The 72,089-nt window shown below is 39.1% G+C and overlaps 2 protein-coding genes and 2 pseudogenes across 4 annotated transcripts; 3 read left to right on the top strand and 1 right to left on the bottom strand.

Annotated features, from left to right (window-relative positions):
* Positions 1–10,206: 10,206 nt before the first annotated feature.
* On the top strand, positions 10,207–11,154 carry LOC311177892 (olfactory receptor 2V1; the record flags this gene model as incomplete). The annotated part of the gene is made up of 1 exon (XM_084244137.1): positions 10,207–11,154. One exon carries the CDS (start codon positions 10,207–10,209, stop codon positions 11,152–11,154), a length of 948 nt encoding a protein of 315 aa, XP_084100263.1.
* A 7,947-nt stretch (positions 11,155–19,101) lies between these two features.
* On the top strand, positions 19,102–20,465 carry LOC311176743 (N-acetylneuraminate lyase-like; annotated as a pseudogene). The gene is made up of 2 exons: positions 19,102–19,330; positions 19,854–20,465. The product of its transcript is annotated as an N-acetylneuraminate lyase-like (transcript).
* An 8,836-nt stretch (positions 20,466–29,301) lies between these two features.
* LOC311177897 (iron-sulfur cluster transfer protein NUBPL-like) lies at positions 29,302–30,100 on the bottom strand (annotated as a pseudogene). Its single transcript has one exon. The product of its transcript is annotated as an iron-sulfur cluster transfer protein NUBPL-like (transcript).
* A 28,349-nt stretch (positions 30,101–58,449) lies between these two features.
* On the top strand, positions 58,450–59,400 carry LOC311177891 (olfactory receptor 2V1-like; the record flags this gene model as incomplete). Its single annotated transcript, XM_084244136.1, has 1 exon — positions 58,450–59,400. One exon carries the CDS (start codon positions 58,450–58,452, stop codon positions 59,398–59,400), a length of 951 nt encoding a protein of 316 aa, XP_084100262.1.
* Between the last annotated feature and the right edge of the window lie 12,689 nt (positions 59,401–72,089).

The raw sequence follows: 72,089 nt of genomic DNA, 5'->3' as shown, positions 1-72,089 counted from the left end.
ACATCATTTCCCCCAACAAAAGGAGATCGCAACTGAGGATATAGACATATTCTTGCACGGGGAAAATCATCAGAAAAGCAAACTAAAGAGTAGGTCACCAGATAATGATGGTAATCTCTGTGTTGTGGGTTTTGGGGTGAATTGTTTATTTTTTCCAGGATTATTTTACATGTTGGGTTACACGGGGCTTGGAAGAGTGGGGGGCGGTGGTCTAGTTGGAAATGTAGTACAAATACTCAAGGCCTCAGGCTGAAACACCTTTAGATTTAAAGGGCGAGGCCTCCAAGATCTCTGCCAACTGGTCATTAAAGAGTCACTTCTAAAAATACTGGTGTTATTACCCACCCCTCACCTCCACACACCCCCACCCCTCCACCTCTGCCAGGGCTTCAGGTTTTAAAAACAATTGAGGAGTGCAGGGTTTTCCCCTCCTTTGTTAATATGTAAAATAATACCTGCAGGCAGGTGCTTTTTTTTTAAAAAATCAGAATGTAGAAGGCTTCTCTAGAGTCCACATCCGCTCCCCAAAGTATAGGGCAAGAGTGATTGCTTCAGTGTCCTCTCCAGAACCCAGAGCGTAGGTGGGCCCTTAGCCACACCAGGCAGAGCCTTGTGGTCCAGAACAGTCTCAGCGCTGGTGGAGCCCAGACTCTGGCCAACAGGTTTATGAAAAAAGGTTCAACATCATTTGCAATCAGGGAAATGCAAATCAAAACTACAATGCAATACCATTTTACACCAGTGAGAATGGCACATATTAATAAAACTAGCAACAACAAATGTTGGCGACAATGTGGAGAAAAAGAATCTCTCCTGCACTGTTGGTGGGAGTGCAAACTGGCCCAACCACTATGGAAAGCTGTGTGGAGATTCTTCAACCTGCTAAAGATGGAGCTTCCATATGATCCAGCAATTCCACTCCTAGGTATTTACCCAAAGGACACAGAAACATCAATTCCAAAGAGCACCTGCACCCCTATGTTTATAGCAGCACTATTTACAATGGCTAAGCTTTGGAAACAACCCAAATGCCCAAAAATAGATGACTGGATCAAGAAGATGTGGTATATATACACAATGGAATATTACTCAGCAATCAAAAAAGATAAACTTGGGCCTCCCCTGGTGGCACAGCGGTTGAGTGCTGGGCTGCGAAGCTGCCCGCAGCCTCTGCAGCAGCGGTTCGATCCCCGGAGAGGGTCCCACATGGCGCGCAGACGTCTCCTGCTCCGTGCGCCCCCATTACTCCCCTCAGCAGTGTATTTTGTCATTCTGCCTGTTCTGCTCCCTGCTCTGGCTCTGGTGAATTCTCTCACCCTCCTGCACTTCTGACTGTACCCAGTGCTTGTGTAAATAAATAAATAAATCTTTTAAAAAAAGATAAATTCATGCAATTTGCAGCAACATGGATGGGGCTGGAAATCATGCTCGGTGAATTAAGCCAGAAAGAAAAAGAAAAATATTGGATGATCTCACTCATAACAAAGAGACACCCTAAATTCCATAGCAGGAATTTAGAAAACCTAAATAAGGGATCAGGAAAAAGACTAATTACAATAAAGAAAAAATCAAAATCAACAAGCAACCATAAACCAGGGACACACTAACTGGGGGGGGGGTGGAAAGAGGGATTAGGGCCAAAATAAGGGGGGTGAGCATTGTACCGGGAAAATAACCAAAATAAAAATGCATACATTTTGCAAAAATGAAAAATGATGTAAGAATTACATAAAATTAAAAAAATGGGCAGAATAGCTCAAAAAACACTTCTCCAAGGAGGAAATACAAATGGTCAACAAGTATATGAAACAATGTTCAACATCACTCTTACTCAGGGAAATGCAAATCAAAACTACAATGAGATACTACCTTATATCAGTGAGAATGGCACATATTTAAAAAAAACAGGAAACAACAAATGGTGAGAATATAGAGAAAAAGGAACTCTCCTAAACTGTTGGTGGGAATGCAAACTGGTCCAAGCACTACGGAAATCTGCGTGGAGGTTCCTCAAACTACTAAACATGGAGCTACCATATGAACCAGCAATTCCACTCCTAAATCCACCCACAGGACATGAAAACATTAATTCAAAAAATACCTTCACCCTATGTTTGTTGCAGCACTATTTATAATAGGTAAAACTTGGAAACAACACAAATTTCCAAAAATGGATGACTGGATCAAGATGTTGTATATACACACAATGGAATGTTATAAACTCATGCCATTCACAGCAAGATGGATGGCGCTGGAAGGAATTAAGCTTAGAGAAATAAGCCAGAAGGAAAAAGAAAAATATTGGATGGCTTCACTTATAGGAGGAATATAGGGGAACCAAATAAGGGATCAAGGAAAAAAATAATAATAAACAAAATAATAAATAAATAAATAAATAAATAAACAAAATTAGCAGGCAACTATAAATCAGAGACATTCTACATGGGAAGGGAAGGGAGAAAGATCAAAACAGGGTTGAGAAGAACACAAGGGACTCTGGTGATGGTGCATGGATAAATTAGTGGTGGGAATTTTATGGGACTACACCTGAGAGGAGAAAGCAAACATTGTACAAAAAGGAAGAATGATGTAAAATATATATAAAGAAAGACATTAATTTGGATTTATGAAGGTAATGAAGTTAATTTGTCAGAATTACTGAATTTTTGATGAGAGCTTTATTCATTGAATATTGAACCTTAATAAATGTTCCTATAATTCCTGTTTTGAATTAGTAAAAAAAAAGAAAAGTTTGCCTCAAGTTAACAGTAAAACAAAAATGATAGTAACAAATTAGAAGTTACCTTGTATAGTAGTTAAATAACTAATCCTCTAACAAGCACCTCTAACACCCTCTTACTCATCTCTCTCCATATGCTGCTACAAACATTAAGAATCTCAACTCTGACTGCAATGGCATTTCCCTCCTCTGATCCCTGAGGAAGAATCCTGTATGGATGCTCTTTGAGTATAGACACTCATGACTGATTCCATGGAGTGGAGACAAAGAGAAATCCCCAGGGGTGGCCTGGAATGTGATTTCCAGGGGGACTGTGAATATGGAAATGTAGAACTAGCGCTTGGAGAATTCTGAATTTGTGAGAGATTTGGAGTAGTTCACACTGGCAAGAGAAGAACAAAATGCAGCAATATAAAGCCAAGATGACTAGGTTGCCTGTTTGCCAATTAAATGTTTTGAAAGATCACCACCTCATGCCACATTGGAAAAATCTCACTTGAGATTGGTCTGTGTGAAGTGCTAAAAGCAAATTCAAGGACCGGAAAGAGAGGGGGGTCTAAAGAGGTAAACTGGAGAGTGTTCACCCATGTCAGTTTTCTCAGAGGGTGGGGAGAACATTCAATACCCATATGAAGGTTACACACACACACACACACACACACACACACAAACACACAGATGAGTAGGTAGAAAGACAGAGGACACACAGGACACACTGGACCTGGACTTTGGATGTCTCAAGACGGTGTTCTATTGCTCTATATCCATGATCTTTCCTCCAACCCCAGGAAACCAAGAAGGAAGAGAGATGGCAAGTATCAGAATGAAATAAACGGGAGAATGAATAAAGGAAGACACTCTTTCCATCTTCCCTAAGGTAAGTCCTCAAGACTCTATCACATCTGACTCTAGGTTCGGCATTCTATTTGAATGAAGTTGGGTCATAATCTACCCGAAACTCTGTCTTGTTTAGCTAAATGGGATAAGATGTATATCTGATGTTGACCAGAGAAATCTGGGTTCAGCCTGCTCCCCACTGGGAGGTAGGAAAGAAGATTCTAAGTATGAAAGTGATCCTAAATAGGGGAAAGCTGTTTCTTGATTGTACGCAATCAAAATTTTACTCAATCAACAGGTAAGTTAGATTAATGATAATATACCAGGTTTCTCATGACAGAACAAAGTAATTTGCCAGTAGTATAGACCAGAAGTCTGAAGGAGTTCACAGAGATAGAAATGGGTGTGAATAAAACTAATACCAGTGACTGTAGATGGGTCTTTACAGAGTGAATTATGTTTTAACAGGAAAGGACAAAGCAGGCAAAGATGTTCCAAAGTAATTATTTGAATGACATTGCAGAGGAGGGAACTTCAGGTAACCTGTGGGGAACAGAGTAGATAACAGGTAGTGGAAGGTAAGCGGAAAATGGCTGAAGGGAGTTTCACTGAAGGCCATATTGATGATATTGGAAACAGTTTTATAGAAGTCCCATAATTCCTAGTCTCTTGTCTTTACCTTCCTGTGTCTCTCCTTTCCCTTCAATCCTCTTTCTCTCAGTCTTCTGATTTCCTCTCTTTTCTGTACATCACCTACCATCTGAAGTCCTTCAAAGCTTTGTAAAGAAGTAAAGACATTTTATTGCTGCTCTGAAAATAAGATGAAAACCAGTAAAAGGAAAAATGAAAGAATTAAAAGAAAAAGATAAATAGGTGATTTTTTTGGTATTTGGTTCCCAGTGAATTATCCAGTTCAAAAGTTAACTTCCTTTCATGGAACGTACAGATAAAAATTCATGGATCATGACTTTGTCATACAACCTGGGACATTCTTGAGAATGATATGGAATGTTATCCACAATTACACTGAGATGACAAACATAACAATTGTAGACCATGGGATTAACCACAGCAAACTGAGAAAGGCACTGACCATATAGAAATGTTTGATAGCATTTGGGATGACATCCTGGTCCCAGCCAGCAACGGACTCTCCTGAAGGTGAGTGATTTTCCCGCCCACTGGGTTATAACTCCTAGAGGCCAGGATTGTGCTCAGTATCCATCTTTGGTTCAAGCACAACATCTCACCCAGTGCTCTGTGTGTCATGAGCCCAGAGTTCATGTGTGCTTTTTTTATGGGTAGGCAAAGGACAGGTCTGGGTTTCGGTGACTGGGGGGCAGGAATAAGCTTACACATGCAGTCATATTGGAGCCCCTCTGCGAACTTTGGGGTTCCTGAGGAGGTGTGGAATGTCTGTGGTGGGGAGTAGAACATAAAGAAATTTGTCCCCTTTCCTGGGCCTGGCTGCCTATGGTGCTCCCCTGACCGGGTCTCCTCACAGTGTCCCATCGGTCCTGCTTCTGGTCTTGTTCCCAAGCTCCCTGTGTGACTCTCTTTAATTGTAAGCCTGGGAGCTTCTATTGTAGGCTAGTATTTGTGGGTTCCCCTGGGAGTCATCAGCTTCTCCCTCTTCCCTCAGGCTCTGTGTTAAGTACCTGCACGGGCAGTGGGAGTCAGTCTGCCACCCAGGCTGAGTGACTGGGACTCTGCGGCAGGTGGCTGAGCTCCTTGGGTGGGCCTGGATACACAGGTCCTGCTTCTCACCCCATCTGCCCGGTGCGAGCTCCTTGACTGAGACCCCTTTCTTCCCTGATTTACTGAGAGGCCGTCACTGCCTGTCTGGGCCCCTTTGTCTGAACTAGAGAGTCTAGCGAGGGGCTCGTGGGGGACTGAGGAAGGTCAGAACTGTGGGTTCCTCCCTGCGCCCTCTGACCAGTAAGTGCAAACACAGGAGAAGAATGATGAAATGATGATGTTGGAAACTCCTCTGCAGGGTATGTGCTGAATTTGTTTTTGTCCAGGGCATCCACTCAAAGGTGAGTGAGGTCTTTTTCCTGTCACCCTCTTCATTCTTCTCTGCAGTTTCTGTTACTGACTGATGGGCCTACCCCATTTCTATTTGCCAGCATTTCCTTTCCCTCATATTCAGGCCTTTATTAAGATTGTTTTTTTCTCTTCAGGAGTAAGGAGTTTTCATCTTTTACTATCAAGACTTTCCTCACTTTCTTGTACCTCTTCCTTTTTTTCTGCTTCTCCCATTTTATTTCTTTATTGTAACATTTTCCTTTCATCTTTCCTTTATCTGGGTTGGGAGGCTCAGAAATGGGTTCCTGGGTTGAAGGGTGGGCTGAAGCAGGGAGACAAAGGGCAACTGGGGAGAGATGTGGGTGAAAGAGCAGGGAGGAAGAGCTGATATGGAACTTGAGAAAGAATATTGAGTTTTTGCATAAATTGATCAATCATTTAAGAACTGTTTACTGAAAACTTATTATTTTCCAGGACTGTTGTAGAAATCAGGGGCCCCCAGGTGAGCAGAGAACACAGATAGGATCGATTTGGAAAGCAGAAGTAGATTAAATTCATATGAATTAAATACAGCAAACCAGATGCTACTGAGTACATGGGAATAAGAAATTAAAGAAAGGTGAAGGAAAGAAATATTTCACATTTAATTAAGTGTTGAGGAAGGTCTGGCTGAGAAGATGAGGAGGTGGTGAAAGAACAAGGTTGAGCATATCTGGAGTGAACTTTCCACAAAGCCCTGGACTGGTGTCTGCCTTCTCTGGGAGAGACAACAGGGAGGCTGCTTACCAGTTGATAAAAGCCTTGCTTTATTCTCAAAGTCTTTTGGCTTTTATCCTGTAGATGGGTTTACTCCAGTCATATGTGGCAAATAGACTGGGATGAATGCAAGGGTGAAATGGAGAGATAAGGTCAGTTAAGGACCGTTTCTCTCATCCATGGAAGCAGCAACAATGGTGTGTCAGATGAGAACTGACAGACATAAGAAGTGGTTAGAGGTAGATATGTTGTGGAGGAAAAGCTAGCAGGGTTTTCTGATGTTTAGAGTGTTTCAAAGAAGAGAAGTCAAAGCTGGCCCATTAGTGATGCCCAGAGCAACCGGGTGTACCTGCCTTTCTTTGTGATCTGAAGGAGGTGAGGACAGATGTTTCTCCAGGGCTCAGTTTGGGTGGAAGAATTAGAATTCAAGAGAACTGTCCAAAGTAGGGAGAAAAATGCCATTAGCTAACAATATAGTCTGAACTGTGAGATGAGGACCATAAGAGCGGGAGGGAGAGCATGTCCGCGAAGGGGCTGAAAGCCAGTGCCTCTGCACACAGGTAGTAGGAGGAGGGTTTTCTGCAGTGAGGTCTGGGTTTGTTTTTCTGGCTGGTTGAGCCCTAACATAAACAAAAAAGAACTTAAGATGATAGGACAGTGACTTTCTTCGGTAGAGCCCTCTCCCCCAAATGACACCTGGGTGTTACTGGTGCGAGGACTCCTGGACACATCTTCTCAGGCACAAGTCAGATGTATTTCCCTTCGGAGGGACACACTTCAGGTGGTCTCTATATCTGGTCATGGATCTGAGCAGGGGCAGCCTACAGTAGGAAATGACCCTGAGTTTTTGCACAAAGAACATGTCCTATGGGGTTGCCTTATTTCCTCTTTGCTGTAAGGGAAGGGACAGACAATACATCCCCCATGTCTGCTAGATGTGGGATATATTGAACACAAATAGATCCTACCTGTGTTCTCTGCTCACCTGGAGGCCCCTGACTTCTACAACAGTCCTGGAAAGTAATATCTTTTCAGCAAATAGTTCTTACGATCCCATCATTCTTTTGTAGAGAACATCCTTGTTTTTTGTAAATATCTGAAAATATTTCTTACATCAACGCTCACTATACGTCATAGGAAAGAATTCTGCTGGGTGAACTCCCAGGACGTTTACATAAAGAAAAGCATTCCTGAAATCAAATGGGGAGATTTTTAAAAAATAGGAGTTGTAGTCATAAGTCACTTTGTGGTATATTACTTTATTCAATCAACACCACGAACCAGGCAATGATTACAGGGTTTGCTGATGTCAGTGGGTGAAAATAAAGGGTGCTTTTATTTCAGTAGGATGAGACAAAGACAGCAAAATTAAAAATTGCAAACATACATATTTTACTTATTTATTTTTAAATTTATTATTTTATTTAAACTTATTTTTTAAAAAATAGATACATGTATTTTTAAAATTATGAATTAATTAATTTTTTAATTTAAATTTTATTTTTATATTCCCCATACAATTACAACCCTCTTTTTTTACCCCAAGCCCTCCTTTCCCCGCCCCCCACTCCCCATAGAGTGTCTCTTGTTCATAGTAATTTGTTGATTTTGATATTTTCTTTCTTATAGTTATTCTTTTTCCTGGTCCCTTATTTAAGTTTTCTAGATTCCTGCTATGAGTGAGATCATCTGGTATTTTTCTTTTTCTTTCTGGCTTATTTCGCTTAGCATGATCCCTTCCAGCGCCATCCATGTTGCTGCAAATTGCATGTGTTTATCTTTTTTGAATGCTTAGTAATATTCCATGGTGTATATGTACCACATCTTCTTGATCCGGTCATCTATTTTTGGGCATTTGAGTTGTTTCCAAATCTTAGCTATTGTAAATAGTGCTGCTATAAACATGGGCGTGCAGGTGCTCTTTGGAATTGATGTTTCTGTGTCCTCTGGGTAAATACCTAGGAGTGGAATTGCTGGATCATATGGAAGCTCTAGGTTTAGTAGGTCCAGAAATCTCCACACAGCTCTCCATAGTGGTTGGACCAGTTTGCACTCCCACCAACAGTGCAGGAGAGTTCCTTTTTCTCCACACCCTCGCCAACATTTGTTGTTGCTAGTTTTTTTAATATGTGCCATTCTCACTGGTGTAAGATGGTCTCTCATTGTAGTTTTGATTTGCATTTCCCTGATTACAAGTGATGCTGAGCATTTTTTCATATGCCTGTTGGTCATTTGCATTTCCTCTTCAGAGAAATTACTTTTTAGCTCTTCTACTCATTTTTTGACTGGATTATTTTCTTTGTTTTTGTTGAGTCTCATCAGCTCTTTGTAGATTTTTGTGATTAGTCCTTTATCATTAGTATTTTGTGCAAAAATGTTCTCCCAGTCGGTGGGGTTTCTCTTTGTTTTTGTTATTGTCTCTTTTGCTGTGCAGAAGCTCTTTAATTTGATGTAGTCCCAGCTGTTGATCTTTGCCTTCACTATCACTGCTTTGGGTGATGTGTCTGTAAAGATGTCTTTGATGTGCATATCATGTAGTGTTTCGCCTATATTTCCTTCTAGATATATGCATGTTTTAAATGGTGTAAGTGCTATGGGGGAAACAAAAGCAGGGAAGGGCTTGAGAGTGCAAGACATTTCCAGTTTTAATATAGCTTTCACAGAAGTCATCCTTACAGAGGCTGGCTTTGAGTAGATATATGAAGATGAGGTAATAGCATTACAAAGAGGAGAAAAAATGCAAAGACCCAAAAGTGAGAGTGTATCCAATTTATCTGAGGAAATTCTAAGAAGCAGAGTGAGAAAAGACAGGAGATGAGGTCAAAGGTACCAGTGTTTGTGTGTGTGTGTGTGTGTGTGTGTGATAAAGAGCCTTGTGTGTGGTGCTGCAAGGATTTAAGTTTTATTTGGAATTATTTCGGAAGCCATTGACATACTTTCAGCAAAAGTATTATACCTTATGACACACTTTTGAAAAGACACAAGGAATTCAAGGATAGAAGCAAGGAGACTGGGTAGGCACCTATGAGAAACCATTTGGTAGCTTTAACAAGAGCAATAGCATGAGAATGATATGACTGAATTGGATTTTGAGATATTCTGAATGTAGAGTGAAGAGGCTTTTCTCATACCTTGGATCTAGGAAATAAAGATAGAGGAATTAAAAATAATTACAAGAATATTTGGCCTGAAAAAAAAAATCAAGTCTCCATTATCTCCATTTTTGTAACACGTATAAATGATCTTTGTGGTATGCAATGGTCTATGAGAGAAAGTTTACTAAATCCATGGAATCCAAGCTAAGAAAAGTCAGTTTCATATGGGAAAGCCAGTATTTTGTCTTTTGAAGAAGGTTGTTCAGTAGGTATGTGAAACACATGAAATAATTCAATTATTATTCTTGATGTATATATATGCAAATATAGATATGTGGCTCGATTTTTTCCTAAATTTTTATTTTATTTTATTTCATTTTTTTTACATTATTGATTTTTGTATAGTAATTGTTTTCAGGGGTAGTCCCTGTGGTTCTCTTGCCACCACATCACCCATGAACCATCACCATATTCATTTGTGCTCTTCCCTCCCCTGCTTTGACCCTCCTCCCTCTCTCTTCCTTGCTGTATGTATATGGCTCAGTTCTATGAGCCAATGAAGATCCTATCATCTGTGTCAGGAGAATACGAAATTACATTCTCCTGTTTGTCCAACAGCACATGTTATTGAGTTCTGATGAATTGTGAAAGATACAGTTTACTGAAGAAAAATAAATGGGTAAATAAGGCATAAGATAAATCTCAGGATTTCTCTGTCCATGTTCTCAGGTAACTGTGGACAACTGAGCCATGGGAAAGTGGTTGAATCAATCATCTATAGATGGCTTCATACTCTTGGGCATCTTTTCCAGTAAGCAGACTGATCTTATTCTCTTCTCACTGGTCATGATAGTCTTCACAGTGGCCTTGTGTGGGAATGTCCTTCTCATCTTCCTCATCTACACAGATGCTCGACTTCATACACCCATGTACTTCTTCCTCAGTCAGCTCTCCTTCATGGACCTCATGTTGGTCTGTAACATTGTGCCTAAGATGGCAGTCAACTTCCTGTCTGGCAGGAAGAACATTTCCTTTGTGGGCTGTGGCATACAAATTGGCTTTTTTGTCTCTCTTGTGGGATCTGAGGGGCTCTTACTGGGACTCATGGCTTATGATCGCTATGTGGCCATTAGTCATCCACTTCACTATCCCATCCTCATGAGTCAGAAGGTCTGTCTCCAGATCGTTGGGAGTTCCTGGGCCTTTGGGATACTGGATGGTGTGATCCAGATGGTGGCAGCCATGAGTTTTCCCTACTGTGGCTCAAGGAAAGTGGACCACTTCTTCTGTGAGGTGCCAGCTCTGTTGAAGTTGGCCTGTGCAGACACATCACTTTTTGACACCCTTCTTTTTGCTTGCTGTGTCTTCATGCTGCTCCTGCCCTTCTCCATCATTGTGGCCTCCTATGCTCGCATCCTGGGAGCCGTGCTCCGAATGCACTCTGCTCAGGCTCGTAAAAAGGCTCTGGCCACCTGCTCCTCCCACCTGACAGCTGTGTCCCTCTTCTATGGAGCGGCCATGTTCATATACCTGCGGCCCAGGCGCTACCGAGCCCCAAGCCATGACAAGGTGGTCTCTCTCTTCTACACGGTCCTTACTCCTATGCTCAACCCCCTCATTTATAGCCTGAGGAATCGGGAGGTGATGGGGGCCCTGCGGAAGGGGCTGGACCGTTGCAAGATTGGCAGCCAGCACTGATGGGCTTGGGCCCCTGGTGCCTGATTCTGCCACTTCTTTGTTGTGTGAGTTATACTGTTAAGCTGCTCTTTGTAAGTATGACACCTGCCTTAACTCACAAGAATTCCATGGTAATCACTATATGTAAATCTAAAGTTCTGTGAAGAAGCAGTATATACATTTCTATTATTGTCATTAACATAATTTATAAAGTCCTTGAAGTAAATTCACTCTATTTCTTAATTATTCTATGCTATAATTATCTTCCATTAAATGCTTAGCAAATGCTGGCTACTGTCCCATTCCCCTTAAATATCTTCTATGTCATATAATTGATGATTCAGCAGAAATTGAGTCTCCATAGATAGTCTTGGATAATTCTTAGCCCTTTCCCACATCCCATTAGGGGCTTTAATAAGCTTCCTTCAAGTAATAAAAGTATGTCCCTGTTGTTTAGAAGTTATCTCCAAAGCGCTAATATCTCATTTATTTACACGATACCAGCACCTGGTACTGTTCCTTATAAATAGCAGTTGTTCACTTACTAAAACCTTATTGAATGAATATAAGAAGAAATCATCAAATGTGATAATATATAAAAACTTTTTTAAAAACACTATTCACTGCCAAAATTTCTGTGCCAGCTGTAATTCATTTTAGTACTTCAAGATCTGCAATGGTAAAGTTATCTGTTTTTGTAGTGTAAGCCCTGAGAGTTTCTGTGTTTTTCTTTTTGTAATACAAGTGCTCACTAAAATTTTGATTGTGGAGGGCCTCCCCTGGTGGCGCAGCGGTTGAGCTCTGGGCTGCAGAGGCTGCGGGCAGCCTCTGCAGCGCCTGTTCGTTCCCGGCTGCCGGTGAGGGTCCCACCAAAAAAAAAAAAAAAAAAAAAATTGATTGTGGAGACATCCACTTCAAACAGGCATCTGCTTACAAAAGGCTTATCTCAGAAACAACACTGACAGCCACACAGCTAGGTAAAGAGCCAAGTTCCCCTTGCCATGAGATTGCTTTGTTTTAGAAATCCTGCTTGATTTCTGCAACTGACCATTTGAGTAACTTTTTTTTCTCTTCCAGTGCCTTAAATTCCCAATCTTATGTTTAAATGCATTAATAAAGAATGAGCACAAGAGACCTTGAGCCCCCATGCTTGCCTTCAAAAAAAGTGGAATCCTAGGATCCTAGATTATAAAAACACATTATCTCTCTACCCCAACTTCACTGTGTGTCTCACATGCATGCCATTACTTCCAGGACCTTTAAATAATAAATCCTGTCTCTTTTAGAGTTTTCTGATGGTTAATGCTACAGGGAAACTTCAGTCCAGTTACAATATTTGTTATCATAGGCTGGGACTGGCACAAAACAGTTTTGAAGGATGAAGATTAGAGCTAAATTCAAAATTTAAGCCATTATTTTAAAATTTATGTATCAGTCATGGTCCAGTCAGAAATAAATCCACACTAGTTATTTTAGCAGAGAAAATGTAATGCAAAGAGTTGCTAACCAAATATTTGAGAACAGCAGTGGCAAAACAAGAACAGAAAGGACAGCAGAGGAAGAAAATATCTACAAGTCTACAGTAAAAAGTAAGTTTCCTTAGGCCTGGAGAGGAAAAGGAGAAGGTTTGGGTTACTACAACCTGGAGTCTTGAAGCACAAACATCTCGGGAATGGACACTAACTACCTAGTATTGATACCTCTCAGAAGGGCCCCAAGTTTCCATTTCTCAGACTTCTGAGAAATCTCCTCTGTCCTGTTGTATGGTGGAACTTCCAGAACCCAGAGGAGGAGGAAGGGTTTGCAAGACTGGGATCTAAACTTCTGATAAATGGCTACTGTACAGTTGGGTGGAAAACCTGAAGAGTTCAGAGGAGAGTTTCTGGCATCAGACTGGGGAATGGCACTTATTAGTGAATGTTTAGTCACCTGAAAGGCAGGGTAAGACTGGTTCTGGGAATGTGAAAATAAAATCTGCGATGTGGAAACAACTGCCAGAGTGCAGAAACATTTATGTGATGACTTTGACAGGAAAAACATTAAAGTGTGAGGATTCAGTTTCTTCTCCCCTCTTCGCAACCATTGCCCCTATTGGCGGTTTCTAATGAAAACTTTGATGACAAAGCAGCTCCAGAAACACAAATCAGAGAGCAGAAGTATGGATTTAATACTTAGGAAAGAGTTCAGTATGTGATATAGTCCATTCCTTTGGGTAATCAGCATCCATACACACCGTTTTCCCATATTTTAACTGCTGTTAACAGGAAAAACAACACAACAAAGCTTAATTATTCTTCATACACATGGTATCCCTAATTAGTTACAGTGACCAGATGTTGGTAATGATAGTTATGCCTTGTATTTGGTTACAATCTCGTCTGAATATTAGCCACCACCAACAATTGGTATATAAATAGGAAGGAGGACAGAGAAAGAACAAATTAATTTATAAACATGTACACACATGCCTAGTCTAACACATAAACATGCCAACTCATCATGAAGTCATTTTGGATATTTATTTTCTTCTTCCACTTACCATTCCTTATTTCTGTCACCTACAGCTATAACCTTAATCTATATCTTCATCCCAAAATATATGAATCCTCAATATTACTGTTTTGGGTTGGTTGCTTTTCCATTATCTTTTACTATTGGACATTTGATACTGTCTGAGGCATTCTATAAGTATATAGATGTTGGCGAAATAAACATTATTGGCAAGAAAAGCAAATTTATATCTAGAATAGATGTTTATTCCAATGACATCAAATTGATACCCTGTTCATGATGAAAGAGATCCAGTATAATCAACCTGCTAACCAGGTGCCTAGCTGATTTCCCAAAGGAAAGTTTCCATGTTAGGGCTCAAAAGTAATTTTTATTGATGGAAGGTTATGAACTCAATGATGGTAATAACCAGGTCAGCCTGATGAGGATAAATACAAGTTACTAAGCCTGCCTCTGCCCCCACCACAATCTCTTTGTACCTTTAACCTAGGTACAAAGAGATTGTTGAACAAACGCGAGAATTGCGGGCCATAGAACACAACGTTCTATGGAATGTTAAAATAGTCAAGATCTCTGTAGGCTGTATTATGGAGCAGGAGAATTGATGTGGACCTAGGACAAGCTGTCAAGATGTACTGCTGTCCTGGGAAGGTAAACAACCTGCACTCAGTAGTACTTACATGTTGTTACATACAAAAAAAAGCTTTTCCAGTTCAATAAACAGCATACCAAATGCCAAAAGTGAAGCAGCAAAAACAAAGAGGAAACCCCACCAACTGGGAGAACATTTTTGCACCCAATACTAATGATAAAGGACTGATCACAAAAATCTACAAAGAGCTGATGAGACTCAACAACAACAAAGAAAATAATCCAGTCAAAAAATGGTCAGAAGAGCTAAAAAGAAACTTCTCTGAAGAAGAAATGCAAATGGCCAACAGGCATATGAAAAAATGTTCATCAGTTGTAATCAGGGAAATGCAAATCAAAACTGCCATGAGATACCATCTCACACCAGTGAGAATGGCACATATTAAAAAAACTAGCAACAACAAATGTTGGCGAGGGTGTGGAGAAAAAGGAACTCTTCTGCACTGTTGGTGGGCGTGCAAACTGGTTCAACCACTACGGAGAGCTGTGTGGAGATTTCTGGACCTACTAAACATAGAGCTTCCATATGATCCAGCAATTCCACTCCTAGGTATTTACCCAAAGGACACAGAAACATCAATTCCAAAAAGCACCTGCACCCCTATGTTTATAGCAGCACTATTTACAATAGCTAAGCTTTGGAAACAACCCAAATGCCCAAAAATAGATGACTGGATCAAGAAGATGTGGTACATATACACCATGGAATATTACTCAGCATTCAAAAAAAATAAACACATGCAATTTGCAGCAACATGGATGGCGCTGGAAGGGATCATGCTCAGCGAAATAAGCCAGAAAGAAAAAGAAAAATACCGGATGGTCTCACTCATAGCAGGAATCTAGAAAACTTAAATAAGGGACCAGGGAAATGAATAACTATAAGAAAGTGAAAATCAAAATCAACAAGAAACTATGAACCAGAGACACTCTATGGGGGTAGAGGGCGGGAGGGGAGGGATTGGGGTCAAAATAAGGGGGTTGCAATTGTATGGGGAATATAAAAATAAAATTTATTATTTAAAAAAAAATAAAATAAAAAAAATTAAAAAAAAAAAGTGAAGCAGGTTTTTTCCAGTAAAGATGACTAGATCTGTAACAGCCACTGTGATTGGAGTCCAATTAACTTTACAATAATCAACAGTGGTTTTCTAATATCTATTCAACTTATGTAAAGGCCAGTACATACATACATACATATATATATATACACATACATACATACACACACATATAAATATATACATACATATATACATATGTATATATATTTCTTTTTTTTCCAGGTATATGTTGGCCCTAAATACCTATAGTTCCCCAGGGGTGTGGCATTGATTTTGGTTTATCATCCCAATAAGGAATACAAATTCCTGAGCTTCCTTCCACTTGCTTTTCTACCTTAATGGAACTCATTCTATGGTTTAGAGACTCAATGTATGGCTGTACCAGTCTCTGAGTATGTCTACCCCAAATACACATTAAGTGTCCAAGAATAGCCATATAGTAGGTTTCCAAATGTACTTAGGCCTAAATACCACTTACGTCCTCATCACAATAAACCCCCACCTTGACTGATAGACCAAAGTGGTGTTTGGGGCCTAAGGAAGTAGTATCAATTAGAGCCAATATTTAGAGAGAAGTAAGACAATTTATATTCATATTGCTTTTTAGCAGTACTCAAATTTATGACCACTACACTATTAAAACTTTAAAATTTATTACAGAAAATTCTTGCCCAGGGAAATAAGGCTGCAAATCAGAACATAAATTCATTGTTAGATTAATATGAGTAATACACTGTTCAATGAGCATCTTTTCAGAACAAGATATGATTCAATTGGTTGAATTCAATTGCCTCTCAAACATTTTCTCATCAAGACTGCCACAACTCATGCTCACACTATCCACCATTTCTGTTGTATCACAACAGATCATTGCATTGCAAGAGCCAGTCACACTACTGAAATCTATCTTAATTTTTTTTAAAGATTTATTTATGTTTTATTTATACAAGAACCGGGGTATAGGCCAGATACGTGGGAGGGTGAGAAGATTCACCAGAGACAGAGTGGGGAACAGAACAGGCAGACTGATGAAATACACTGTTGAGGGGAGCAGCGGGCACCACAGGAGAGGTCTGCTGCGCCATGTGGGACCCGAGCCCACTGGCCGGGATCGAACTGGCGCTGCAGAGGCTGCAGACAGCATCACAGCGCAGCGCTTAACCGCCTGCACCACCGGGGAGGCCCAAAATCTTAAATTTTATACACATTTACCTCTCTGAAACACTACTAAAATTCTGTCAAAATGATGTTTACCTTTAGGGCCTCCCTGGTGGCTCAAGGCATTGAGACGCAACCTATGAAGTTGTCTGCAGCCATTGCAGCACGAGTTTGATCCCCTGGCCAGCCAGGGAGCAACCCACGTGGTGCAGCAGACCTCTCCTGACTTGCCTGCTGCTCCCCTCAGTGGTGTACTTTGGTCAATCTGCCTGTTCTGTTCCCTACTCTGTCTCTGGTGAGTCCTCTCACCCCCATCCCACACCTCTGGCCTGTACCCCAGCTCTTGTATGCATAAATAAATAAATCTTTTTAAAAAATAAAAAAAATGATGTTTACCTTTACTATGTAAGTAGTATTTGTTTGATCAGCAGGTATATTATTCTGCTGGTTATATATGGGGGAAGTCAGCAGACAACACTTTTACTCCTAAAAGACTAGTTTTAACTTTCTTTACATGAATATTTGTTATAGTAAATGTCAATAGATACTTCTGGGTGGTGGTTTAGAAGACTTGCACTATATATATTTGGTAGAGTTGTGCAGCTCTTCCTTAATAGAACCCAGTTGAATCAGGGGGTTCTTAGTCTGTGAATTGGCTTGGCTAGGTAATAGGCCATGACTTACCATTTTAAAGACTAGCACCAAGTTTCTGCATACCATACCTTAACTTTTTCCAAATACATAGATCAAGAATTTCCATTTCATTCTGAGAGACACTGTGATCAATTAATTACCAACAAAGTTTCTTGGTATCAAAGCATTTGACTTACCAGTCATCCATGGAGTACATATGAAGCTTGCATCTGGCAGTCCACTATCACTTGGCTCCTACTACTTCAATAATCCAGAATCTGCAAAAACGTTGGGAAGATGGTATCAGAGGAGTTTCCCAGTTTCACTGCCTGGAAGATAATATAAAGAGAGGCACTGAACTCAGGGGATCCCATGATTTGGTACAAAACCGGCACACTTCCTAGAGATGAGATACCAATACTGATCACAACAGAAGAGCCACTGAGGAAATTCAACTCTATACAACAAAATGTGGGTGGAGAGAGGTACCTAGAGACTACAGCAGGGTCAGGAGCTGGTGTGCAAATCTGTGCTCCTGTGTTTGTCTGGCAATCCTGGGAAAGGGAGAGCTGATTAGTGTGGTGCTACACCCTTAACTGAGGGGAGATATATGTAAAAGGTGCTAGGGTGACCAGGGTAGGGTGCAGAGTAGCACTCCTTTCACTCATGGTATCAAGCTGATTCTGTGAGGGGTACTGAAAGTCCAGCCAGCAGACTAGGTGTACATACCCAGAAGGGATGACTATAGGCAGTGCCACAAACATGAGACACCCCCCGAACACCACTTTTACCAGTAATTGGACCCCTCTAGGCCCTTTACAACCTCCTGACTCAGCAGCTGCAGATCAGTTCTCAGCAACTTATATTATACAACATACTGGAACGTCAAGCCAGGAAAAGCTAAAAAACCAAAAACCAAACCAAACCAAAAAATCCCACAGCACCATCTGCTGGAAACATGAAGTTCTGCACCCTCAGGGGACACACACACACACACACACACACACACACACACACACACACACACACCTCTAGAATAGGCAGATAGAAAATACCACGCAGAGTACCTTGAGTCCTCAAGGAAACATTTCTTTCCTTTTTTTTTGAAGTTCATCCAAACACTTTTTATTTTTTCTATTTTTTTTATTTTTTACACCATTGTTCATTTTTAAACAATATTTGTTTCCCCCCACCCCCTCAGGTGTAGTCCCCATAGAGTTTTTTTCACCAATGCACCCGTGCACCATCACCTCAGTCCCCTGTGCTCCTCCCTCCCTCCCTCTGAACTCTCTTCCTCCTTCTCCCCTGCAGTATGTCTCTGATTTGTAATTGTCCATTTTTGCTTTGTTGTGTTTTGTACTGTTATTATTTTTCATACTGATGTCTTATTTGGTTCCCCTATATTCCTGCTATAAGTAAAACCATCTGATATTTTTCTTTTTCCTTCTGGCTTATTTCACTGAGTATAATTCCTTCTAGTTCCATCCACGTTGCTGTGAATGGCATGTGCTTATCTTTTTTGATTGCTGAATAATATTCCATTGTGTATATATGCCACATCTTCCTTAAGGAAATATTTCACCACAGAGAGCAAAAACCTGCAAAATGCAACCACAAAGGCATGGAAGATGATGTTTCCCTATCAGGTAAATTTTATAAAATTATTGTATAAAAAATTAACAGAAATAGAAAACACAGAAAAGCAGATCAAAGATATATTAAAAACTCAGAAAAAACATATGCTTTTCCTAAGATATGAAATTAATGAACAGAAGATAGAAACTGAAGCTTTGAATACAAAAACAGTGGGGAGCAGAGTGCAGGACTGATCTGAAGAGTGGTGATGGTGGCTGAGGCCATGAAGCAGATCCCAGGTCTCAGCAGCTCGATGGCTCCTCAAGCAAGAAACTTCAAGTTCCTGTGGCTGCCACCCTCATGCCAATGACAGCACATGGAGAAGTCAGCTTTCAGTCATTTGTCAGCATGGGATTATCTTGTGGAAGAACAGTGAGTAAATGATGCAAATGGCATCACAGGAGAAGGCCTATCTCTGAGCATCACACAGTATTGTGTGGGGAGTAGGTGGCAAATGGAGGAACAAGTTGGATCAAGTGGTAATTCATATAGGTGCACTAAGTTTAAAGGAATCACAAGAACAGGCTCAACACGTAGCCAATATAGTAGCATCACTGTCCTTGCACTTTTCTTTCTTTTTTGCTTTTAATTTTTTAAATTTTATATATTTTTTACATCATTTTTGTACAATGTATGCATTTTCATCTTGGTTATAGTCCCTGTGAAATTCCCATCACCCAATCACCTGTGAACTATCACCATGGTCTCTTGTGCTCTTCCCACCCTTGTTTTGATCCTACTCCCTTCTCCCCCTCCCTGCAGAATGTTTCTGGTTTATAGTTGCCTGTTGATTTTGATTTTATTATAATTAGTTTTTTCCTGATCCTTATTTGGATCCTTTACAGTCCTGGTATAAGTGAGACCATCTGGTATTTTTGTTTTTCTTTCTGGCTTATTTCACTGAGCATGATCCCTTCCAGCCCCATCCATGTTGCTGTGAGTAGCATGAGTTTATCTTTTTTGATTGCTGAGTAATATTCCATTTTGTATATATACCACATCTTCTTGATCCAGTCATCTCTTTTTGGCCATTTGGGTTGTTTCCATACCTTATGTATTGTAAATAGTGCTGCAATAAACATAGGGGTCATTGCACCTTTCTTTCTCAAGCCATGGAACAAAGATATTCTGATTAATTTCTCAAAGGAGGTGGATGTTATTTCCCCTGTATTGCCATTTTATTGCAATCATATTCCTGCCTGACAGAGGTAAAGGTTTGAGCTGAGGAGTTATTGGATGGGATTCAGCATAAGATCCCCACATTCCAGGGACTGAAATTCAGTGACACAGACTTCAGACAGTGTGCTGATCAGACTCACCAGTGAGAACTTGCATTATTTTGGGGGGGAGGTGGATGAGCAATTGTTGAGTGCACTGGTGATGGGAGCTGTGGAGTGGTAGGCATTGCCTATAACTACCTGAGAAAAAAGACAAACCAGATATTGGAATCTTTTGAATGAAAGGACTCCTCTTCTTCCCTGAACTATCACATTTGTGGTCAAACTAGGTTTTTGAATATTGCAGATGAAAACCATCATGTCTCTGGTGTCTGAGATTCCAATGGCCCCAGCCCAGATTTTACTGTGGAAAGCCTCCAGAGAGTTCACTGATAATGGAAAAACCAAGCTTGAGAGCCTGAATTTTCTTTCCCTGGTTGGTTCAAAGGATGGATATCTGTAGCAATTACCTCTTCATCAAATCAGGATGTGTATGTCACACACATTATCCAAATTGCATAGTTCATTTATTTCTCAAGATGAACTTGAACTAATTTTTTTCCTAGAAAATTAAATCTCACATCAAACAATAAGTAAGTACCTACAATGATCCTAAAAATGTCTTATTCTGTGGAGAAGCAAAAATTCTCAAAATGTGTCATGAGCTCTAAATCATGCAATATTTCAAAAAATTTTGAGAAATTTTTGCTTGTATGGATGAAATGGAATCCAAAAGGAAACTGTAATTGATTCATGTTAGCTGCCTTTGGAAGCTCCATTATATTGATTTATAGTTCTTAATCTAATTTTTATATTTTCTAATTTTAAACCACTACAATGTATTTCTCATTTTAACAAATATTCATTTGGACCCAAAAAGAGAGAAAACGATGGAGATGTGGGATGTAAAAGAGATCAATAGATGACCTAAAAAGTTTTGGAGTAAACTATGGAAATAGAATAGACCAAATTTTGAATCATTTTCTCAAAATTGGAATGTACAAAAAATCCAGGTGGAAGAAGAAAGAGAAATACAAAGATAAAAAAGAAGACAAACTTTGAGATTATCTAACTCCATAGATAAAGGCAATATAAGAATAATGGGTATTCCAAAATGGAAGAGAAAGAGAGAGAGAGAGAGAGAGAGAGAGAGAGAGAAGAAAACAGAGAACACACTCAAAGAAATACTACAGGAAAACTTCTCAAACCTGAGGAAGAAACTAAATATAAACGTTTATGAAACTATGAGAACTAAATAAAATGAGACCTACAGAAAGATACATAGTTGTGAAACTTCCAGGAGTTCAAGAAATAGGAAAAATATTGAAGCTGACTAGAGAGATGAAGCAGATAACCTATAAAGACACCCCCATCAGGCTATTTTTAAAGGTTTTTTTTAAGTTTCTATTTATTTATTTTTGCATAGAACTGGGTATAAGCCAGAGGCGTGGGGAGTGAGAGGATTGATCAGAGATAGAGTGGGGAGTAGAATAGGCAGATCTACTAAAACACACTGCTAAGGGGAGCATGGGCAAGAAAAGAGAGGGCTGCTGGGCCATGTGGGTTATCTCTCTGGCTGGGGATTGAACTCAAGCCTTTGTGGTGGGCCTTCATGGTGGTAGCACTAAGACTTAATCCCTAGGACAAAAGAGAGGCCCACATATGACTTCTTTGAAGAAACACTAAGGACAAGGAGAGAATGGAATTAAGTATTCAAAATACCTAAAGATAAAAACTATCAGCCAAAAGTACTCTATCCTGCAAGACCCTCCTTCAGATATGAGGGAGAAACAAAGGTCTCTAAAGGAGGTTTACGCTCCCAGACTTCAAACTATTCTACAATCCATAATAATTAAAATATCATGGTACTGGAACAAAAACAGACACACAGACCAATAGAAAAGAATTGAAAGCCCCAACATAAAGCCACACATATGTGGACAATTAATCTATGACAAAGGAGCAAAGAACATGCACTGGAACAAAGACAGTCTCTTCAATAAATGGTGGTGGGAAAACTGGGCCACTATATGCAAAAGAATGAAACTAGACTACTAACTCACACCATACACAAAGATCAACTCAAAATGAATAAAACACCTGAATGTAAGACTCGATACCATACAATATATAGAAGAAAACATAGGCAAAACACTCCATGACATGGATCTCAGAAATATCTTTAAAGATGCATCTCCCAAAGCAAAGAAAATGAAGGAAAAGAAAAACAGCTGAGGCTATATCAAACTAAAAACTTCTGTACTGCAGAAGAGATAATAACCAAAATGAAGAGATACCCTGAATATTGGGAGAAAATATTTGCAAATATATTTGCAAATATTTGCAGAACTTATAAGGGACTGATATCAAAGATCTAAGAAAAGCTTACACAACTCAACAAATACAAAATAAAGAATCCAGTCACAAAGTGGGAAGAAAATCTAAAAAGACACTTCTCCAAAGAGAAAATGCAAATGGCCAACAGGTATATGAAAAAATGCTCAACATAACTTATCATCAGGAAAATACAAATCAAAACCACAATGAGATATCACCTCACACCTGTAAGAATGGCTCACATTAAAAATACTAACAACAACAAATGCTGGTGAGGATATGGAGAAAAAGGAACCCTTTTACATTGCTGTTGGGAATGCAAACTGATCCAACCACTGTGGAAAGCTGTGTGGAGGACCCTCACATTACTAAAAATGAATCTATCATATGACCCAGAAATTCCACTCCAAGGAATATACCCAAAGGACATAAAACATTAATTCAAAAGGAAATTTGCACTCCTATGTTCATTGCAGCACTATGACAATAGTGAAGATATGGAAACAACCTAAATGCCCAAATAGAGCAGGAAGATGAATGGACCAGGAATATGTGGTGTATATACAATATGGAATACTACTTAACAATTAAAAAAAGATTAGCTCATGCCATTTGCAGCAACATGGATGGAGCTGGAGGGGATTATGCTCAGTGAAATAAGTTAGAAGGAAAAAGAAAAATATTGGATGATTTCACTTATAGGAGGAACAGAGGGAAACCATGCAAGGGATCAGGAAAAAGAAGACAAAACTATCAGGCAAACTATAAATTGGAGACACTTTATAGTGGTAATTTTATAGGGGCAACACCTGAGAGAAGAAATCAAACATTGCTCAAAAATGAACAATGATGTAAAAATATATAAATAATTTTTAAAAGCTCATACAATAGAAAAAGCTAAGTTCTTCTTAGATAAACAGAATTTGCAAACACTAGCACTTCCTTTCAAGAAATGTTGAAAGGAACCCTCTTTTCTTTATCAAAGACAAAATATCCACAAAAATAGAATAGCTAGAACTAGAAAACTGAGAGTAAAATGTTATACAGACCTCTATATGCCAATAATCACTCTAAACACAAATGATCTGAATTCACCAATCAAAAGACATACAGAAGATGGCTGGATTAATCCAACTGTCTGCTGTCTCCAGGAAATAGGCATGAGCTCCAAAGGTAAATAGAGATTCAGAATAAAGTGTAAGGAAATGGGACCCAAAGAAAAACAGGGACAGCCACAGTTAATGTTAGAAACAATAGATTTCCAATTAAAAAAAGTTAACAAGAGAGAGGGATGGACACAATATAATAATTAAGGGAACAATACATCAGGAAGAAATAACACTCATCAATATATATTTATCAAATTAAGAAGCATCAAAATATATCAGACAATTATCAAATCTGAAAACAGACATTGACAACAACACCACAGTGGTTGTGGACTTGAACACACCACTATCATGCATGGGAAGATCAGCCAGAGAAAATAAACAAGGAAACATTAGTATTAGCTTAAGATTTAGATCACAGGGTTTAACAGACATTTATAGGGCACTGTAACTGCCCCCCCCAATAAAAAAGCTACATATATTCTCAAGTGCACATGGGACAATCTCCAGGAGAGATCACTTATTGGGTCACAAAACAAGTGTCAATAAAATCATAAAGATTGAAATTATATCAAGCATCTTCACTGTTTATAATGGTATCAAACTAGAAATCAACAACAAAAAGCAGGAAAAACACTATAATGTGGAAACTGAACAAAACACTACTGAATGACTAGTGGATAAACGAAAGAATCAAAGAAGGAATTTAAGAATATCTTGAACAAATGAAAATGAGGACACAATCTACCAAAACCTATGGGACATAGCAAAATCAGTTCTAAGAGGGAAGTGTATGGTAATACAGGCCCACATGAAAAAACAGGAGCGATATCAGCAGGAGCTGACACACACAGAAGACTGGACAGTGCAGGGACCTGCCCATCACCAGTGTCCCTTAGCCACACTCCTGGAAGCACCTCTGACTCTGGGCCCAACCTCTAGCTCCTTGGGACCAGGCTCCAGTCTGGGCCTCACAGGGACTTGTCCTTTCCAAACAACCCTATGCCACCCCTTGAGAAGCAGCCCTGAACCTGAGCCCAACCAATAGTTTCAGGAGCCAGCACACACCTCAGTCTTGGCCATGCAGTTTCATGTATCTGAGGCATCCAAAAGGGGAGGGGAAGGGATCATAATGGAGGGAAGAGCACAAGGGTCTGTGGTGTTGGATCATGGGTGTTATGATGGTGGGAGAACTATGGGAACTATACCTGAGAGGAGAAATCAAACAGTGTCCAAAAATTAGCAATGATGTAAGACAAAGAAGTACTTAAAAAAAGAATAGAATGTTGGGTATGATCTGATTGTCCAACATGAGAGAACTGATAAATTAGAAGAGAATTCAGTAGTCATTACAATGATTTTAGACTGGTTATGGAATTAGGTATAGCAGTACATGACCTGATTTTATTTTTTAAGTAAATCAATAAATATGTGAATATTTACAAATAATAGTTAAAATATTTTGAAATGTAAAAAGTGCTAAAATTATTTACTTGTAAATAAAATTCATGCACATATATATACACACACATACCATTAAAAAAAAAAGACAAATGTTATGGTAAAGGACACCCAGCTTCCAGAAAAATGTCTTGGATAACTGACTGTTCTCTAGATCACGTATGATAATACAAGATGCTGCCAAAAAGAAGGACCTTCTAATTTCAATAGAATAAAATTTCAATTAATTCAATTAATAAGTAAAGAATTATTTATTATTATTTTACTGAGAAAATATTTGCTTACACTGTATATGATTTAGAGGTACAGGATCACATCACACCCACCAAGGCAACAAAATTCCTGCACCATAGTCCTTTTTGTTCCCTCCCCACTTTGCTCTTTCCCCTCACCCTTATCCTCTAGTAGCCTTAGTTCTACAGTCATATTCCTATGGATTGTTATTTGATTTTATTTGACCCTTATTTCTTAGTTTGTTTCTCTATATTCCACATATAAGGGACACAATTCAGTATTTGTCTTTCTCCTTATGACTTACATGCCTTATCATTATCCCCTCTAGTTCCATCCATGTAGTTACAAAAATCAAGAGCTTATCTTTTTTGATCAGTGAGTAACATTCCATTGCTTATATATAGCACATCTTCCTGATCCATTCATCTATCCTTGGGCATTTAGATTATGGAAATAGCTAAGCAACTGTGAATAGGCCTGCAATGAATGTAGGCATACTTATGTCAATTAGAATTTGTGTTTTTGTATGCTTCAGGTATATGCCTAGGAGTGGAATTGCTGGATCATGGTAGATCCATTTTTATTTATTTATTTATTTGTTTATTTTATTTTATATAATTCTTACGTCTTTTTTCATCTTTGCACAATGTATGCATTTTCATTTTGGTTATATTCCCCATACAATTGCACCTCCCCCCTTATTTTGACTCTAGTCCTTCTTTCCCCAACCCTCCCTCCCCCTTGCCCCCAAAGTGTGTCTCTGGTTTATAGTTGCTTGTTGATTTTGATTTTTACTTTGCATTGATTAGTCTTTTTCCTGGTCTCTTATTTAGGTTTTCTAAATTCCTGCTATGAGTGAGACCATCCAGTATTTTTCTTTTTCTTTCTGACTTATTTCTCTGAGCATGATCCCTTCTAGCTCCATCCATGTTGCTGCAAACTGCATGTGTTTATCTTTATTTGATTGCTGAGTAATATTCCATTGTGTATATGTACCACATCTTCTTGATACAGTCATTTATTTTTGGGCATTTGGGTTGCTTCCATAGCTTAGCTATTGTAAATAGTGCTGCTATGAACATAGGGGTGCAGGTGCTCTTGGGAATTGATGTTCCTGTGTCCTTTGGGTAAATACCTAGGAGTGGAATTGCTGGATCATATGGAAGCTCTATCTTTAGTAGGTCAAGAAATCTCCACACAGCTCTCCATAGTGGTTGGACAAGTTTGCACTCCTACCAGCAGTGCAGGAGAGTTCCTTTTTTTCCACATCCTCACCAACATTTGTTGTTGCTAGTTTTTTTTAATATGTGCCATTCTCACTGGTGTGAGATGGTATCTCATGGTAGTTTTGATTTGCATTTCCCTGATAACAAGTGATGTTGAACATTTTTTCATATGCCTGTTGGCCATTTGCATTTCTTCTTCAGAGTAGTTTCTTTGTAGCTCTTCTGCCCATTTTTTGACTGGATTATTTTCTTTGTTTTTGTTGAGTCTCATCAGCTCTTTGTAGATTTTTGGGATCAGTCCTTTATCATTAGTGTTGCGTGCAAAAAATATTCTCCCATTCGGTGGGGTTTCTCTTTGTTTTGGTTATTGTCTCTTTTGCTGTGCAGAAGTTCTTTAATTTGATGTAGTCCCATATGTTTATCTTTGCCTTCATTATCACTGCTTTGGGTGATGTGTCTGTAAAGATGTCTTTGAGGTGCATGTAATATAGTGTTTCGCCTATATTTTCTTCTATGTATTTTATGGTTTCAGGTCTCATGTCTAGTTCTTTAATCCATTTTGAGTTGTAGATCCATTTTTAAAATGTTGTGAAAACTTCATACTCTTTTTCCATTGGGGATAGACCACTAGTCTACAGTCATACAGTGGTGTAGGAGGGTTCATTTTCTGCATTGCCCAGCATTTGTTGTTTCTGGTCTTTTTCATAGGCCTCAACTCAAATATGTGAGATGGTATCGCATTGTGGTCTTGATTTGCATTTCCCAATGATAAATTATGAGGAACATTTTTTTTTAATGAGCCTACTGGCCATGTGTAAGTCATCTACTTAAGTGTCTATTTAGTTCTTCTGCCTGTGTTTTAATAGCGTTATTGTTTTCTTTTTGTTGATTTGTATGAATTCTTTGTAGATCTTGGATATTAGTCCCATGTCAGAGTCATGTGTGTTAATATTTCTTCCATTCAGCAGGTTGTTTTTTCTTTGTGTGATAGTTTCTTTCAGTGTGCAGAAGCTTTTCAGCTTAATGTTTATATTCTCTTCTGTTTTCTTGGAGACAAATGCACAAAGTCATCAATGAATCCTATGTCATGTAGTGTTTTGGCTGTGTGTTATTATAGTTTCAGATCTTACATTCAAGAGTTTCATCCATTTTTGAGCTGATTTTCGTGTATGATGTGAGATAATGGTCTAGTTTCATTCTTTTGCAGGTAGCAGTCCAATTTTCCCAGCATCATTTATCAAAGAGACTTTCCTTGTTTCAGTGTATATATTTTGCTCCTTTGTCATATATTAGTTTAGCAAATATGTGTGGTTTTATTTCTGGGTTTCAAGGTTAGATCCACTGGTGTGTGTGACTGTTTTTGTTCCAACACCATGCTATTTTTATTATTATGACTTTTTAGTATAGTTTGAACTGCGGGTGTGTAATACTCTTAGTATTTCTTTGCACAATATTTTATAATTTTCCCAGTATAAGTCTTTCATTTCCTTTGTTAGGCTTATTCCACGTATTCAATTATTTTTTGGTGTAAGTATAAATGGGATGGTTTTCTTAGTTTCTGTCTCTTCAGACTAATTGTTTACATATAGGAAGGCTAATGATTTTTGAGTATTGATTTTGTAAACTGCTCCTTTACTGAACTGGTTTATTGTTTTAATTAGTTTTCCTGTGGATTTTTTTTATGGTTCTTTTTACATATTGTCATATCATCTGCAAACAGTGATATCTTTACTTCTTTTTTCCCAGCTTGGATTAATTTTGTCTTTCTCTTGCTAATTTGCTCTAGCTAGGACTTCCATTATTATATTGAATAGCTGTGGTGAGAGAGGACATCTTTTTCTTGTCCCAGATCTTACTTGAAAGTCTCAGTTTTTTACCATTGAGAATGTTAGCTGTGGGTTTGGCATATATGGCCTTTATTATGTTAAGATATGTTACTTTTATCTCAACTTTTGCAAGGGCCTTCATCATAAATGGTTGTTGAACTTTATTACATGCATTCTTGGCATGTATTGATATGATCATATGATTTTTCTTTTTCTATTTATTGATGTGGTGAATTATGTTAATTGATTTTTGGATGTTGAACCATCCTGTGTCCCTAAAATACATCCCGTTTGGTCAATAAATCCAATGTATTGTTGGATTTGTGTGGCTAAGATTTTACTGAGGATTTTAGCACCTGTGTTCATTGGGGAGTTTAGCCTATATTTTCTTTTCCATGTTGTATTTGGTTTTGATATTAGTGTAATGTTGGTATTGTAAAATGTATTTGGTAGTATTCCTTCTTTCTCAATTTTTGGTGAGTTATAGGAGGATAATTATTAGTACATCTTTGAACGTTTGGTGGAAGTTGCTTGTGAAACCATTTGATCCTGGGTTATTTATTTATTTATTTTTTTGCAGGGGAGGTGAGTCTTGTGTTAACAAAGAGGTAAAGATGTACACCAAAATTTATACAGTTTGGCAAATCAACTAAAAAAAAATAGAATGTGTCTAAAACAATACTTGAGGAAGGATTCAAATCCAGAATAAAATGCCTGATAGAAATGTGTTCTTACACAAATTATTAAATCCTTTAAATTACTAGCTCTGTAGCCTTGCAAAGAGTGCAGTTCTCTACTGAATTCAAGGTTGGGCTTAGAATATAAACTCATGATTCTTTGGTAGTTCAGTACAATTAAATGCAGATCTGTAGAGCTGGGACACATCATCTTCCAAAAAAAAAATTCCTAAATGTAGTAATTACTATTGATATATAAAAATCTTATTTGTAAGTCATTGCTTAGCAAATCAAATCTGAAAATAAAACATTTCTTTAGGAAAACAACTATAATTGCTATTACATTTGTAGGTGTCACCACAAGACTGCTTATTACCAAAGATCTTCTTAGTGTCAACCACCAGACAAATTTCCAGAATACTTGGGGAATCACTCTAGAGGTGGAGGTAATATTTTAACCACTTCTGCAGCAATCCTTAGATAATCTTTGACATCTTTACTTTCAGGTTGTGAAAACACAATCAGCTGGCCTGTATCTGATGCTTTCCTTATATTAAGGTGTAAGGGAATATCTCCTAGTACATCCAGATCAAGGGTCTGTGCTAGTTTCCTTGCACTATCAGCACCAAAAATATGAGTTCTGTGTTTACATTTTGGACACTGGAAAACACTCATATTTTGGACAAGGCCCAGAACAGGCACGTGAACTATTCAAAACATCTCAGCACCCTTGCGTGCATCCATCAATGAATGTCTTGGGGTGTGGAGACAATCACAGCACCTGAAATGGGAATATTCTGTGAGACTGATAATTGCACATGTCCAGTTCCTGGTGGCATGTCAACAACTAAATAGTCCAGCTGACCCCAATCTGCCTCAACAATTTCTCAATGGCTGACATTACCATAAGGCCTCTCTAAACCACTGGTGCAGTCTCTTCAACCAGAAAGTCCATAGACATGCAAGCAATACCATAATTCAAAAGAGGCCTCATTAGGTTACTCTGTGATAACTCTGGATTTCCTCTCAGATTCATCATCTTTGGCACTGAAGGGCCATCCATATCCACATCCAACAAACCAACAACCTTTGATGAATCATTTGCTTAGAGTGCAAGAGCAAGGTTCATTGCTCTAGTAGACTTTCCAATTCCACCCTATCCAGAAACCACAACTATGACTTGTTTAACACCGTCTATTGGTTTCTGCTTTGGAAGTGCTCGGGACATGATTTGTGTTTTTCTTTGTTTTAGGGTCTCACTTTCAGAACCAGGTAACCCTTTTGTTTTTCTCTCATATCATTTTTGGTCCCCATTCTTATAAGAAGCCACATCTGTTTCAACCTGGACAAGACCAAGAATCAAGTGCAGCTTCTTCACATGTCTCTCTGCTCCATGTGCCTCCTCCAGGTCTCCTGGATCTCCATGCTGCTTCCCTCCTTCTTCTACTCTCTTCTCTCTGGGCTTTTGTTTTTTGGAAAGGTTTTGATTCCTGTTTCAATTTCCTTGTGTGTGATTCATTTGTTCAAGTTTTCTATTTCTTCTTCATTCAGCCTTGACTGATTGTATAATTCTAAGCATTTGTCCATCTCACCTAGATTGTTGAACTTTTTAACCTTTAAATGTTCATAGTAATCTCTAATTATCTTCTGGATTTCTGCTATGTTTATTGTAATTTCTCCTTTTTCATTTATGTCTCCATTTATTTGTTTTTTTTTTCCTCCCTGTTTTTCTTTGTGAGCCTAACTATAGGTTTACTTATTTTGTTTATTTTTCCCAAAGAACCAGCTTTTGGCTTCATTGATTTTCCTGACTTTAAAAAATTCATTTATGTCTCTTTTAATTTTTATTATTTCCTTTCTTCTACTGGATTTTGGGATTTTTTGTTTTTTGTTTTCTAGTTCCTCAAGTTGGGATACTAAGTTGTTTCTTTGGACTCTTTTTTGTTTCTTGATGTGGGCCTGTATTCTATACGCTTCCCTCTTAATATTGCTCTTGTTGTGTCCTATATGTCTGGAAGGTTGTGTCCTCATTATCATTTGTGTGAAGATACTTTTTGGTTTCCTCATTAATTCAGTGATGTTTCAGTAATGTATTGCTCAGTATCCATGTAATGTGGGAATCTCCTTGCTTTCTTCTTTTAGTTGATTTCTAATTTGATACCTTTATGGTCAGAGAAGATACTTGGCATGATTTCAATCTGCATAAATTTGTTGACACTTATCTTGTCACTCAGTATGTAGTCAATACTTGAGAATGACTCCTGCGCACTTGAGAAAAGTGTTTTTTAGTTTTGGGGGATGAAGTTTCCTATAAACGTCTGTTAGGACCATGAAGTCTAGATCTTTGTTTAGGGCTACTGTTGTTCTTTTTTATTTTCTGTCTCACTGATTATTTGTCCATTGATGAGAGTGAGATATTGAAGTCTCCTACTACATATGTATTTTCTCCAATGTCTGTTTTCAAAGATGATAGTAATTATCTAATGTATTTTTGTGTTTCCTCATTTGAAAATTATTTATTGATGAGTATCATGCATTTCTGGTGTATTGTCTCCTTGATCATTATATGATGTCCATTAGTGTCTCACCACCTTTTTTAGCTTGAAGTCTATTTTATCTGGTATAAGTATGGCTGTCCCTTCTTTCACATGCCATTTTTGTAAAATTATTTTCCAACTATGTTGGCTTTGGAACTTAGATTTATTTCCTGGAGGCAGCAGAAGGTTGGATTCTGTTTTCTAGTCCAACATGCTACTCTATGTCTTTTTATTTGTGATTTCAATCCATTAACAATTAGGGTGATTGTTGATACATGGAAGTCTGTTACTGCAATTATGTTCATTGGTTCATGGCATTATTTAATTTTTTGTTCAGTTCTTTGTGTTCATTCCTCTGTTGGTTTAGATCTTAAAGCTCCTTGTAATATTTCTTGGATAAGAGGTTTTGTTTATCTGAAAATGTTCTTATTTTTCCCTCCTGTAGGAAGGGTTTAACTATTCTTGGTTGGAATTTTTTGTCCTGGAGTTTTTTGAACATGTCACTCAATTCTCTTCTTGCCTGTATGTTTCTTCAGAGAAGTCTGATGTTAACCTAACTGACGTTACTTTGTAGATTATTTGTTTCTTCCCCCTTATCAGCTTCATTATTTTTGATTTGTCTTGGACTTTTGGCAGCTCTACTACTATGTGTCTTGCTGGAAATTTCCTTTCACTAAGCTAGTTAGTTTTCTTTTAGCTTCCTGTATGTCTATTTTCATTTTCTTCTTCACATTTGAAGTTTTCTTCAATTATTTCCTTGAATAGCTTTCATCTCCCTTCTCACTTTCTTTTCCTTCGGGGATTCCTATGACTCATATTTCCTTTCACCGTGGTGCAAGATAATTCTCTAAATGTTTCTTCATTCTTTTTCCTTTGTGTAGCTGTCATTTTCTATCTTGATTCATTTTGCATCTGCGTCTTTGAGATTACTGATTCACTCTTCCATATTATTTATTCTATTTCCATTGCTTTTTTCCAGATTTTTTTAACCTCCTTCATTGAGATTTTTATATCCTGCAGTGCCTTTGTTTTCTGATTTAAAGTTTCAATCTCAACATTTTGTTCATTGATTATGTTTCTCATAGAATTCTTTTTATTTTCTGCATTTTCTTGTATATCTCTGATTTGTTTTTCTGAATTTTGTGTTGTTCTTTTATTTTCTTAATTATATCTTTTACTTTCTTAATTATGTCAACTTTGAATTCTTCATCTGACAGGAAGAAGAATCCTGTGTCAGTGTTGTTGGGTTCTGGAGATTGATGTTCTCTCTGTGGTGTATTGTTTGTTGCCCTGAAGGCTTGCTTGGCCATTTGTATTTTTCCTTCTCCCCATTGTTTGCTTTTGGGTTTTCTCTGCAATAGATGGGGCTTCTGTTGGGCATGGGTCTCCCTCTCCTGCTGTTCTTGGTATTTACTTGGTGGTGTATACAGTAGCTAGAGCCTTCCATGATACCTGTCCAGGTGTGTGGTGGGCTGGCAGTCTGTGCTGTGGGGGCTTCTTGGTCAGTGGGCAGAGCATTTAGTTGACTCTATCTCGGGTATAGTTCATCAAGATGGCTGGGGTTGGTGGGAGGGAACTCCAGTGACTCCCACGTGGGCAGTCTGTCCCAGTGGGTGGGGCCAGTGGACAGGAACTCTGGAAGTTCTAACATATTTCTCAATGCCTTACAGAATCCTTTGGAACTTTTTAGAGAATGTAGTGTGATGTTGGTTGCATATTGTAAATCTGTTCCAACATTCCTACTTCATGTACTCTGTATTTCTGTTTCTCATATTTTCATGGAAATTTTAGCTTCAAAATTAATTGATTGTTGGCCACAATTGAGTCCAAATTCTGGCTAATTAAGTAAACTTAATGGGATTTCTGGTCACTTGAATTTACACATTTTGTCCATACTCACACAGTGAGTAACTTCACAGTTATTTTCTGTTCTCCTTGGTCTAACACTCTTAGAATACAATTCCACAATATGTTTCTTACTCTTTTTGTAAGCACAGATTAGCAAAATCTTATGGTCTTTTCAAGTATAAACTGTTTTTTCCTGGGTCTCCTGTTTTCTCCTTGAAATATGCTAAGATCTGATACTAGTTACTAGTTAAGTATTTAGAGACAACTCTGGACTCAGACAGAGACAGACTCGAGTGATCTGGGTGGATTTAAAGATGAATAGGCATTTCCTGGTAAGACAACTTATTACAGGCTCTTCTCAAAACTTTAAATTATTTCCTGTATTCATCCAGATGGTTCTGCCATAGTCCGTGTTCACTATTTTTTTATTAAGGTGAAATTCATGTATCATAATATTAATTATTTTAAAGTAAATAATTCAGTGGCATTTAGTATAGATGTGTAACCACGGCCTCTATCTATTCCCAACACATTTTTATCTCCCCCAAGGGAAATCCTATACTCATTAAGCAGATAATCTTCATTCCTTAGTCCCCTCAGCATTTGGCAACCACAAGCCTACCTTTTGTCTCTACGAATTTACCTGTATTGTATTTTAAATTTATATAAGTTGAATCATAGAATACATGACCTTTTTTTCTAGCTTCTCTTGCCATAATGTTTCACATTGTAGCATGTATCAATACTTCATTCGTGTCCAGATGTAATCCATTACTGAAAGTGGAGGATTATGTCTCAAATGATTAGTATAGAATTGTTTTCCTTTCAATTCTGTCAGAGTTCACTTCATATATTTTGGGTCCCTGTCTCATGCATGTGTTTATAATTGCTATATCTTCTTTTTAAAAAAGATTTATTTATTTATGCATACAAGAACTGGGGTACAGGCCAGAGGTGTGGGGGGTGAGAGGATTCACCAGAGACAGAGTGGGGAACAAAACAGACAGATTGAATGAAATAGACTGCTGAGGGAAGCAGCGGGTGAGACAGGAGAGGTCTGCAGCACCAAGTGGGTTGCTCCCCGGCTGGGGATCAAACTTGTGCTGCAGTGGCTGTGGACAGCTTCATAGGTTGCATCTTAACCTCTTGGGCCACCAGGGAGGCCCTGCTATATCTTCTTGATGAATTGACCCTCTTATCAATATATAGTGCACTTTGTCTCATAACATTTTTTTTCTTAAACTAAATTTTTTTCATATATTAGTATTGCTATCCTGACTCTTTTTGAGATATTTTTTCATGAAGCATCCTTTTCCACCCTTTCATTTTCAATATAGTCTTCATTTTCATTTTCATCCTTAGTCTTTGGATCTAAGTGAATCTCTTACAGACAAGATATAATTTAATCATATTTTAAAAATTGTCTTGCCAATCTTCGACTTTTAAATGAAGACCTTATTTCATTGACATTTAAAGTAATCACTGATAAAGACAGATTTCTCCCATATTTTTGTTTAATTTTTGAATGTCTTATATACATTTTTAGTTTCTTATTTCTTCCATTACTATACTTTCATTTATGTATAATTGATTTTTTTTGGGGTAGCATACTATTTTGTTTTCCTTCTAATTTCCTATGTATATTTTAAATATTATTTTCTTAGTGTTTGCCACAGCAATTGCAAATAATGTTCCAAATTTATATTACTATAGCTTGAAATAATATAAAAGTAGCTTTTATAGTATACAAAATTGCTCTACTTAAATCTATTCCCCTTTATGTTTTTGTTTTTCATGAATATTTGTCTTTATATGACAAAGAGGACACCAATCTTCTAAATGTATGGGATGCAGCAAAAGTAGTAATAAGAGGAAAATAAATAGCAATAGAGGCTCACATCAAGAAACAAGAAAGAACTCAAAGAAACAACCTAATCTTGAAGCTCAAAGAACTAGAAAAACAACAAAACCACCCCCAAAACCAGTAGAAGAAAAGAAATAATAAAAACCAAAACAGAAATAAATGAAATTGAAACTAAAAAACAATCCAAAGGATCAATGAAACCAAGAGCCGGTTCTTCGAAAAAATAAATTAAATAGACAAACCCCTATCCAGGCTCACAAAGGAAAAATGGGAGAAAGCACAAATAAACAGGATCACAAATGAAAGAGAAGAAATCACAACGGACACAGCAGAAATCAAAAGAATAATCAGTAACTACTATGAACAGTTATATGGAAACAAGTTCAACAATCTAGAGGAGATGGACAAATTCCTACAACTCTACAATCACCCAACTAGATAAAGAAGGAATAGAACACCTAAACAGACCAATTACAAGCAGCGAAAGTGAAATGGTAATAAAAAACCTCCCCAGAAACAAAAGCCCAGGACCTGATGGATTTACAAATGAATTCTACCAAACATTCAGAAATGAATTAGTGCCTATCCTTCACAAACTCTTCCAAAAAACTGAGAAGGAAGGGATAATACCAAACACGTTCTATGAAGCCAACATTACACTAATACCAAAACCGAACAAGGACAACACAAAAAAAGAAAACTACAGGCCAATCTCACTAATGAACATTGATGCAAAACCCTCAATAAAATTTTAGCTATCAGAATCCAACAATGTATCCATAAGATAATTCACCACGACCAAGTAGGATTCATTTCAGGGACACAAGGATGGTTCCACATCCGAAAATCAATCAACGTTATCCAACACATCAACAAAAAGAAATATAAAAACCATATGATAACATCAATAGACGCTGAGAAAGCTTTTGACAAAGTGCAACACCCATTCATGAGAAAAGCCCTTGAAATTCTTGGCATACAAGGAACATACCTCAACATCATAAAGGCCATATATGACAAGCCAACAGCCAGTATCATTCTCAATGGTGAAAAGCTGAAAGCATTTCCATTAAGGTCTGGAACAAGACAAGGCTGTCCACTCTCACCACTGCTTTTCAGTATACTACTGGAAGTCCTAGCCAGAGCAATAAGACAAGAGAAGGACATACAACGAATCCAAACAGGAAAAGAAGTCAAACTATCACTATTTGCAGATGATATGATATTATACATAGAGAACCCCAAAAACTCCACAGAAAAGCTAATTCAACTCATCAATCAGTTCAGTAAAGTGGCAGGATACAAAATCAACACGCAAAAGTCAGTAGCCTTCCTATACACAAACAATAAATCTGAAGAAGAAGAAATCAAAAAGACCATCCCTTTTGTTATTGAAACAAAAAAAATCAAATATTTGGGAATAAATCTAACAAAAGAGGTAAAGGACCTATACAAAGAAAACTATAAAACACTGTTAAAAGAAATAGAAGAAGACACAAAGAAATGGAGAGACATCCCCTGCTCATGGATTGGAAGAATAAACATTATTAAAATGGCCATCCTTCCAAAAGCAATATACAGATTCAATGCTATTCCAATCAAAATTTCAATGTCATTCTTCAAAGAAATAGAACAATTATTGATGAAATTCATATGGAATCACAAAAAACCCCGAATAGCCAAAGCTCTCCTGAAAAAAAAAGAAGGGAATGGAGGCATCAGACTCCCAGACTTCAAACTATACTACAAAGCCATAATCATCAAAACTGCATGGTATTGGAACAAGAACAGACATACAGACCAATGGAATCGAATAGAAAATCCAGAAATAAACCCACAGATTTATGGTCAACTAATCTTTGACAAAGGAGCAAAGAATATGCATTGGAGCAAAGAAAGTTTGTTCAATAAATGGTGCTGGGAAAACTGGGTCGCTACATGCAAAAGAATGAAGCTTGACCACCACCTCACACCATACACAAAAATCAACTCAAAATGGATTAAAGAACTAGACATAAGACCTGAAACCATAAAATATATAGAAGGAAATATAGGCGAAACACTACGTGATTTGCACATCAAAGACATCTTTACAGACACATCACCCAAAGCAGTGATAGTGAAGGCAAAGATAAACAGCTGGGACTACATAAAATTCAAGAGCTTTTGCACAGCAAAAGAGACAATAACAAAAACAAAGAGAAACCCCACCAACTGGGAGAACATTTTTGCACACAACACTAATGATAAAGGACTGATCACAAAAATCTGCAAAGAGCTGATGAGACTCAACAACAACAAAGAAAATAATCCAGTCAAAAAATGGGCAGAAGAGCTTAAAAGAAACTTCTCTGAAGAGGAAATGCAAATGGCCAACAGGCATATGAAAAAATGTTCAACATCACTTGTCATCAGGGAAATGCAAATCAAAACTACCATGAGATACCATCTTACACCAGTGAGAATGGCACATATTAAAAAAACTAGCAACAACAAATGTTGGCGAGGGTGTGGAGAAAAAGGAACTCTTCTGCACTGTTGGTGGGAGTGCAAACTGGTCCAACCACTGTGGAAAGCTGTGTGGAGATTTCTGGACCTACTAAACATAGAGCTTCCATATGATCCAGCAATTCCACTCCTAGGTATTTACCCAAAGGACACAGAAACATCAATTCCAAAGAACACCTGCACCCCTATGTTTATAGCAGCACTGTTTACAATAGCTAAGCTTTGGAAACAACCCAAATGCCCAAAAATAGATGACTGGATCAAGAAGATGTGGTACATATATACCATGGAATATTACTCAGCATTCAAAAAAGATAAACACATGCAATTTGCTGCAACATGGATGGTGCTGGAAGGGATCATGCTCAGCGAAATAAGCCAAAAAGAAAAAGAAAAATACCGGATGGTCTCACTCATAGCAGGAATCTAGAAAACTTAAATAAGGGACCAGGAAAATGAATAACTATAAGAAAGTGAAAATCAAAATCAACAAAAAACTATGAACCAGAGACACTTTTAGGGGGGCGGGGGCGGGAGGGGAGGGATTGGGGTCAGAATGGGGGGCTGCAATTGTATGGGGAATATAACAATAAAATTTATAAAAAAAAAATAAATTCATTGAATGTCTTAAATGTGTAGATTCATGTCCTTTATCAAATTTGAATAACCTTCACCAATTATTTCCTTAAATGTTTTTACTACATCTTGTTCTCTTCTCTTCCTTGTATTTTCAAATACCTATGCTTAATAGTGTCTCATCAATCTCTTAGGATTTTGTTGAATAATTCTCATTTTTTTAATTGCTCCTTAGACTTGGTAATATGAACTAACCTATTATATCAAGCTCATCAATTTTTTTCTTTTGCCTTTTTAAACCTAATATTGAACACTCTGGTGAGTTTTTCACTTTAGTGATTATACCTATTTAGTGATTATACCTAATCACTCTGGTGATTATACCTATTTAACTCCAGAATTTTTTAATGATATTTACTGCCACTATCTATTTATACATACATTGCCTTGTTACTTTCCTTTAGATCTTTGTCCACTGTTTCCTTTAACTTTGAAAATATTTATGTCAGCTTTTCTTTCACCATGCTTTGGGGAGTTTGGGTTTTTCTCATTTTTTCCTGGGCTATCTACTTCTTTCCAGACTATTTTGTTGTAATTTGAATATTACCTTCTGCTCCAAACCCAAAGACCTTGGAAGAACTTTACTCTGTGACTGCATTTCCAATGGACTCATCAAAGAAGTTTAACCCAACCTTGACCCCTGAGTCTTCTCAGATGTCCACTGAAGACAAGCTAAAGAAGATACAGCTGCCACTCAAATTATCTCAGAAGAATTAATAAGGAATCTTAGTAATTTGACTCTCAAACCTAGTATTAAAACATGTACCCTAACAGCAGGACCAAAAAAATAGAATTTACAAGGGGTAAGTGATGGCACAAAAGGAGAGGAGTAATATCATTGATCACTATTCAGAAATAACTGAGGAAAAAGATGGTAAAAATCATATATCAATACCTCAACTTATTTTCTTTGCTTCAAGACCAAGTACAACAGAAGGAAATGGAGAATTAAAGAAGACTAAAAAAAATCAAATAAACTGTTATTATTGAGTGTATCATAGAGAGTTTCTTAAGGAGAACACTAGCATGGAGATAACTATAACACTGAATTGATTTAGCCACAAATCTTATTGTTGTGCTATTCTTTCTTGATAGTAATTTTTAGGATTATTGTGTAGCTGTCTGGTAAAGCTTCAATGTTATGATAAACTATGCTAGAATCTTGATCACCTAAAAGTTCTGTAATATCTTTTCCCTTGCATCTCTTTTCTGACTTGATTCCAGTAACTTACAAGGAATTTAATTTTGCTTTAATTTAAATAACTTAAACATAATGTAGTTCCATGTTTTTTATCTGATGCAAAGAAGCCCCAATAGGTCTTGTCTGTGTATTTTAGAAGGCTGAAATCAGTAAGACAAAATCCAACAGAGGAATTTGAAGCCAACTAATTTGTATGGGAAGAATGTAAAAAAATCCCTATTATGTGGTTTGTCTAGAGCATAATTAGGGAGGGTCTTTTAACTAGATTTCCTGGTTTTCAAAAATTTGAATTTTAATAATATTTTTGATGTGATATTTCAATTTTTACTGGATAGTAAATGTGTGCATAGAAGATCTTTTTAAAATTGAGATGCATTAAAAAAAGAAAATAAGTGAATTGATTTAAAGTCTTCAGCAGGAATAATGTCTAAGCTGTTTTGAGGACAATTTTTAGTCATACTTTCTTATTTCTTCTCATGCTTTACATTTTTTTGTTGAAAATTGGACATTTGGAATATTTTAATGTGGTAACTCTGTTAATTAGATTTTTCTCCCTCCTCAGCTTTTTGTTTCTTGCTATAGGTTACAGTTATTTGGTGTGTTTTATAAGATATTTTTGTAAAGTCTGTATTTTTGTCTCTGGTTTCAGGCTTTAGAGAGAATGGAGGTCAGGGGCACAAGGAAACATAATTCTTAGAACATGTATAAGCAGGATGCCTTTAGGTTGTCTATCCAATTTAATTTTCCCAAAATATTTTATAGTAAATATCTTTATTCCCATTTTACAGATGAGGAAAATGAGGTTGAGATTGTCCAAGGTCAAATCTAAGTAAGCTTCTCACCAGCTCTGATTTCAACATCAAGAATTTGTGCTATGTTACCATTAGCTTTGGAAATCACTTAGTAATTTTGTTAGTGAATTACTGCAAGGGATCTGATAGGAAAGTGGGCAAGAGGATGTCATTATTAGGGACAGATGATCTCTTGGTCATGGATTCCCAAGATTCCAGTGGAATTAAATTCTGAGGTCAGAAAGGTCAGTGGGATCTTGGATTGGAGACTTCCCATATAGCCTATGTAATGAGAGGCAGCAGAAAGTTGTAGAGGGGTGAGGATCTGGAGTCTGGAAGTCTCGGAACATGACCCATTGGCATTGCCTATGAACATGAGTTAGTGACTGTCTTCCAGGTGGTTAACAACAAAAGGAAAAAACAATGTTTCCCATCTCCCTTTCGGAATGGAGGAAGAGTCAATTATTCCCATATTGACCTATAGAAATCCTCCGTAATTGTCCTCTTTACCTCCCTCTGGGAAAGAGCTTGTTTGTTGGAGTAGCTGCAGTGAATAGAGAACTTTGCTGGAAGCTCCCTTCCCTTGGAGGTTTAATTGCCAGAGACTGGGGACAGAAGTGTGACAGAGGAGAGGTCTCCAAGGATTTCTGAAAATAGAAGCAGTTTTCCTTAGTCACAGCAGAAGAGAGAAAAGTGGTGATGTGAGGGATGGCAGTGAATAAAACCTCTCTCCTGGTGCTGGACCTGGCCCAGCAAGGGGTCTGCTCCATAGGTGAGAGACTTTGTGCTGGCTGCCACAAGAGGTCCTCTGCTCCTGGTCCATCTCATTCCATCCAGCTTTCCGTTTGGATGAGGGAATATGGTCTTTCTGTGGTGTAGTTTTGTTTCTGGAGGCTTTTTCTTAACCACTAATCATTCTGCCAGTGCTTTATCATGGAACTCTCCTTTCAGGTTTTTCTGGTTCCAGTTTCCTTCTCTCAGAATTCATTTATTCCCATTTTATCAACTCTTAATGCATTTCACCAAAACCTTTCCACAACCCTTGTGAAAGACATCAGATATTTCCTGTCTATGGGTGGCCCCAAGCACCTCTGTTCCTTCGCACTTTCAAGAGAAGTTCTGACTACACGAACCTTTCTTTCTTCTGGATATTTCTTTTTCTACCTTTCCGCGGCCCCTCCTGCTTCTGTTTTAGACCATTTCTTCCAAGGGGATGGCGGTACACTGGCTTTCCTGTACTGAGAGGCCCCACTACAGACCCAAGTGACTGATCAGAGCAGCACTTGCCTGGTAGTGAGTCTGTTCACCCAGGACATAAGGTTATTATCTGTTCTCCTGACTCCCCAGTCATTTCTGGTGTCTTTGATTACATAGTTTCAGGTAAGCCTCTTTCTCTATGTCTGGTATTCCCCCCTTCCCCCTTTTTTTTTTTTAAAAAAAGATTTATTTATTTATGTATACAAGAGCTGGGGTACAGGCCAGAAGTGCAGGGGATGATAGGATTCACCAGAGACAGACAGTGGGGAACAGAACAGGCAGATCGACCGAAGTGCACTGCTGAGGGGAGCAGCGGGAGAATCAAGAGAGGTCTGCTGCGCCATGTGGGTAGCTCCCTGGCCGGGTATCGAACTCAAACTTGTGCTGCAGAGGCTGTGGACAGCTTCACAGGCTGCGTCTTAACCCTTTGCGCCACCAGGGAGGCCCTTTTTTCCCTTTTTGTTATCAAATGCTCGAAATGTTTGTTCACCCCACAGCTATCTCTATCGTTCTCTCTTTACTGTTTCTCTTGAGGCAGAGGGTTTTTGTGTGGTTATATTTAGTTTCTAAAATATTGTTTTCCCTTGTTTATCCTTTACTCTGTGGGTAGAGCTAGGGAACACCCAAGGGGTTGTTTGGCTCAGCCTGTCATTTTACAGCTTGGGAGGCTGAGACCCAGGGGGAAAAATGACTTCTTCAGGGTCTGACCACAGGTTTTATGGAGGGTGGGCACTATTTTTGTCTTTTCAAGTCTAAGGAGGATGAGGCAATGCCTAGACCACCCTAAACTAACTGCCTCGGGGGCTGGGAAAGTTACCTGTCCCTGATGAGATTAGGTTAGTAGGTTTTAGAAGAGAGTGGTAAAATCCTAATCTGCCCACCCATGTACCACATACACCTTTATTTCTAACTCTTGGAAACATGTTTTTGCTTGCAGCTTCTCCACATTCCAAATGTTGTTTTTCATTTGAACATTTTCTCCTATACTCCTTGAAGTATGGTCATGCCTTTGCTTTTATTTGGAAAACCATGTTTTGGTGTGTCTTCTTTTATCTCTTTCCATTCTGCAGTTTCCTTTCTCATCAAGACAGCTGTTTGGTGAGTCTGACTTCTCTCTTTTTCTACTGCAGGGCTCGCTGACAAAATTCTCAGGTGCACTTCCACAGAAGTGCACAGCCTATGGCTTTGGCAAGTCTGATCTGAGAGGTGCAGGAAAACCTTCCTGCCCTAAAATATCTCCTGCTGTTACCCAATTAAAACCCTTGTGTTGTAGTCACCTGGTAAAGCTTTGTCAGGAGAAATTTGCATCTCAATTGGTAGTAAGGGTTTACATTACATTGGATAGAACATTCTTCATTAGCAAAGATTAATTTTCTTTATTAGCAAATATTAGTTTACCTGATCAATTGGTTAAAAACATTTCTTAAAATCTAACTGTGAAGAGGCAAAGTAAAAGGTGTCAAGCCTCCCTTCCTTTCAACTAAAAAATTCTTGATTTCCAGTACATTAAACTTAAAAAGAAAAATCCTTTCCTCCTCCTTTTTATTCCATATACTATCACCTTCTTCCAAAGCATAAACGATGGCAGCTGTGGATAGTATAATAGCTGCCACTATATATTGGGCACTTACTGTGTTCCAGGTACTACAATATAGATTTTTATAGTATTGTCCTATTTTATCTTCTCAACCACTGTAGATGATGAAACTGGGGCTCACAATATGTAAGGAAACTGCTCCAGGTTACACAGCTGGTGGCCATCTCCTGCCTTGACCATCAGAGCTGTTTCCTAGTCATTTCTCCCCTTCTCTCTATCTATGCTGTCTGGTGAACAGGCGTAGACCAGATCCTTTGCTCAACAACCAATAATGACTGCCATTTGTTAGCCTTTTATGTGTGAACTGGGCAAGTGTCTGGTACTTTTGAACACATGAACTCACTCAATATTCACAATCACCCTAGAGAGTGATTAATTTTTGTTCTCATTTTGCAGATGATGTGAAAGGTTCAGTAAGCATTTGCCCAAAGCTAATAATTGATTAAATCCTAGCGTTTCACTATGACCCAGTGATATATAAGGTCCACAGTCCTCACCTGCTTTCAGGACTAAACTCCCTGCTTAACCTGTGTGGACCCCCTGCTCAGTCAATGGGCCCAACTTGCCTCCCCCAACAATACAATGCTTTCTTTGCCTCAGGCTCTGTCCTTCCCTCTATCTGGAATATTTTGGATATTCCAATTATCCTTCAGGATCCAAGTTCACATCCTGGGTTGCAGGAATCTTTCTTGATTCTACTAAACAGATGAAAATTTCCTGCCTGCACCCTTAAGGGCAGGAAGATGGCACCCATGGCACCTGCCAGGATCCCACCTCTCTGGAGTGCTACATACACTCAGGTTAACATGTGGTGTACACAGAGACCACATTCTAGGACTTTGCGCTCATTAAACATTTGGTTAAGAAATCCATTATTAAAAATGTAAACATTACACTTTCTTTATATAAATAACTTTAACAATAAAAGGAAGGCTTTTCACCATTTAAATAAATAGAATGGAAATCATGGATTTTCTGTTGAGAACAATGCCTGTAAGCACCAGAATTTACATACAATTTTAGGATTCATGTTAGGAATTTTCGGTGCTCTGTTTATCAGTAAGGCAATACTTAATTAATCAACAACTTAGTGATATTAGACCTGAAGTGACTGAAGAAAGAAGAAAGATCACCCAGAAGGAAGGACTTGAAGGTTTTTGTTTTTTCCGAGGGTGGTGAGGGGATGGTCAATTAGATTGTCGACTTCCAGGTGTTGACTGTAATAAACTCTTATTATCAACTGAGGTGCAAATTTCTTCTGACAAAGCTTCCAGCATTTAGCACAGTATCTAGCACATAGTAGGTGCTCAGTGAATGACTGTTGACTGACTGACTGAATGAATGAATGATTAAGGAAGATCGTTTAGACAGATGGAATGTTGTGAATGCAAATACGGTATGTGGTTGGTGAGATGTGAGGACTCTGGCATATTAAGATGGAGAGAAAGGCTGAGACTGGTTGGGCAGGCTGTGATATCTGTACCAGCTGAGTTTGACCTTGTAACTACATGGAGTCTTGATCACCTGGAAGAGGTCATGCTCTTAACATGAGCAAAATTTGTGATGATGGGAAAGGAAGTGGGAGTGTCAAGCTGTGAGCACTGTCTCTGTTCACATGAGAGGCAGCTGAGGGCTGCAGCAGCTATGAGAAGACCCTGAAGAGGGCAGGGCTGCCCAAGAGAGCTAAAGGAGTTTGAGGCCATGTGGTCACTCCATAGCCCTTCCCAACAGAAAGGGAGAGTCAGAGACACTGGCCACTCCCAGGCCCCAAAGTCCCAGGGGTCAGAGAGGATTTTATAGAGTTGGTAAGTACAGGGCTGTGTCCCTCTGGCTGCCCACCTCACTCGGGTGCCCCTTTGTCCCAACTGTGAGGTTATCTTTCTCCTAATTCTTTTCTCTTGCATCTACTTTCTCCTTTCTCACCAAATCAGCCTTCTCTGCCCTCTATATTGCATTGTGTCTTTGTTTTTCTTATTTTCTGGGGAAATAGCATTTCTGATGCTTTCATCTTTTCCTGTGTTACTTTTTAAATTTTTTTTAGATTTCCCCCCATTCTATCACATCTCTTTATCTTGTTTCCTTTTCCTAGGCATTTTCACATTATTCTTTTTTTTTTTTTTAAGATTTATTTATTTAAGCATACAAGAACTGGGGTAAAGGCCAGAGGTGTGGAGGGTACTAGGATTCACTAGAGACAGAGCGGGGAACAGAACAGGAAGACTGACTGAAATACACTGCTGAGGGGAGCAGCAGGTGAGTCAGAAGAGGTCTGCTGTGCCATGTGGGTCTCCTCCCTGGCTGGGGATTGAATTTGTGCTGCAGTGGCTGCTGATAGCTTCATAGGTTGTGTCTTAACCCCTTGCACCACCAGGGAGGCCCCCACATTACTCTTTTTAATCTCTCTTCCACTCCTGGTTTATTGTTAATGTATCTCTTCATTCCTCTTCATTCTAATCCCTCATCCTCTTTCTCGTACTTGCATTCTGTGCTGTTGCTCTCTGAAGGTTACCATCATTCCCTGGGATGGAAATCTCAGTTGGCCTGAGTGCTATGGCTGCGGAGTGTATGACCAGGTAGCTTTGACAAGAAAGAGATCCCCATAATCCAGAAGTGACATTAAGAATAGTATCCATGTCACTGCTGAATTATGGGGATCTCTTTGTTGTCAAAGCTACCTGGCCATAGACAGCACAGTCAGTCATAGCACTTGGGTGCAAATTGAGAATACCATCCCTTCCCAGAAAATAATTAAATTTCTCTAGATACTTGTGAGTTTTAGCAGTTTTTTATGTTTTTTTATGAATTTTTGTTTCTGGGAACTACTGCTCATTTTACCCATTCTCTTATTGATTGTGAATATCCTTTTACTCTTTACATAGTATGGATATGAATTGTTTCTCGTATATATTTTAAAATATACATTATACTATAAATATTTAATATTACATATATCTATATTTCATTATTTATGTTTTATTTAATGAGAACATTCCTATTTCAAAGGATATAAGAACATTCTCCTATTTTTTTTTATAATAATGTTTTCTTCTCCATTTAGTTCTTTAATCTGCTAGGAATGTATTTTTGTGCAGTGTGAGGTATGGATCTAATTTTTATTTTTACAAAAATAAACAAACAATTGTTTCAAATTCACAGATTTTAAATTCTGTTGTTTAAATCAGATTGTCAAAAAACATAAGGGACTGATGGTATTTATTCTTTTCTATTGGTTAATTTGCTTATTCCTTTGCCTTATCAGACTCTTTATATTTTATTTTTTGGTGGATATATAGATTTTATTTTTTAATATTTTATATAATTTTTACATCATTTTTCATTTTTGTACAATGTATGCATTTTCATTTTTATATTCCCAATATAATTTCCCAATATAATTTCATTTTTATATGCCCAGTATTGCACCCCCCTTATTTTGACCCTAATCCTTCCTCTCCCCGCCCCCAGCCCCTCCCCCCCATAGTGTGTCTCTGGTTTATAGTTGCTTGTTGATTTTGATTTTTACTTTATTATAGTTAGTCTTTTTCCTGGTTCCTTATTTAGGTTTTCTAAATACCTGCTATGAGTGAGACCATCCAGTATTTTTCTTTTTCTTTCTGGCTTCTTTCACTGAGCATGATCCCTTCCAGCTCCATCCATGTTGCTGAAAATTGCATGTGTTTATCTTTTTTGAAGGCTGAGTAATATTCTGTTGTGTATATATGCCACATCTTCTTGATCCAGTCATCTATTTGTGGGCATTTGGGTTGTTTCCAAAGCTTAGCTATTGTGAATAGTGCTGCTATAAACAGGGGTGCAGGTGCCCTTTGGAATTAATTTTTCTGTGTCATTTGGGTAAATACCTTGGAGTGGAATTGCTGGATCATATGAAACTCTATCTTTAGTAGGTTGAGGAATCTCCACACAGCTCTCAACAGTGGTTGGGCCAGTTTGCACTCTCACTGGTAGTGCAGGAGAGTTCCTTTTTCTCCACATCCTCACCAACATTTGTTGTTGCTAATTTTCTTAATGTGTGCCATTCTCACTGGTGTAAGATGGTATCTCACTGTAGTTTTGATTTGCATTTCCCTGATTACAAGTGATGTTGAACATTTTTTCATGTGCCTGCTGGCCATTTGCATTTCCACTTTGGAGAAGTTTCTTTTTAGCTCTTCTGCCCATTTTTTGACTGGATTATTTTGTTTGTTTGTTTTTTTTTAAGATTTATTTATTTATTTATTTATTTATTTATTTATTTATTTATTTATGTATTTATTTATTTATATAAGCACTGGGTACAATCAGAAGCACGGGAGGGTGAGAGAATTCACCAGAGCCACAGCGGGGAGCAGAACCTGCAGACTGATGAAGTACACTGCTGAGGGGAGCAGCGGGCATGGCAGGAGAGATCTGCACTCCATGTGGGACCCTTACTGGCAGCCGGGGATGGAACTGGAGCTGCAGAGGCTGTGGGCAGCTTGGCAGCCCAGTGCTCAACTGCTGCACCACCAGGGAGGCCCTATTTTATTTGTTTTTGTGGAGTCCATCAGCTCTTTGTAGATTTTTGTGATCAGTCCTTTATTATTAGTGTTGTGTGCAAAAATTTTTTACCAATCAGTGGGGTGTCTCTTTGTTTTGGTTATTGCCTCTTTTACTGTGCAGAAGCTCTTTAATTTGATATAGTCCCAGCTATTTATCTTTGCCTTCATTATCACTGCTTTGGGTGATGTGTCTGTAAAGATGTCTTTGAGGTGCATGTCATGTAGTGTTTCAACTATATTTTCTTCTATATATTTTATGGTTTCAGGTCTTATGTCTAGTTCTCTAATCCATTTTGAGTGGTTTTTTGTGCATGGTGTGAGGAAGTAGTCAAGCTTAATTCTTTTGCATGTAGCGACCCAGTTTTCCCAGCACCATTTACTGAAGAAACTTTCTTTGCTCCAGTGCATATTCTTTGCTCCTTTGTCAAATATTAGTTGACCATAAATCTGTGGGTTTATTTCTGGATTTTCAGTTCCATGGGTCTGTGTGTCTGTTCTTGTTCCAATACCATGCAGTTTTGATTATTATGGCTTTGTAGTATAGTTTGCATTCTGGGTGTGTGATGCTTCCATTCCCTTCTTTTTGTTTAGGAGGGCTTTGGCTATTCAGGGTTTTGGTGGCTCCATATGAATTTCATCAATATTTGTTCAATTTCTTTGAAGAATGTCATTGAAATTTTTATTGGTATAGCATTGAATCTGTAAATTGCTTTTGGTAGGATGGCCATTTTGATAATGTTAATTCTTCCAGTCTCTGACCAGGGGATGTCTTTCCATTTCTTAGTGTCTTCTCCTTTTCTTTTAACATGTTTTATAGTTTTCTTTGTATAGGTCCTTTACCTCTTTTGTTAGATTTATTCCCAAGTATTTGATTTTTTTTGTTTCAATAATAAAAGGGATTTTTTAAAAATTTCTTCTTCTTCAGATTTATTGTTTGTGTATGGGAAGGCTACTGATTTGTGCCTGTTGATTTTGTATCCTGCCAGTTTACTAAATTGACTAATTAGTTTTCTGTGGAGTTTTTGGGGTTCTCTATGTATATTATCATATCATCTGCAAACAGTTTGACTACTTTCTTGCCTATTTGCATCCTTGTATGTCTTTCTCTTGTCTTATTGCTCTGGCTAGGGCTTCCAGTATTATATTGAAAAGAAGTGGTGAGAGTGGACATCATTGTCTTCTTCAAGATCTTAATGGAAATGCTTTCAGCTTTTCACCATTGAGAATGATGTTGGCTCTGGGCTTGTCATATGTGACCTTTATGATGTTGAAGTATGTTCCTTGTATCCTGAGAATTTCAAGGGCCTTTAGCATCAATGGGTGTTGTACTTTGTCGAAAGCTTTCTCAGCATCTATTGATATTATCATATGGTTTTTATATTTCTTTGTATTGATGTATTGGATTACCTTGATTGCTTTTCAGATGTTGAACCATCCTTGTGTCCCTGGAATAAATCCTACTTGGTCATGGTGAATTATCTTATGAATATATTGATGGATTCTGATAGCTAAAATTTTATTGAGGATTTTTGCATCAGTGTTCATTAGCAAGATTGGCCTGTAGTTTTCTTTTTTTGCATTGTCCTTGTTCAGTTTTGGTATTAGTGTAATGTTGGCTTCATAGATTGTGTTTGGTTTTATCCCTTCCTTCTCAATTTTTTGAAAGTATTTGTGAAGGATGGACACTAATTCGTTTCTGAATGTTTGGTCGACTTTATTGGTACATCCATCTGGTCCTGGGCTTTTGTTTTGGGGAAGGGTTTTGATTACCATTTCAATTTCACTGCTTGTAATTGGTCTGTTCTATGTTTTCTTTATCTAGCTTTGGGTGATTGTAGAGTTGTAGGAATTTGTCCATCTCTTCTAGATTGTTGAGCTTGTTTGCATATAACTGTTCATAGTAATTTCTGATTATTCTTTTGATTTCTACTGTGTCTTTTGTGATTTCTCCTCTTTCATTTGCGATCCTATTTATTTGTGCTTTCTCCTGTTTTTCCTTTGTGAGCCTGGCTAGGGGTTTGTCTATTTTATTTATTTTTTCGAAGAACCTACTTTTGGTTTCATTGATCTTTTGGATTGTTTTTTTAGTTTCTATTTCATTTATTTCTGTTTTGATTTTTATTATTTCTTTTCTTCTACTGGTTTTAGGGCTTTGTCATTGTGCTTCTTCTAGTTCTTTGAGCTTTGAGATTAGGTTGTTCTTTGAGTTCTTTTTTGTTTCTTGATGTGAGTCTGTATTGCTATATATTTTCCTCTTACTACTGCTTTTGCTGCATCCCATACATTTAGGAAATTGGTGTCCTCCTTGTCATTCAACTCAAAGTTTTTTTTTAATTTCTTCTTTGATCTCCTCATTAGTTCAGTGGTCTTCCAGTAGTGTGGGCTTCAATCTGCATGAGGTAGGAGAGTTCCTTGCCTTCTTTTTATGGTTTATTTCTAGTTTGATGCCTTCAAGGTCAGAAAAGATGGTTGGTATGATTTCAATCTTGGTGTATCTGTTGATGTTTGTCTTATGTCCGAGTATGTGATCGATCCTGGAGAATGATCTGTGTGCACTTGAGAAAAGTTTGTACTCAGATTTTTTTGGGCTTAGTGTTCTATAGATGTCTGTTAAGCCCATGAGCTCTAGATCCTTATTTAGAGCTTTAGTGTCCTTACTTATTTTTTGTTGTTGATCTGTCCATTATTGATAGGGGTATGTTGAAGTCTCCTACTACATATGTGTTTTCTCTGATGCCTGTTTTCAGAGATCATAATAGTTGTCTGATATATTTTGGTGCTCCTTCATTTGGTGAGTATATGTTTATGAGTGTTATTTCTTCTTGAAGTATTGTCTCCTCAATCATAATGTAGTGACTGTCTTGGTCTCTTTTTACCTTTTTGAGTTTGAAATCTGTTTTATCTAAGTATAGTTGTTCCTGCCTTCTTTTTTGGTCCATTTGCTTGTAGGATTGTTTTCCATCCTTTTACTTTCAGTCTATTTTTATCTTTTGTAGTTAAGTGAGTTTCCTGGAGACAGCAAAAGGTTGGGTTTTGTTTCTTAATCCATCCTGCAACTCTGTGTCTTTTTATTGAAGAATTTAGTCCACTTACATTTTGAGTTAATATTGATATTTTAGTGTCTGTGTTTGCCATTTTGTTTGTCTTTCCATTTTTATTTTAGTAATTTTTTTTGGTCTTGTTTCATTCTTATTCATCCCTCTGTTAGTTTTGGCTTTAGGACCCCTTCTAGTATTTTAGGCAGTGGGGGTTTAGTCATAATGAAATTCTGGAGTTTCAGTTTGTCTGGGAAGGTCCTTATTCTTTCTTCATAGAGGAAGAAAAGCTTTGCAGGATAGAGTATTCTTGGCTGGCATTTGCTGTCTTGGAGTCTGTTGACCATGTCCCTCCACTCTTTCCTTGACTGCAGTGTTTCTTCAGAGAAGTCTGATGTCAGCCTGATTGGTTTCCCTTTGTATGTTATCTGTTTCTTCCCTCTTGCCATCTTCATCATTTTTTTCCTTGTCTTGGGTTCTTGGGAGCTTTAGTATTATGTGCTGTATTTTTCCTTTCATCATGGAAATCTGGTGTTCTTCTTGCTTCTTGTATGTCTTTTTTCAGCTCCTTCTTCATATTTGCGAAGTTCTCCTCAATTATTTCCTAGAATATTTTCTCTGTTCCTATATCTCTCTCCTCTCCTTCTGGGATTCCTATAACTCTTATATTTCCTTTCCTCATGGAGTCAGATAGTTCCCAAAGTCTTTCTTCATTCTTTTTTATTCGTACTGCTCATCCCTTTTCTGTTTTGGTTCTTTTTATTTCTGTGTCTTCGAGAGTACTTATTCATTCTTCCATTTCATCTATTCTGCTATCACTGCTTTTCCCACAGTTCTTTAGCTCTTCCATTAATCATTTGATCTCCTGCATTTCTTTCATTTCCCTCTTTAGAGACTCAATTTCATTCTTCTGATCGTTGATTATTTTTCCCTTATCTTTGTTTTCTTTAATGACTTCTGTCAGTTTTTTAATCACGGCAATTTTAATTTCTCATTCTGGAAGGCTCAGAAGTTCTTCCAAGTCACTGTTGTTGCAATCTGGTGGATGATTTTTATTTTGTGGTGTGTCTTCTCCTTGAGGACTTGCTTGGTTGCTTGTAGTTTGTCCTCTCCCTGCTGCTTGTTTTCTAATTTGTCCTGTGTGTTGGGACACTGTGTCGCTGGTACTGGCCAGCATCTTTTTGGTGTGCTCTTTCTGGGATGTCAGAAACTGTTAGTCCAATAGAGTCAGATACTGTTGTGCCAGAAGTCCAGTAGGGCATTGGTACTATGAATATGTTAATGATTGCTGTCGCAGAATATCTCCTTCTTCTGTATTTGTTTAATTCCAAAGGTCAGTCTTGAAGTCCTGCAGACTGCCCTGGAGGTGGGGTGGGTGGATTGCTTGCTGGGCTCCAAATTGCTGGATCCCCTTCTCAGCTTCAACTCACTGCCAGACTGGACCTGGCTTGTGGGGGTCTTCAGCTCACCTCTAGTTGCGGGTTCAGCTCTCTCCCAGTTTCAAGCAGTTTTTCATGAGGCAAAGGTCCTTATTCTAAAATGTTGAGTTGGAAGCGCATTCTCGTGTACTGTCCCGAGCTCTTGCGTGCTCTCCCGCGCTGTCCCACGCCCAAGGTCTACCCTGGTTGTGGCTGTCGCTCCCCCTCTGGGATCCCTGTGCTGGCCAGAAGGGCCTGGCATGGGGGTGCTTCCCAGCTCACCTCTCGCTCGGGGGTCAGCCCGATCCCAGTTTCAAGCTGTTTTTGATGAGGCGAAGGTCCCTATTCTAAAATGGAGAGTCGGAAGCGTGATTTCCTGTGCTTTCCTGCGCTCGCAGTCTGCCCCAGACTAATATTTTAATAAATGATCAAGTAATTTGGCTTTTTACTCTGGTATACTGGACACTATTTTACTTTTACAAAATTATTTTGGCTATTTGTTCAGCAAATACTTATTAAGCACCTACAACGTGCTGTGTATGTAGCAAGTTGGTTCTCACTTTATCCACCTCCTTGACAAATCCTATTGGGCAGCATTACAATGCTGTGTGTATATATTTATTTAGACTACGTTATAGTCTCACAAAGAATAAAATTCAAGAGACACAACTTTGTATTCCATAAAGAGGGTGTTTTCTACCCTATATCTCGACGATTCTCATGGTTCTTTTGATTCTTTCCTCTGAAGCACTCTTACTGTTTCCTTATGTTTCATTCCAGAGATTTGATTTTTAGATATATGTATATACATATATACACATACATAGATTTAAAAATACATATATGTAACATGTTACATGATATATGATAAAAAATAGTGTATGTATATATGTTATTTATATATTAGTATATTAATTTACATAGAAGTATATAAACCATAATTATATAATTTGTATAACAATATAAAACATAATTATGGCACATAGTTATAAAATGTGCAATATACCATGTATGTATTAATTATACTATATGTGTTGCTCTGAACAGTGCTTTTTAAAATTTTTAAAAATTTTATTATTTTTAATTTATATATATATTTTACATTATTGTTCATTTTTAAACAATGTTTGCTTTCTTTTCTCAGTTGCAGTCCCCATAGAATTTCCACCACCAGTTCACCTATGCACCATCACCACAGTCCCCTGTGTTCTTCTGTCCCTCGATTCCTCTTCTTCACCCTCCCCTGCAGAATGTCTCTGGTTTATAGTTGTGTTTCTTTTTGTTTTGTTTTGTTGTGTTTTTTTATTGTTATTTTATTTTTTCCCCTGATGCCTTATTTGTTTCCCCTATATTCCTCTTAAAAGTGAAACCATCTGATATTTTTCTTTTTCCTTCTGACTTATTTCACTGAACAGAATTCCTTCTAGCTCCATCCATGTTGCTGCGAATGGCATGAGTTTATCTTTTTTGATTGCTGAATAGTATTCAATTGTGTATATATATATATGACATCTTCTTGATCCAGTCATCTATTTTTGTGCATTTGTATTGTTTCCAGGTTTTACCTATTATAAATAGTGCTGCAATAAACATAGGGGTACAGGTGTTCTTTTGAATCAATGTTTTTGTGTCCTTTGGTTATATACCTAGCAGTGGAATTGCTGGGTTATGTGGTAGCCCCATTTTTAGTAGTTTGAGGAACCTCCATACTTTCCATGGTGGTTGGACCAGTTTTCATTCCCACTAGCAATGTAGGAGAGTTCCTTTTTCACCACATCCTCGCCAACATTTGTTGTTGCTAGTTTTTTTGTTATGTGCCATTCTTACTGGTTTAAGATGGCATCTCATTGTGGTTTGAACAGTGATTTTTTTTCCACCGGACAATTGTAAAGAATTCTATATCAATGCATAAAAATCAACCTTGTTTTGCTTATTTGCATATTATTCCATTGTTTATTCAATCTTTCCTCTATTGGTGGATAGATTGCTTGCAAACTTTTTTCTGTTGTCAACAAATCCACATCTAACCACCTTGTCTAGGTGTCATTTCATATATGTGCAAATATTTCTGTAATATGAATTTCTGTAAGTAGAATGACTTTGTCAAAAAGTACTTTTACTTCTTTTACTTTGAATTTTCCTTGTTTGTAGTATCTTATTCTTGTTTCATGTTTATAATACCCATCCTCATTTTATTCCCTGTTAATTTTATGAATTTTGAAAGCTTTTTGTTTCCTTTCTTCATTCATATTGCTTTATTTGTTTTCCTTCCCTTCTTTGAGCATGGAACTTTTTTTTTTAATGTATGTGTTGACTCTCATATTAAAGTGTGGGGGTAATAAATTGGGCACTCTGTGTATGTGGGTGGGGACATGGCCACTGTGGCTTCACTTTTTTTTTTTTTTTAACTTCCAACATCATTATCTTTAGATATTTCCTGGGCCAGTCAAGATTCCTGGATTGGGGCAGAGGGATTTATCTATTTTCCTGCCTAAAGTGAGTAAATCCGGGTCCTAAGAGTTGAATGGGAGTTGAGGCCAGTTACTCTACTTTCTTCACGTGTGCCCTGTGCTCACAGCACCCTCACCTCCTCTGGGTCTCCCTGGTAGCTTCAATTCTGAAAAATCAGTGTCCTACTTTCTTCCAGGCTGAGGGAGGGACAGGGCCCAGGTTTGTGAGGTTGGGTGTGAACTCTACTTCTTCAGCTGACTTTCAAATTTTATGTCCATTTTGGATCTTGTTCTCCCCCTGACTGGGGTAATACATCAGCTTTCTTGGGTCTGCAAGTTGGTTACCAGCTCCCCATCTGCTTCTGAGTACCCCTCCCTAAATAGTTTTGTTGTTGTTCTCTTATTCTCAATGTATCTATGTTTCATCCCATTCTAGTAGAATTTTTGGCGGGAATAGTGACTGGATATGTTGAGTCACTTTTAACTTAGAAGTAGAGTTTTTTATATATCATGGTTCTTGAGATCCTGGGTGTTGATGATAACTTTTAGTTATCCTCAGGGTCCTAAGGCAGACAACTTTAGGGTTAATTCAAGTAATATTTGTTTATATTATATAGATTTCAGGTGCACAGCCTTATAAAGCAACACCTGTATATGCTACACTATGTTTGCATTCAGAAGTCTAGTTTCTTTACACCATTATACAATTGACCCCTATTACCTGGCTTATACATGCCCCTTTTCCCCCTTCCTTTCTGGTAACTACTATTTTGCTTTTGTCTAAGAGTTTTTTCTTTATTCTTTTGCTCATTAATTTGTTTTGCTTCTTTGTCTATCACATGAGTGAAGTCATATGGTATTTTACCTTTCTCCACATGATTCTATTCAAGCTTAATACCCTTAAGTTCCATCCATATTGTTGCAAATGGAAGGATTTCATCTTTTTTTTTTGTAGCTGAGTAGTATTCCATTGTGTATAAATACTACATCTTTATCCAATGATCTGTCAATGGTCACTTAGGTTATTTCTAGCTGTTGACTATTGTGGAGTATGCTATAATAAACAGGGGGGGGTACATATCTCTTTTTAAGTATGTGTTTTTTGTATTCTTTGGGTAAGGACCAAAAAGTAGGGTAGCTAGATCATAAGCTATTTCTATGGTTAATTTTTTTGAGAACTTTCCATTCTGTTTTTCATATTGTTTTCCATCAACAGTGTACAAACATTTTGTAGGGATATTCTTAAGGACAATCCTCTTCTGTCCTGCTACCAAGTCAGAGTTCTTCCTGGAAACATAGCTTGCTATGTGGCTCTTTGTTCAACTGCTTCTCTGATTTTGGAATAAATGGGTCTTGAGAGATTCCTTGAACCGTTTCCTTGCTTCCACTGTTACAAACTAGTAATCTTGGTTTTGCCCCTCTTTGGAGAGGGCACTGTGGTCTGTGCTTACAGGTGTCTCTTTTTCACATTCTCCTTCATATCTGCTCAGTTTCTACTGCTTAAAAAATCCAATAAAATTTGTATCTCTTCCAATTTTATTTTGTGTTTCAACTTCAGCCACTCCAATTTTGTCCAATATGGACTTCTGCTTCTGCTTTGACCTCACTACTTCTGGGTGACTTCTGAGAAAAGTCATTAGGTGTCAGTGTCATTTCCAAAGTATTAATTGTCCTATTAGAATTTTAGTTGGGATCACATGGATTTTTTTGATTAACTTATGGAGAATGTACATCCTCACAATGTTGAGCTTATTTACCCAAGAATATGCATAGCTCCCTTTAGGCCTTTCATGCTTTTCAGTAATGTTTTATAATTTTAAGCATGAAGGCTCTTTCCTAGGTTCTTTAGTTTTTGTTGCAACTGAGAATAAGATTTTTTTTTCCTACTACATTTCCTAATTGGCTAGTGGTATTGTATGAGAAAACTGATTTGGGGTACTGATCCTATTTATACAATATGTAATTGCATGCACACACACACACACACACATATACTCATTTGCTTTAAACATTGTTGCATTGCCACATTTCTTACAGAAAATTTATATATACTATACAGAAGGAACCACTCTGTTAATATCTTGGCATTATTTTCTCCTACTTATTAGAAATACTTAAAAAAATAACAATTATATAGTATATACACTATATATACACATGTTATCTCTTTATTAAAATGCCATAACCCCCTTTTATTATATATTATGTGAATGCGCCATACTTTAAATATTCCTTTATATTGGCACTTGGATTGTCTCCAATTTCTTATTTACTAAGTTTCTTAAGAATACTTAATGCTTTAGGGCCTCCCCTGGTGGCACAGTGGTTGAGCCCTCGGCTGCGAGGCTGCCCGCAGCCTCTGCAGCACCGGTTCGTTCCCTGGCCAACGGCGAGGGTCCCACCAAAAAAAAAAAAAAAAACCAACAACAAACAAACAACAAACAAACAAAACCAAACCCAAAAAACCAACAAAACAAAACAAAACAAAACAAAAAATCTTAATGCTTTCTATCTAAAAAGAAAAGAAAATAAGTTAACCTAACTTTGTCTCACTTTCCCCACTTGTGAAATGAAAATAATGATCAACCTTTCCAGGCAGTTCTGATTATTAAATGCAAGGATGCAACATTGCCTTATTGCAGTATCTGACATAGGAGAAATGATCTAACAATGTCAGCTTTCACCATTTCTAAACTACTAGGCATTATTTACTATAAGCTTCCATCTTCACCATCACCCCACAAGAAAGCATTGTTATCCTAATTTATTTTATTTTTTTAAATAATGTTTTGCTCCTTTTTAAAAATATTGATTTATTTATACAAGAACTGGGGTACAGGCCAGAGGTGCAGGAGGGTGAGAGAATTCACCAGAGACAGAGCGGGGAGAAGAACAGGCAGACGGACTGAAGACACTGCTGCGGGGAGCAGCAGGCAAGGCAGGAGAGGTCTGCTGTGCCGTGTGGGCATCTCTCTGGCTGGCCAGGAATCAAACCCACACTGCAGAGGCTGCGGACAGCTTCATAGCGCGGTGCTCAACCTGCTGCACCATCAGGGAGGCCCTGTTATCCTAATTTAATATAAGGAAACTGAAGTTTGGAAAGTTAAGTTCAGTGCCTAGTTCACGCAGTTGGTAAATGTTTTTTCTGTTTTTTTCCTTTAAAAGCAAAACCTTGCTTTTGCTCAGTACTTTTTCCTTAAAAGCAAAACGTTGAGTGTAGTGCAGTTGGCCTAGAACTTTGCAGGAGAATCAACTATGAGGGCTGGAAAACAGACCAATTTTTAGCAGAGACAGAAGCAGTGCCTACTTTAACAATAAGTAGTTTAAAATTTCCTTCTCAACTGTGAGCAGGAAATCCTATCAGTTAAAACAACAACCGCCTCCCTTTTTGGTCGAGATTTTTTTTCTTAAAGAAGTCAGGACTTTTATTTAAACCAAGTAACATTTATTTATTTTTTTATTTTTTTAAAATTTTTTTTTTAAACACTTTTTTTTTTTTTAGATTTATTTATTTATTTATACCAGCACTGGGTACAGTCAGAAGCGCGGGAGGGTGAGAGAATTCACCAGAGCCAGAGCGGGGAGCAGAGCAGGCAGAAGGACCGAAGTACACTGCTGAGGGGAGCAGCGGGTGGCAGGACAGGTCTGCGCGCCATGCGGGACCCTCCTCCGGTGGCCAGGGAGCAGCCGAGGATCGAACCGGCGCCACAGAGTCTGCGGGCAGCTTCACAACCCAGCGCTCAACCGCTGCGCCACCGGGGAGGCCCAAACCAAGTAACATTTAAAGAGAGCAACACATTGGGCAAAGTTGTAGTACCTTCAGTATTGTGGTACTAACCATAAACCTCCTGCTTCCAGATCCCAACCCTCCCTCCAGTGCATCCCTCTGCAGGAACAATGGCCTGGGTGGGAAACCAGACGCTCATCTCCCACTTTATTCTTCTGGGCCTCTTCACATACTCGCCGCTGCATCTCTTCCTCTTCTCCGTCATCATGGTCATGTTTCTGGTGGCCCTCTCTGGCAATGGGCTCATGATCCTTCTCATCAATGTGGACTCGCGCCTGCACAGCCCTATGTACTTCTTCCTCAGCTGGCTGTCCCTCATGGATCTCATGCTCATCTCCACCATTGTGCCACGGATGGCTGTCGACTTCCTTCTGGGCAGTGGTTCCATCTCTTTCACTGGCTGTGGGCTTCAGATCCTCTTCTTTCTCACCCTCCTGGGAGATGAGTGTTTCTTGCTGGCTTTCATGGCTTATGACCGTTATGTGGCCATCAGCAATCCACTGAGATACTCAGTGGTCATGAGTCGCCGTGTCTGCTGGCTCATGGTGGCAGGGTCCTGGCTATTTGGCCTGGTGGATGGACTGATCCAGGCAGTTTTCACCCTGCGCTTCCCCTACTGTGGCTCCCAGGAGATCGATCACTTTTTCTGTGAGGTCCCTGCTGTACTCAAGCTGGCCTGTGCTGATACCTCCCTCTATGAGACCATGATCTATGTCTGCTGTGTCCTCATGCTGCTCCTGCCCTTCTCTGTCATCTCCGCCTCCTACCTGAGGATCCTGGTAGCTGTGCTCCGCATGCGTTCTGCTGAAGGCAGGCAGAAGGCCTTTGCTACCTGCTCCTCACACATGGCAGTGGTCTCCCTCTTCTATGGGGCTGCCATGATCACCTACATGAGGCCCCAGGCCTACCACTCCTCCAAGCAGGACAAAGTGGTCTCAGCCTTCTATACCATGATCACCCCCATGCTCAACCCACTCATCTATAGTTTGAGGAACAAGGAAGTGACTGGGGCTCTTAGGAAGCTCCTGGGGAGGTGTTCTTGTGGTGGAGGGCAGGGTTAGGTTGGAACTGGCACCTGTAGATATAAACTCTGGGACCAAAGTGCCTGGGAGTAGCCAACTGTAAGCTGATTGGATGAGAGGCACATGTGTCCTGTTGAAAATAAAGGAATTCTCTGACTAGAGTTAATTGTGTTAAGATGTTAGTTTTATTATGTCCATACTAGGTGTGGGCAACAAGGAAGGAAGGCTGGGCCTCTGGGATTTCAAAGAATAAAAGATACAGAGCTTTCATTCCATAGCTGCTGAGAGAGTCCGCAGATAACAGCTCTTAGCTGTGTCACCCTCTGTGCTGAGGAAAACATTTTGCCCAAGTCGTGCTTCTCCATGAGAGCTGCCTAAAACCCATGGCTGATCAGAGTATACAGGCCCAGTGTAGTTGCCTCAGTTTAACCCCAAAGGGCCATCTCAACTTCATAATTCCCTATAGGATTATAAGGCCTCACAGACAACCTCTCCTTGTGTAAACTTTTACTTCCTTCACTCCCTTCCCCTGCAATAGGTTTTGATTCTGAGAACATTTGCTACTTAATCTCCTGCAGGCAAAGCCTGGTTAGTCTCCTGAATTAGGCTTCTCAGGAAACCTAATCTGTGAGATATGGAAACTCAGGAATGATGGTAAGTTAGAGTTTGACAAGTATGGTCAGGTACATGCACTCAAGGGCACTGAGAAGGGAGAGGTCACTCTCTGCATGGCTGGTGTCAGGAGAGGTCAGAAATGGCATCATGGAGACTCTTAAGACAGGTTTAATTTATGGATTGCAAACTCAAATGACTGGACAGGAGGTGTCAATGAGGAAAGCTGTCTGGTGGGCATAGGGCATCACTCCTTGACTAAAGCCACTTGGCTGCTCTGCTCCACACAGGATGGGTAATCTGAGTTGGGAAGGAGATTGAGAGTTGGGCATAGCTTGAGGAGCAAGCATGGATGGGCCTCACAGTTTGGCTCTGGGAACCAGAAGGTAGTACCAAGCACTGGCTGGGCAAGGCAAAGGTTAAGAAGGTGTGTACAGCAGGAGCTCAGAGAGCAACCTGAGTGCCCAACCTCTCTGCAATGTCTACTAAGATAATTCTCAGATGTCCATCTCCTTTCTGACCCATGGGGCAGCCCCAGGAAACTCTCTTCTTGGAGTTCCATGTCCAGAGACCTTCATCTGGGAATTTTCTGCTACTGTAAGTTTTGCTCTGCCTGACATTTCATGCCTGACTAGGGAGAGAAGTACAAAGAAATGATGAGAACTGAAAAGAAGGGAGTTGGGCCAAGGAGTTCTTATAGTTGAAGGAGTATTGCTTTGAGTTCTTGTGCAGCCCTATAGCTCTGGATTAGTGTGGAAATGAGTAGGGTCTTTGAGAAAGAAAGGAAATGTGGGAAGAGTTACGTGGAATGTAGCAAAAATTTCCCCTGTGCCTATTTCTCTGTATTTCCACTCAAGAAAGCAAAGAACAAAATAATAAGGTAAAGCTTTGATAGAATCATTCACTTTCAGGAATTTGTTTAAAACAAAAAATCTGAAGTATAATGATAATCTGAATGGCTCATATTTGAGGGAAGCAAATGTTATAATTATGAGCTTTATAGCAGACTTGTAGATATTACTTACACCTTTCTGGCTGTCTTTTAGAGTCTTAGTGGTGCTTCTAGGATCACAACTATGAGATAAGGAAGACATAATATGGAGGTGGCTGTACATGTGCCTGTAGTTGATTTTCAAGGGACTTGGAGAAGTCTGTGGTTGAGGCGAAAGTTACATGGAACATAGTTCCAGTCTTATCCTGCACTTGAAAAATCTAGGGGGTTTTGAACAATTATTCTAATGGGTTGGCCTATGTTTGTGTATCTCTAATCTCCCTTTTCTCATTCAATGTTGCATTTGGGATGATAACCTCCTAATCAGAAAGTTGTACTCTCACTTAAACACATTACTAATGTAGTCACATCTCTAACAGAAGACGCATGCTCATCAGGATTGTGATGACAGTAATGTGGAAAATAAAAGAATGTAAATTCTTGACAGAAAGGGGCTTCTAGTTCTAAGTTGTCCCAAATTAAAGATATGCTGGTACAAGGCAGTGCAGCATTTCTTTCCTTCTTATAGACTGCACTGCAGGATGCAAAGGTGGGGTACCTCTTGTTTAATCTTCTTTATCTGGTTCTTTGGTCATTAGTTGATATAAAAAGACTAACTTCAAGCAGCAGGTTCCTGCTTAGAGGATGGAGAGTGTGCTGGGGGTGGAGTTGTTTCCAGAAAAGTTTACAATATGTTCTCATTAACCTTTCTTTTTTGGGGGATGGGTTGAGACTATTTAAGCTCTATACTCTTAGCAACTGTCAAGTATATGATGAAATATTAACAACATTCGCCATGTACTTTACATCCTGGGGATTACTCTTAAACTCTCTTTGTTCTGAGCATTAGGAAAAAAGGTCTTTCCTTGTGAAGCAATTTGTAGAGAGAGACCTAATATTTGTTTAGAAGGTATATGGAAGTGTGTGATGGCTTCTAGAGGTTAGAATTGTGTGATTAAGACCCTGAAGTAGAAAGGAGCTTAGAGAAAGTGAGAGCAAGTTGGTGTAGCTTTCTCCATTTTCTGAAAGTTTATCCCCAATTGAGTGGCAGGGTGTCTGGAGTATCTGGCAGAAGCTTGATGAGGCAGGGCTTGTGGAGTGTCAGATGATGTTGAGGGATTTAGAGTTCATGCTACTGACAATGGTACTCACTGTGCTAAGCTGAGTAATGTCCCCAGAGATAAACCATATGCTAATCATCAAAATCCATGAATGCTACCTTATGTGGTGCTATGGGTTGAATTGTTTTCCTCACTATAGATATGTTAAAGTTCCACAATACTTGTGACTTTGACATTATTTGGAATCATGGTCTTTGTAGATGATCAAGTTAAGATAAGGTGATAAGAGTGACCCCTAATCTCATATGACTGATGTCCTTATCAAAAAGTGAAATTTAAATATAGAGATACACAAACATAGATGGGAAACGCTGTGAAGAGACACAGGGAGAACACCATGTAAAAGCCAGGGAATGACTGAAGTTAAGGGTGAACCTGAAACAGATTCTTCCTCATGACCATCAGACACCTTGATTTTAGATTGCTAGTCTTCAAAACTGAGACAGTAAATTTCTATCCTTTAAGCCAGCCCATCTTAGTACTTTGTTACAGCAGCTACATATGGCAGGATGCCAGTTAAGATTAGGATTTTGAAATGAGGAGATGACCTTGGGTTATCTCTACATTGAATCACAGGATGGATGAAGAGGGAGATTTCACAATAAAAAGAGAGAAGACTATGGAAGCTAAGAGCAACTTAAAGATGCTATGCTTCTGGCTTCGAAGAAGGAGGAAGAATCACAAACCAAAGACTACAGGCAGCCACTATTAGTTGAAAAAGGGCAATAATACTTCCCGCAGAGTCTCCAGAAGGAATAAGCCTGCTGATGCCTTGACTTTACACCAATGAAACAATTTTTGGACTTCTGACCTCCAGAACTATAAGAGAATAAATGTGTGTTGTGTTAAACTATCAAGTTTGTGATATGTTATTACAGCAGCAATAAGAAAGTAATACATCATTGAAAACGTGTTAAAACCTAGTCTTCATTTAAAAATTCAGCTGAATGATATGACTGCTGCAGTGTGGCAACATAGTTGGGAAAGTGGCAGGGAGCTGAGGAGAGAGGTCAGGTTGGAAGCTATTGAAATAGTATAGGTAAGTGAAAGTGGTGACTGAGTTATACTGGTAGCTGTTGGAAAGACTTGCTAGGCATTAAATACAGACTTCATGACTCAGCCAAGCCTATTCTGTGGTGACACTGAAGGGAATAATTACCCTGGTAACAGCCCAGTGTTTGTTACCATCAGGGATGTCAGCCTGGTGCAGGAAGCTAAAATATAAGCAGACACCTCCTTAAAGAAGCTCATGCTAAGCTTGGGAGATATTGGCAAGATTGGCTCTGAGGCACAGCATCTAGGGTGAGGAGTTTCCTGATGGCTCTGTCTGTCTGCCATGCTCTCTGCCCTCATGTGTCTCACCTCCTCATAAGTGTGGCTTATTATAGAAAGTCTCATAAGTGAGACATTGCTTGATAGCTGCAGGTTACCCAAGTCAACCCTTAAATGGAGAGTCCTTTCTGACTTGGGGAACTTCATCAATAACAATGAAGCAATTAGAAAATGCCCAGATCTTCTAATTGGAAACTAAGGAATACAATTTTAAATAACCTATAGTCAATGAAGAAATTACAAAGGCATTTACATCCCATGTAATTTTTTAAGGTGTATAGTTTATACACATTGTTGTGAAACAGATCTTCAGATCTTTTTCATCTTGCAAATCTAAAATTCTAAACCCATTAAACACTTCCCCCTTTCACCTTCTTACCAGTCCCCTGATAACCACCATTCTACTTTTTGTCTCTCCTTTAAATGTGTCATGTATGTGGAATCATACATATGTCCTTTGAATTTACGCCCTATTTTTAACTGACTGACAAAAGGAAACTCAACATCTAGTTTGGTAAGGTTCAGCTATCGTTGTACTTAGAAGAAATGTTATAGAATTAAAAGCATAAATTAGAAAGGTACAGACAGCATCACTGGTGATTCTTCCAAACATTACAACAATCTTAAAATATTTCAGAGAAATGAAAAAGAGAGAACACCTCTCAGTTCATTTTGTCAGACTAGTTTTATCACTCGAAAGTTAGTCATTGATAATGAAATAAAAAATCCAGTTTCTTTAATCTTTCCCCACCAGTTTTATTGAGATATAATTGACATATAACATTGTCAAGTGTTTCCTGTGTCAGCATAATGATTTGGTGTGTGTATATATATATATACACATATGTACACTAAATTTGCCCACCTCCAGTAACCGCATATTCAACATCTATTTTAATTTATTTTTTAAGATTCCACATACATATGTATATATACATATATATAGTGAAATGATTACCACAATTAGTTTAGTTAATGCCCCTTACCTCACATAGTTATATTTTTTCCTCCTTGTGATGAGAAATTTTAAGATATACTTTCCTGGCAACTTTCAAATATACAAGCCAGTATTGTATTGTATATTTTGGAGTGATGTTGTATATCACATCCCCAGAACTTACTGTCTTATAACTGAAGTTCGTACCTTTGGATGGCCTTCAGTCATTTCTCCTGCCCCCCACCTCTGGTAACCACATATTTCTATTTATTTTTTAAGATTCCACATATAAGTCAGATCATATAGTATTTGTCTTTTTTGCTCTGATTTATTCACTTAGCAGAGAGCCCTCAAGTTACTTCCATGTTATTGCAAATGGTAGGATTTTCTTCTTTTGATGGTTGAATAATATTCCATTACACACATTACAGATTTTCTGTTTTTTAAACATCATTAGAGATTTGTCTATTACAACTGTCCTTTTGAACCTGGATCTCCATGGCACAAGTTGGGAGCATAACTGGCTTTGCCATGGCTCACTGCCTGGGCAGCATCACTGGAGGCTGAGTGGCAGCAGCGGTTTTGCTCCCTACTGTCCCAGCATGCATAGGCAGCAGGCTACAGTGGGGCTTTTCCTACTGGCAGCTCAAGCATGCTGCCTGTAGGCAGTGCCCAGGCTGCTCTGAAACTGGCACGTGTTCTAGTGCCCATTGCCCACAGCGTGGTTCCCCTTGCCACACTGCCCCAGGGCATTTGGTGGTTCCCCTCACCATGTTGACCCAGGGCATGCAGGCCCACTGGTCGTCTTGCACCAGAGCAGGCTCTAGGAGCCCCATTATGAGCAGGGAGGAGCATTCAGCCCCAGTAGGCTAGCTCCAGTGCTGAGGTTCCCTGGGGTCAGGAGCAGAAAATTCTGTGAGTACTGGGTCAACAAGGCAGGCTCCCAGTGGACCCCACCCTGCAGCAGCTAGGACCTGTATCCCTGTGCTGTTGTAAGCTTTCCCTACCCACTTTTGCATTATTACAACAGGCCCCACAGAAGGGGCACCAGGTACATAGTGCCTAGGGCAGCTGCAGCTGTGACTCCTAAGAGCCCACCAGCCCATAAACCTCATGACCCTACTCTGATCTCAGAGGAGGCTGGGTGTGTGCATGTGTCAGGTTTTTTCCTTTTGTATTTGGCACCTGGATTGTAAATGGGCCAATCAGGTCCAAGCTTAGTTTGTGAGTTAATTATTCAGATTGAAAAATAGAAGCAAACCGATAGGAGCTAATGGCCCACTCAGATACTTAGGATCGAAAATGGTCCAATAAGGCTTGTAAAGAGGTGGGTACCCTTGAAGAGTATATAAAGCAGAGCAAGAGCCAGCTTGGTTCATTCTGTTCTGGGATACCAAAGTAAGAAGGATTCAACAGCGGGCCTCCGAAGAAGAGAAACATCATTGATGAGACAGTAACATCTTGCATGTGCAGCCTTTGTGACTACTGGAAACTAGAGACACTATCAGGGGTGAGAAAGCCAGACACTTGTGGTCTGAGAACTCTTTTGTTCCCCCAACCTCTTGTTTGTTAAAAAACCCCATTCTTCTTGTTCCCCAAATCTGAGTGGTATCTTGCAATTGTTAGCGCACTGGTGAGAACCCACAGTGACCTTGGCACTCTCTGACATTTTTTTTAGCACTATTTTACTTTTCCCCCAGCTTTATCAAGGTATAACTGAAATACAGCATTGTATGAGTTTAAGGTATACAGCGTATAGATTTGCCTTACCAATGTTGTGAAATGATTACCATAATAAGTTCAGTTAACATCCATCATCTCACCCAAGGAATACAAAATCACAAATTTGAAGGGATACACACACTTCTATGTTCATGGAGCGCTGTTTTACAATAGTCAAGTTATGGAAGCTACCTAAATCCCCATCGACAGAGCAGTGGATTAAGATGTGGTATATACATTCACTAGAATACTACCCAGCTACAAATAAGATAAACTATTGCCATTTGCAACAACATGGATGGAGCTGGAGGCGATTATGCTAAATGAATTAAATCATAAGGAAAAAGACAAATACAGGATGATTTCATTCATATATGTAATACAGAGGGGAACAAACAAAGGGAATGATAAAACTAAACCAAAATAAACCCTAGAAATATGACTGCAGAATTGAGGTTACTAGAGAGGGAGGGAGGGAGCACAATGGCCTAGGGTAAAAATTACTGTTGTTTGATGATGGGAGTGAGGTGGTAACGTATATCTGAGGAAGTGTGAACCTATTCCCCTAAATCATACACAGTGTTGTAAACCAATGTTATCTTAACAAAGGGGAAAAATGCGTCATCTCAGATAGATTTAAAAAAATATTTTTTCCTTGTGAGAGAAGAATCCTTATGATTCTTCTATCTATGTACCTATCTATGTCTGTATCTATCCATCTATCTATCTAGAGAGAAGATACACACACATCCCACAGCAGAGTGATAACTACAATTGTAAATGTTGAGAGACTGAATATTCAGACAATGGCCAGACCAAAAATAAAAACAGAACTCTGAACCACAGGAAGCCTGCCTGCTATAAGTCAGAGTTGGAGGAAGTTGGAATGCTATCTTTAGTAACAATGTAGGAAGCTTACAATAACTTCTGGAACAATGGCCCCCAAATGGCCAGGATTTGGTTAATTACTGATAGCTGCCCTAATTTTGTCTCTTTCAATTTAGGGCCAACCAGAAAAAGCCAAATGTGTATTCCTAAGCAATTACCTGACTTCTGCTAGCCCACCACCAGTTTCCCCAAGCCAACAGCCTCCAAACAGGACACACCTGAAGCCTTCTTCTGTTTCCACTCTAAAGCTTTCTCACTTCCCTGCCTGCCTCCCAGTCTCTGCCAAAATGCAAGTACCGTGACTGACCCTGGAATAACTGAGCAGGCCAGCCATTTCCTGTCATCCATAAGAAAACTCCCAGAGTATAGCAGAGACTCACTCTGACACTCAGTGGTGATCATGCTCTCTTCCAGTCTCCAAGGATAAGGCGAGGGTGGGGACCCCAAGGGAAGAGCAGGTGGATGTGTCAGGGCATGTCCTGTAGGTGCTGCCTTCTTTATTTGGCTTGGGATATGGGGTGCTTTTTAGTGCCAGTGCTTTAGGGAATGAACTTTGTTGTGAAGTCAATTCATTAATTTTGACTTCCTCCTCGTGGTAGAGCTTCTGTCTAACCCCTGGGCTCATTATGAACTGGGCTGGTGTCCTGAGACATCTGTTTTGCAGCTAGGGTTATAAACCTGGGACTTGAACTCATCATCAATTTTGTGAGAAACACAAATCAGCTTGGAGCATTTGTTCCATAAATTTTTATGTGGGACCATGACGCTGGGAGGATGAAACAGAAAGTTGCTAAGTCTGCTGCTTGCTGGAGTGGAAAGTTGTTGGGTGTGCTGTTTGCCCACAGTAGTAGCCATACCTTGACCCCTTTCCTAAACAATGAAGGAGGTCTATGATAGATGGGGTGATAAGCTTCCACACACAAACTGTATGAAACCTTACCATTCCTGCAATTAGGGGCTCAGACTTTTGGACCCTTCAGTGTGACAAATAAATCTCTCTCTCTCCACCTCTGAATGCCAACTGATTTCTCTGGGAAATTGCCTTAACATTTTGGTTTTCTGGCCGGGAAATCAGCCATGCTGGCTGCTTTGACCACAGGTCTAGTGTTGTGGCCCAGCCAGGCCATTCTTCCTTGAGTGAACGAGGTGGTACACTACCCGCCCCTTGTCAGGTCCTCCTTCCTGAGGTGAGCAGAGCTGGGGCACCACCTTCATACCTTACCAGGACTTGCAGAGAGAGGTGGACAGACAGACCCTATGAGGACTCCTGGACGAGGTAAGGCCCCGGGGCCCTGGTTCTAGCCTGTCCCAATGGACGAAAGGAGAGCCTGATTGCTTCTCATGCCACCTTGCAGGGCCAGGTAGTTTCCTGATGGATGAGACGCATAGCTTCTGTGTGTGTGTGTAAGTGTAACAGTCCAGACTTTAGTTACGGAATCTAATTAGTCTTGTTCTGCGGTTCTGTGGTGACGTCATAAGGTATATTGGCATGAGAGGTGATCAATCTCTTCTTTCATACATTGGGATGGGCTGAACTAGAGCCAGGGCCCTGGGAGGGGGCCTGAGAGGCAATCAGGCTCTCCTCCATTTGTTGGGACAGGCTAGAACCAGGGCCCTGGCGCCATACCTTAAACAGAAGTCCTGATAGGGTCTGTCCACCTCTTTCTGTATAAACTCCAGCCTGGGGCTTACATGGGTTTGTCACAAGCCAAGATGTTTCTTAAAGTCCCAAGAGCGACACGGCCAAACAAGAACGTGATTCTTCCCTTCCCCTTTTGTGGCGGCATCGAAAACAATGGGAGGAACTCAGAGTAAACAAGACTTGGGGGCCATCAGATTGTTCATGAGTGTACCTGCTGTACTGCCCAGTTTCCCTACAGAAACAATTTGTTCTAGGATTTCCCTGGTGGTGCAGAGGGTTGAGTGCAGCGCTGTGAAGATGTCTGCAGCCTCTGCAGTGCGGGTTCTATCCTGGCTGGCTGGGGAGAATCCCACATGGTGTGCAGACCTCTCCTGTCTCACCCGCTGCTCCCCTCAGCAGTGTATTTCAGTCTGTCTGTCTGTTCTGTTCCCCGCTCTGTCTCTGGCGAATCTTTTCACCCCCTACACCTCTGACCTGTACCCCAGCTCTTGTATAAAAATAAATAAAAAATCTTAAAAAAAAAAAAGAAACAAATTGTTCTAACCAAACTCCGGACTCAAATCATTTCAGCCCAGATGGATCAGCCTTGCCTCTTGCTTCTAGACTTGGACAACCTCATCCTATCGGTCACCCATCTCTAGAGAGATAAAATGAAAGCTTTAGTTCAGGACTGAACTAAACTCAACCTGGATTGGCTTAAGCTGTGGTTCCCTGGTGTCTGGGTTGAAAATCACTGCCCAATCTAGCCCTTAGCCATGCTCCATTTCACATCAACCTTAAGCCAGCCGCAGGCCCTGTTTGGCTGCAACAGTATCCGATCTCTTGGGATGCTAGGCCTGGCATCCAGAAACACTTTAATAGAGTGCCAGTCATCCTGGAATACTCCACTCCTGCCAGTCAAAAATCCAGGAAAAGCCCGGTACTGTCCTGCATTCTCCATCTGGCCCCAAACCTGAATAGGCTTCCTCCATCCCCCTCTTTAGACTGGATGGTTTAACACTTTCTTTTGTCTCTGTGCCACACTCATGAGTCAGCCTCTTTTTGCCTCCAAAGGAGAGACCCCTTGGATAGATCAAAAGACTCAGTTAAGCTTGACAAGTCTGCCTCAAGGGTTAAAAAATTCACTGTTCAGAAAGCCCTAGATGCGGAACTCTGGGCACTCATCTGCACCTTTCAAATGGCAAAGAATATATCAGTTAACATCTATACAGTTTCTTGCTATGTGTTTGCCATCATCCACATGCATGGGGCATTTTAGAAGTAGGGGGAAAGAGCTGAAATCCTCTAGTTGCTAGAAGCAGTCTAGTGTCTGGCCAAAGTAGCAGACATTCGCTGCCGGGAACATCAAAAAGGAAATCCATCAACTGCTAGAGAAAGTCTGGAGTCTGGCTAAAGTGGTGGTTATTAATTAACCAGGTGGCCAACTTGAAATCCAGGCTGATAGCAGACCAGCAGGACAGGACTCTCCAAAGCAAGTAGCCCGTGGGCTGGGCAGGGAGAGGGGGGATAGATCTTCATCCACAGGTCCACCATTTATGGGGTCTAATGAGCTCAGTGCCCCTCGGGGTAGGCACTGTGTAAGGTGATGCACAAGGGGAAGAACTCTGTCTCTAGTTTCTGTCCTCATACACACCACATTCCAAGTAGCAGAGTGGGATGGAGGGTTGGGCTTTCTGGGGTCCTGAGGGTCTCATGATATAGGCAACATCAACATTTATCTCTGGTGCATTGCCTTCCTGTGTTGGTGAAACATAATTGAAAAAAAATCACCCCAACCCAGAAAGCCTTTCCACAAAAGCTGAAGAGAAAAAAAATATACACATACATACACACATACATATAATATTTCTTTAACTTTTTTGTTGTTGCTGCAGTAACATTACAACGTGATATATAGTTTAGGGGAATAGATTCACACCTCTTACATGTATGTTGACACTCCACAACCATAATCCTCCTAACCCTCCACTAGAGACCATGGACCCTAGCCCGTTTCTTCTCTGCTCCCTCATCTGTCCCCCACCTCTAGTTATCTTTTTTTTTTTTTAAAGATTTATTTATCCATTTATACAAGAGCCGGGTTATAGGCCAGATGTGCAGGAGGGTAAGAGGATTCACCAGAGACAGAGTGGGGAACAGAACAGGCAGACCGAAGAAATACACTGCTGAGGGGAGCAGCGGGTGTGACAGGGGAGGTCTGCTGCACCATGTGGGACCCTCCGCAGCTGGCCGGGATTGAACCAGCGCTGCAGAGGCTGTGGACAGCTTCACAGTGCAGCGCTCAACTACCTGCGCCACCAGGGGAGACCCCTCCCTCTAGTTATCTTAATTCTGCAATCATATTTCTAGGATTTGTTTTGGTTTAGTTTTGTCCAAAAAACAGTTATATTTTGGAATAAGCATTAAATCAGAATGTGATGTGTATCACTGGAATCAGCTAAAAGACTGCAAAGACAGAAGGAATCTTAGTCTTTTGTACAGTCAGGCAGTGACACCCATTATATATGAATGTTCTCAAGAAAAATTATAGTCTTCAGGTAAGAGGACTTGATAGCACCACTTTTCACACATTGTCCATTCTAGATTTATCTTGTAATTGAGGCGAGCATCTGTGTTAGTTAATTGGCTTTATTCAAAGGAGAAACATTATTCTCACATTTTTATGACAAGAGGTAGTTTTGCAACTCAGAACATGGTACCTGCTGCAGTCAGGCTCCAACCGAGCCTGGAGATCTTGAACGTTTACATAAAGTAGCCAGATTCTTGAGGAAGCATTTCCTTGGTTGGAAAGTTGGCAAGAAACTTATTTACCCTTTAAAAGGTTTACATACATTCCAAAGATAAGTGACTTAAGTTATATAAAGTAAATCCTCTAAAAGGTAGGGAGGGCTCTCTTCCCTTTTTTAAAACTGGGAGAATGAAATCTTTTATTAATCCATATTTGTCAATGCTGCTTCAGCATTAAAAGAATAAAGCAGATGATTCCATTCATCAGCACAAGGCAAGTTTATTGAGGAAAGGAGAAAAGGAAAGACAGATGTCTGCATAGACACAGGCAGGCATTCTTAAGGGACAAAAACTGCATTTTGCTAGGGTGAGTGGTGTTCATCTATAATTTTCTTTGATAAAATTATTGTGGAAATTATTGCCTTGGGAATAGATTGGGTTGGTCTTCTAAGATCTAATCTTCTAATCCTCTCTGCCCCCCACCTCTGACTGATAATCTTTTTGAATCCACCTCAGACTCCTGGAAACTTTCATAGCCGGGCTTTGTATAAGATTCATTAATCATCCCTACCCCCACCTTTGATGTTTGTCCTTGTGAGAACTTCGATACTAATTTTTTTCTACTTTAAGGTTTCAACATCTTCATATCTGTCACCCTTCCCCCCTCTGTTCTCTTGTACCTTGAGATACACTTCCCTCCACATCTAAATCCCTAAATCCATGGTTATTTACCTGGCACTGAAAACCCCTTCTCTC

This window comes from Talpa europaea (genome assembly GCF_964194135.1).
Source record: "Talpa europaea genome assembly, chromosome: 9".
Lineage (NCBI taxonomy): Eukaryota > Metazoa > Chordata > Mammalia > Eulipotyphla > Talpidae > Talpa > Talpa europaea.
Note: the sequence above shows the minus strand (reverse complement) of the source record. Positions and strands in the feature narration are given on the sequence as shown.